The 65,447-nt window shown below is 43.2% G+C and overlaps 2 protein-coding genes across 5 annotated transcripts; one reads left to right on the top strand and one right to left on the bottom strand.

Moving 5' to 3' along the window:
• Positions 1-9,796: 9,796 nt before the first annotated feature.
• On the bottom strand, positions 9,797-20,226 carry MTX3 (metaxin 3). 4 transcript variants are annotated; one of them, XM_076362649.1, is made up of 9 exons: positions 20,098-20,226; positions 19,453-19,522; positions 17,798-17,874; positions 16,157-16,249; positions 14,903-15,085; positions 14,679-14,755; positions 13,650-13,807; positions 13,147-13,235; positions 9,797-11,729 (listed from the first exon to the last, which is right to left on the bottom strand). In XM_076362649.1, the coding sequence occupies exons 1-9, from the start codon at positions 20,176-20,178 to the stop codon at positions 11,655-11,657; spliced, it is 903 nt and encodes a 300-aa protein (XP_076218764.1). In that variant the 5' UTR covers positions 20,179-20,226; the 3' UTR covers positions 9,797-11,654. The 4 variants fall into 4 exon arrangements, with proteins under 4 accessions (XP_076218764.1, XP_076218763.1, XP_076218765.1 ...); XM_076362648.1 differs by having other exon boundaries at positions 9,797-11,703; XM_076362651.1 differs by lacking the exon at positions 9,797-11,729 and adding an exon at positions 12,292-12,861 and having other exon boundaries at positions 13,106-13,235.
• A 4,940-nt stretch (positions 20,227-25,166) lies between these two features.
• Positions 25,167-65,192, top strand: THBS4 (thrombospondin 4). The gene is made up of 22 exons (XM_076361655.1): positions 25,167-25,254; positions 29,764-29,967; positions 34,313-34,560; positions 35,610-35,715; positions 40,892-40,974; positions 41,581-41,632; positions 42,983-43,155; positions 46,325-46,462; positions 47,075-47,152; positions 50,788-50,940; positions 52,308-52,412; positions 52,648-52,755; positions 54,225-54,384; positions 55,055-55,173; positions 55,971-56,023; positions 58,069-58,262; positions 58,560-58,738; positions 59,693-59,741; positions 59,841-60,037; positions 60,545-60,717; positions 62,874-63,013; positions 64,983-65,192. The coding sequence occupies exons 1-22, from the start codon at positions 25,167-25,169 to the stop codon at positions 65,042-65,044; spliced, it is 2,862 nt and encodes a 953-aa protein (XP_076217770.1). The 3' UTR covers positions 65,045-65,192.
• Positions 65,193-65,447: the final 255 nt, after the last annotated feature.

The raw sequence follows: 65,447 nt of genomic DNA, 5'->3' as shown, positions 1-65,447 counted from the left end.
TTTAGCTGATGAGGTCTCTAAAATATCCCATTTTCAGAGAAATTTCTGTAATGTCTTTTCTTGGAGGAGCACGATAATGAGTATACGTAAAGTAGTGCTCTCCAATTGTTACTCATGAACAGAAGCATCAGTTCTAATGAGCCACCTTCATTTTTCGGCTTTAATGTTTTTTGCATGCATATTACTGGCATCATGTGTTTAAAAGTGATTCAAATTTAAAGACTTTGAAGCCATTAAAGGAAACTGGAGTCTGATCACCATTATGGTATCTGGTTTACAGTTAGCAAAACATTCTGTTTTTCCTGGATCTCATTTGCACCCTGGGAAAACACTAGGAACAGATGGTTTACTATGCAAGTTTTACAAGCGGTTCAAACAGGAGTAGGCACCCTGCATGCTGCAAATGTTTATAGAGGTTAAGCATAATCAGCTCCCGCTAGTCCCTGCCAACTGCATTAATTAAGTTAGTGGTGAGTATGGGGAAAAAGCCTAAGGAAATACAGTTTTATGAACATATTACATTATTCTACACAGTATTTAAGATCATGGCTAAAGAGCTGACATGGATGAAAGAGTCCCATGTCTAGAGCAGAGACTTTAGTTTTCATGTTAGGTTATTTACCAATACCGGTGACTAGCAAAATAAATCTTTAGTTTCATTTCACCCTGCAGATGGGAAAGGCTTTTAGAACAGTTGCTGGTGAGAGGTACTCTATCTGGAGTGCCTGTTAACGCTGATCTATTAGCATAGAGAGAGAAGTAATGGGAAGATTTTATTTACATAGTAGTTCTTTGGGGCAACTGAAAAGGTATCTTTGGTGTTCTTGCTTTTGGCCAACAACAGTTAAACTTTATACATCTCCTCTTTCTTTCTTTCTTTGAGCAAGACAGTGTGAGAGATGCTGGTCAAGATTTACAAAGCTTGAATTGTTAAGGAAACCTAGGACCCCATCTTCTTTAACTACATCTGAAGTGCAAGCCAACAAGAAGGTCTGTCTTTGTTCTATGATGTTTGTGTACATTTGATTTCTAGGTGTATTTTTCACGTTCAGCAAGAGCTGTACATCAGCAGAGATCAACAGTCAGTAGAACGTGCAGTCTAATAGTTTTCTTTCTTGCTTGTCCAAAGTGAAAGGTCTAATGAGTAGCACACTCTCCCTTGCAGGTGAAATATTTTCATAGCTTCCTCTTGATACCTGAAAATGTGAAAGATCTTCATTATGCTGTTAAAATCAGCACAATGACTCATTTAATAGCCCAAACAGATCTGTTCAGAAATAACTACAACACATAAAATATAAGGTATAGGTTCTATTTCATTATTCTGTAGGAATATTGACCTGGAGGAAAAGATTTCATGTTAAATAAATGCCACTAGCTAAGAGCATCCATGCTACAAATGGAGTTTTAAATTTGAAATTTGGAGAGAAGTGGTGTAATGGGCTATAGGTTGCAAACAGGCTTTGTTACACAACCTTTACACTGCATTTTTTAAACTAAGCCACAGGTGTTAGTAGCTATAAAATGTCCTATGGACGGTATACTGGTTGTATACACTTGTATTGTGATAGCCAGCATTTTGTTTCCTGGGAAAATCTGCAGTCGCTCTGCTCAAGGCTTGCCAAGAACTGAGACTGGTTGTTGTGACAAGGCATCGTCAGGCTTGGCACTTCCACAGCAACTGAAGTTCTGTTCTTCTTTCCAAAGCCTTAAATACTTTAAAATACCTTCTAGAAAAAAAACATAGCTCTGCCTTATATGCTTGACTCCTCAGGAAGACAGAATATTAGAAGTCACAACTATGTTCAGTTTTCAATGAAGGAAGAGGTTTGGAAAGGAAGGAAAATAAAATTCACCCATGCTCTAACACAACTAATGTTGTTCGAAGAAATTCAAAGGACGAGTATTAAATCATTATGAAGTAACAAGATAAATGCTTCTATCAAGAAATAACCCTTTTGTTTTTCTGTCTGAATCATTTTGTCAAAAGCCCCAGATAATTCTTACCATTAAATCTTCTGGGGTAAAAGAATTACTGTGTTAGTTCAACAGACAGAGAACACATGGTTTAGAATATCTACCTGATAGCTCTTTCGAGGAATCAACCAAAATTTCAACTCTCCAGTACTCTGAGTACCTTTGTCTTGTGCCAAAGTATTTGAAAAAGAATACACTTTTAGCATGAGGTGCTATAGCACACCTTGGAAAAGACAGGTGGTGGGATTACAGAGTGCTCTGACTCTTAAGTGATGAACGTGCTATCAGGTCCTCGTGCAGGATCTTTTCTTTGTATTTGTGGGCATGCTGCTTTGCTGCTCCAAGTCTTTCTTTGACGCCAGGCTCCCAGTATGGTAGCCTTCCTCAGCTCATTTTGTAACTTCTGTGGAATAATACTGTGAGCTGTAAAACAACTTCTTCGCTTTCACCATTGATGGATGGATGAAGTGATCCCATCAGCAGCCGGGCCCTCCAAGGGCCCCTTGGGGGTCAGTCTCCAAAGGTGACGCAGCTGCACATCAGGCTGGGAGGTACGGAGGTTAACCTTTGGAAAATCTTGTCGCATTGCCCAGCCTACAGCTCTGTGGCTCAGACAGACATAACTAAGTGCTAAAGACTTGTCTTTGTCTTGCTTCAGTGTACAAGGGCATTAGTGAGGAGATACTAAAACACAGTTAGAAACAATGTAGGTAAGTCCTAAGTGCGTATCATTTTGTAAGGATAATATTATAAGCTGCAGGTCCAAGAAATAATACTGTCCCTTTCAAAAAACTTTCCTCAAGGTTTGTGCCTGACCTGTGATGTCAGAACTCATGTCATTTTGCTCTGAGAGTTAAACAAGAGAAGTGCATCCATTTCTCTGCAAAAAATATTTAGTTCACTATATCCTCATCCATATGGTGAAGGAGAGCGTAGGAAAATATCCTATTCTCCTTCCAAAAGGCAACATCCCACCAGGCACTGTGGTGTACCTTCATGTGATGTACCTGAAGTTACCAGTAACTTCTTGCAGAATTCAGCTACTGACTAATTGGGAAGGTCCTGAAAAAGGGTGAAGAGCAGAGGAGCACAAGCAGTGCAACTGCTCATGCCAGGTCAAGATACCCCATCTATTCAGTGTTGATGTTTGACCTGTGACAGCACCGGAGGCTTCTGCAAAAGTGCACCAGGAAAAAATAAGCTTTGTAAAAACATGGAAGGGGAGAAAGTGGGGACAAGTTAATATATCTGCCATCAGATGTAGTCAGAAGAAACAAGTAGGCAAATTAAATGCATCTATATCAATTTAAAATTACTCTATATCAATTGTTTCCAGGGTGTGTCACCTTCATATGCTGAATTACCTAAATTTTTGTAGAAATTATCTCAAACCAAGCCCCAGGGAGACATCTGGTAAACCTACAACTGAAGGAAGTGTTACTAAAGCTGAAAATACACAAGAAAGTTATTAAAACCTCAGACCACACTGAACTGACTGAAACAGAATGCAAAGGATATCATTATTGTTAAGAACTAGCAGCTAACTGCTTAATGAAAATCAGATGTTTTTCATCCTGTGGGTAACTTCCAGGAGCCTATTTTATTTCATTCAAATGGTCTTTGGAAGAAATGTGTTCTGGTTTTGTTCTGTATCGTCCCCCTTGTGGCAATACGCAATTTCAATAATGCTTTAACAGAGCAGCAGCTGTAGTGAAACAACGCAGGCTCTAAGGTTGTCAAAAACCCTTCATATAGCCTGACAATTCAGAGAGCAGATGTCATTCTGGCACTTACTGTTTCTTTCTCCAAGTGTACATCTTGTGATACAGGAAATAAGACACTTCCCTCTATGCCAGTGGACAATTTTCTTACTCAAATGGTGAACAAAGCACCTCTCAAAACTGATTTTTCTTTTATGTCAGTCTTTGCCAGGCACAAGAAACCAACACGCGTGCAAGAATTTTGGGTGCCAGAACTGTGAGTTAGAAACTTGAGAGTGGAAAATGCAATCTTAACGCAGATGTGGGCAGGACTTTTCTACAAACATGTGCCCTTGCTGTGAAGGAGGTAAGGAAATCTTCCTTCACCCTGCCAGATAAAACAGCAAACTCATACTCTGCAAAGGTTTTCCAGACTACAAATCACTTTAGAAGCTTGGCGTGTGCTTTAACCCAGCTCTGGAAACCAGCCTTTTGTATTTCTCAGGAACACCCACCCCTCCTGCAACCGGATGAGTCAGCCAGCATCCAGGAGCCTCCTTCCAGGAATCTGGCCCACTCAGAAACCCAGCAAAGAAGCACTGGCAATAGTCAGTGCAGAGGGCTGACACCATCTTGATAAAAGGGAAAACACAGTGGGCAAATACTCTTAACGAAGTCTACACTGACCATTAAACAAAAGGCCCTAAAATTGCCATGGAATCCTCTTCAACTGTTTTCCTTTATGAACTATACAGGTTAGTAAAAGAGACTTCTGCCCCCACTTTTCTGCCACTGATATCCCAGCTTCTCTCATTTAAGCTGTGCGTCAGCACTTGTCATGGCTATGGGTAAATTTCTGATGCACAAAGACAGGGCGTCCATATTTGTCTCCCGTCCTACTGCCAACCGCTCATTAAATCCCAGGGCAAAAGCTGTATAAGCAGTGATGGGAGCATCCTAACATGTGTTGGAACTTGCCAAACCAAACCTGATAAGCAATTACATGGACAGCTGGCAACTTCAGTGGCATTTGATATCTACTGGACAGGGCTGCAAACAGCACAGGGCCCTTGGAGATTGCTGTCAAGATCTGCCCGTTGCTGGAAGTGGTATCTAGCAGGTACCGTGCCTCCCACAAAATATTCTTCAGAAAAAAACTGTAAGCATCCTGCCTGCTTCAGTCCTTCTGAGCACGTCACTCTGTTGCTGTGTTCCCTACACTGGGTGCCACCAATTGCCAACACCATTTCAACACTTAGTCTTCCCTCTGTGAAGACAGCTACCTGGCTTAGCTAAAATAAGGACACCAGATAAACAGAAAAATTCTTGTGAGCCGCTAAGGAAGCGGATAGAACAGATGAGAAACTGCTTTCTTACCCCATGGAATTCAGGGGGGTTTCTGAGTTTTTCATATCCTGCACTGAGGAAACAGGACCTTTCAAGGATTTTTGTGAAAAATAAGGTATCTCTGCCCACTGCAGAAAAGCTATTAATCCACTGGCTTGGACACTTACCTAGACCTGTGGAGCAGCCAAAATGAGTTCTCACTTTCCTTAATTCAGAGCAGAGAGCTGAAATCCCTCTCCTACATAATCACAGAGTACCAGCTATTCCAGGCAAATTTGTGCCTGTTCCGTATCCATCAGTTCCCTTCCCCCCTCTCCAAATTCCTACCCGGGTATGAGCAATCTTTCCTGTCCAAAACAGTACACTTTTTTGTAGAACATATAGGTTTCAAAAATTTGCATTTTCCAACAGCAACAGTTTCAGCAGAACATGTGTCACTGGTCGTGGAGGTGCTGCAGCCCTTCTTCTTCTCCACGGCTGCTGCTGAGCAGTGGAACATGCTACTGGAGGAATTTCTGGAGATGCCTCTCGCTGTGGTCACAACTAAGAGCAAAACTTGCTGGGAAATCCTGACCTGAACATATGCAGCCCAGTTTAACCAAACATGAGTCTTGCCTTTAACAGTGAGAAGAAAAGCTTTCTCCTTTTCTTTTTTTTTTTGTGCTTTTAATAATTCTCAGAACACAAAGACACCCCATAGCTGTACCCCACATGAAAACCTAAAGACTTTCCCTTCAGCATCCGACTCTTTAATGCTATGGCATTCAAGTGCAAGTTAAATATAAGTTGAAATAACTGACTGCAGGAATGGAAAAAGGTTGGAGAAGGGGACTTAAGATCTAAAATAAAAACTAAAATGCATAGGAAAATCAGCCACATTTGTTTGAACTAATTACCTAAATAAGCAATAATTGCAAGTGCCAAAACCCTGTAAGAACACGTGTAGGCGATAACAGCTATGTGGAAGTCAACAGAGTGTGATGCATCAAGGGTAAGAGGGCAGACACGGGGATGCTGTTTGCAGCACAGTAAGGACAACAGCCTATTCCTCAAATAGCGAAGGGCAGCTCCCGACACGAGCATTATTACCACTTGCACAATTGCTGTTGTGCCAACAGTAAATTAGCTGGCAGCAACTGATAAATGATCATTCAGCGCAGCAAATGACAATACAAGCGAAGCTGGACTCCCACCCCCATCCCTTGAAGGTTGCTTTGGGTAAGTCATAGCTTTGCAGAGACTCGCACTTCCTTGTGTGCGCTCTCCCTCTCTCACCTCTACGCTCTTGGAAACAAAAACCGTGAAGTGTTTGTGTGAATTGGCAGGCTGCCTAGCCACCCTTGTCAAAATGGCTTGGCAAATTTGAGCTGAGCACCGGATGCTTATGCAGGGACTGCTTCTACTTAATGAGCCCGCTTGATACCCAAGGCATGCAATTTCTCTGCACTCTTGGTCCAACTGAAGGACCAGGAACATTCTGTATTTTCATAACAGTAAATCACCAACAGACCCCACATGCAACACTTCAACATTGTAAAAATTTAGAACATTGACATTCATGACGAAAAAAAAACCATGCGGTTTTAATGAGGGAATGAGCAAAAGGGAGCTGAACAGTGCTGAAGAACAGCCTTGTGCCATAGGCTGATTTACTGCAAGATCTTACTTGCTGTGTAACTAAAGTTGTCCCACCATTGATTCCTGGTCTCAGCTTAGCTTTTAATGAAACTCAGTAAACCTTGCTTGCTTGGTCTCGTGCTGAGGCAGACTGGCCTAGCATATTACAAGTAATTTCTTTCGTTACTTTTCAAAACCTGCAGCAAGTCATTGGATTCCCCCCACCTTTTGCCCACAAGAGCAGTACGTCTGAGCTAGTGAAGCAGTCTTTCACAGTCCCAAGTACTGTGACACTGTTAAATCTCTCAGACAACAGGTCAGTGAGGGTGAAAGCAGATGCCCCTGATGCCTTTCCCTTGCTAACCTTTTCTTTCCTGCTCCTTCCCAGCTTCTCATTCCAACCTGATCTGATTTCACTTGGGACCTGGGATCACTTCCTGGAAGATTTGCTCCAGGCAGAAAAAGCAAACCAGTGTGGTACAGAGAACGCTGGACCTCCTTCTTCCCTTCTTTGCTTTAACACATCCCTGAGTTGGTGCAAAAACTCACCTGCCTTCCTGGCAGCTACCTCTGATACGGAGCTCTGCTCCAGAACAGGCTGCCCCCGGCCCTCCCCATTGCTGGGCAGGTCTCCTAGTGCAAGGAGGACACCAGTATAGTGGGGCTTGGCTTCTGCCCTGCTGCCCAGGCGAGGACACAAGGTACTGTAAGAGCATTAAGCCCCACATTGTCGTCATCCCTGCATGGCTGGGTCTCAGATGCAGAACAGCAGTGCTGCTGGGAGGCCTGTATGCCAGACACCATGCACCTGGCAAGTGGCTGGGCCGGGGGAATAGCTTCTCACCCAGAAACCTGCCTATGCTCAGCCACTTCTCACCTTCCCCAGCAGGGACTAGCACTCCCAAGCTCTGCAAGCAAAGCTGCCCCATGGGTGCTCCCTCACCTGCTTCAGGGGCAAAATGCTTCATGAGCTGAAGCTGCTTAAAGCTGTTCAGCAGGCATACACCTGGCAGCTCCCGACAACGTGGGCCAGAGCATCCGTGGTGGCTAAAATGCCTGGACCAGCCGGGTGGAGGAGAGTGGCTTTTCCACTGGCACAGTTAGGGCTGAACGAGGACAGTGGCCAGATGCCAAGTGGAAAGCTCTGGGCTGTGTGCTTTGGTATTTGACCATCTCAATGCTCTGCGCGGCTCTTTAATACCCCCTGCTGTGCTGAACGGCCTGATCCTGCACCAGTGCTCTAGCAAGTGCATCAAAATCCACCACCTCCCTCACTGGCACTGGTTAGCACCAAGTGGGATTATGGAGCATGTTACTGAATCAGTCTAACCACTAACAACAGACTAAAATGATTTGTGAAACTGGACATTTCTACTGTGAAACAGTACATTTTTTTATGCAGTGTCTTGTTAGTCAACACAATCTTTAAGTATGTTAGGGATTGGACAACTTGTTGCCAACAGCACAGACCAGCCAGATTTGAGCTACAGTGTAGTTTGTCAGGCTAACGTAAAAAGCTGGTCTGCCTTTCTATATGAAAAAAAAAAAAAGCACTATGAATGGTTCCTACTGCAATGCCGAGAATAATACCAAGCAAGAGAGGAAACCTACTCAAGTGAGTCTGGAAACCGTTTTAACCAGGAATCAAATACAGTTAGGTGTTTTTCTTAGTGGAGTGCTAAGCTACATTAGCAAAAGCGATGTGACTTCACCAGTGTGTCAGTGTATATAGAAGCCTGACGTAACAATATTTTCAGAGGGGGGAAAAGACATTTTTAAAGCTATCTTGGAAATGTTAAATAGGCTATATTTGTAGCAATTCATTCATAACATTTTTCACCTTATTTCTTCAGAAAATAAGTTCTTCAGGAACTCTACATGTTCCTACCACCAGCTGACAGAAAGACACAGAACAGCCCTAAAGATATCTACACATATGCTTTCACCGCAAGACTGCCTGGGAGCAGTGGTGTTAAATTTGCAACCTGCCGGAGCAGCTCACCCCACTTGCAATTGGCAGCCTCCTCCACAAGGGAAAGCGTGGCAGGCCGGATGAGTTGCTCTAGAGGTAATAATCTGTTCCCAGCCACCACCTTCCAGGGGGAGAGCAGGAAGGAGGATGCCCACCAGCTGCCCTGGTAGCAGCAAGACCAGAGGTATATCCTGCACTTGCATGTTGTAGGCGCGTGCTCAAAAAGCCCAGTATTTCGAGACTGCAGAGCTGCAGCATGTACAACATGCTCTGCACAGGAAGCAGGTTGCATACAATGGTTTCACAGCCCCACCACTGCTGCTTGGCCAGAAGGGCTGACCCCTTTGTTTGCGGACCACCTGCAACCTCAGGTGGTGGAGGAAAAGCCAACCACCACAGCAGGTTTTCACTCCATAGCTGAGGTAGGTAGCTTTACATTCAGCAGGCACACACATTTTCAGGACTCAATTCACTTCGCAATTTTAGGTATCTACTTTAATGAGATAATCGCACCCAGACACCATCTTTCTCCACTAGCCAGAGAAGGAGCTTTGACTATTTCAGATGCAGATAGCTACAGTTACTCGAACTGATCCCACCCTGGACATTGTTAACTGCCCAGCTTCAAAACTCAGGCACACAAAATATGCCAGTAAACTAATGGGAAAGTCTGAGTTGTCAGGCCAGAGATGACACTTTCCACATAACGGAGTTTGGTTTTGAATTCACCTTGGATAAAAGGTAAAAAAAGGAAGGCAGTGCATGACTGCGCAACCTCACTGGTTGTCTGGGATGGTGTGCACTACTGCAGGCAATGTTTGCTGTGATCTCTAGCCCTGCTGTCCTCTGCCATCCTGTGAATGAAGTTACTCGGGCATTGGTTTGTCAAAATTTTGCTGTCACACAGCCCAAGGCTCACGTTTAGTAAGATTAGAAAACCTGTGCTTCCCCATTGCCCCGTTCCCAAAAGCGGTTGTGTTGACAGAAAGGATTGGTACTGTAGAGTTGTGATTAAAATTTAAAATCTGACCTCATAGATATGCTAAATTGTTCCAATTTCTTGTTCTAGCAGTCAGCAGCTTTTATTTCTTCTTTTACAGGCAAGATAAACCTTTTCACAAGGAAAAAGAAAAATGTTCAAAAAACCTGACAATTTCTGTAAAAAAGGCTACCAAAACTCCACTAAAAATCTGAAATTTTAATTTTGGAACAATGACCTTTTTACAAAGAGATTTTAAAGATTGAGTGTACATATTCACAAAAGCAACAAACTAAGGCATAATCTCCATAGCTATGTTTATAAATTAAAGACTTTGAAAAGCCATGTGACTTGATCTCATTTAAACTTTGTCAAGATACAGGCAGTAAAAATTTTAAACATTTCACTTACTTTTACATGTAGTGGACTGTTGGCTTATACAATTATCATGAGTATGAGCTAGATTAATTTCAAATCACTGAAACAAATACTCTAGTAAGAGGATGAAGTTTAAACATTATTTTAAAGTGCTCATTAGAAACCCAAGATTTAAATTATATTAAGGAATGTTAAAGATACCACGTTCCTTACATATCGAGTCTGAAAGTACAATATGTACACAATCTACAGTCTTGTCTGTATAAATAGGAAATAATTTATCTATATATCTCCAATGTGACTAGTAGCTGAAGGGAAGGTGAAAGACTATTTCAATTTGGCCAGAAAAAGATAGTAAAACAGAACAGTCATCCCATACATACAGCCATTGGAATTCTGTTTCCCAAGTGCTGCCATTTTGGCCAATCTCCTTGACTAGTTCTCTTTACACTCACTCATGAAGCATCTGCCGATACGTTGCCAGCAGAGAATTACAGCATCTCTCTTGTAATGGAATTGCTTGGGTCTCCAGAACTGGCAAGAGGAAACGTAATGAGACAGAAGTCCCTTAATTAAACAGAAGAAATATGCGCTTCAATGCACTACAGTTCGCAGAGATAAGAGAACTCTGAACTAGACTGTCAAACAACAAAAATTTGGACGTTTTTCATTTTAGTTTTTGAATTAACTGTAGTGCTTATAAAAAAAATAAGACAAAACTAATTAAGAGGCATCCGTGACAAATTTAAAAGCCTGTATCAGCTTTCTTATAAAGCCCTAACCAGTTCCTTTCAGTCCGCAGACACAGTATGCTTGCTAGTCAAGTCTCTTGTCCTGACAGGAGCTAATCAAACCTCTCTGTCTCACTACCAGTCCTCTGTGATTTTGACTTAACAGTTTTGCAGCATGTGATTACCCTGTGCACAGGTTAAGCCTGTTTCACACAGGACTAATACCAAGTACCTGTGAAATGTTAGTATTATACATCATTGTACTCCCCACAGCACACACACTTTTCAACAACCCACCTCAAAGTACAACGTGACAAGCTTTCAAAAATACAAACAACCTTAAAACGCAAGACCCAAGAGTGTTCATGAAAGTACGATAAAAAATATTTATAAACCTCCTTTCATTGCTTTTCATTTCCCAGCTGCCATGAAGGGCAACATTTCATTTTTTTCCCAGTCTTTTCATCAATTTTGCAACCGGACTTTGTAATTTTCAGACAGATACAAGAGTATACTCACTCACATATAGTAACACGATTGCAGTAAAATCAAAAGCCACAAAATAAAATAATGGTGAACATTCTGTAAGTGGAATTTTAACTTTTGGTCAACATTTCTGCTAGGCTAAAGGCAAAAATATGCTGTACAAAATCACTTTAACATCTGCTGGAATAGGCCTCGTTCACTTTAGCCTCAGCTTAGTGTGTGGTCAGCCTGAACTATGCAATTTCTTAAAAGAACAGGTAGATAGGAGATTGTAAAGGTATATTTCTTCCCTACTTGTACCCATTAGCAGATTCTTCCCTTGCAAAACGACATTCATGTGAAAAAAATTGCTGCGATGCTCAGAAAAGTTGAAGGCAAACACATGTGTATGGGCAACAAAAGCTGTCAGGGTGACAAACGATTCAATGGACTGCTTTCTTCTCCACCTGCAGCAAGCTTGAGTGTTGTTAGCTTTCGAGGGGGATGCTGAGGACTCTTACGAAGGTTGTCGTCCATCTGCAGAGAAATAATGAGAGCCGGATCTGGCAAACAGTAGAATATAGATTATACAATTAGTCTATTTGTCAGGGCTGCCATCATTAATGCTGGTTTGGGGTATTTTTTTTTACCCTGTTATTTCAGGCCCAGCCAAAACTGATGCCTTGGTTCCTTTCCACTCCCAAACATCTGCTTGTGTTAGAGCGGCTATTCATTCCATTAGCATATGGTGCATCAAACCCAGGGCAAATAGGCGTGCTTCTGCTCAAATCATTTCATCAAGATTACTGAAGAAAGCAACATTGTTACCTTCTTCTAAGCGGTCAAAGTTTCAATTTTGTACAATAGCCAAACACTGCTAGAAAGCAGATCAGAAGTCAAACTGCTAACATCAAGGGATGCTTTTGCACGTTCAGCACCTTGCAAGAACAAATCTTTATCAAATTAGAAATATTCTGGAGGTGCTGGGTGAATTTAGATTAGTTACAGATTTCAGAAAGTATTTAACAAAGAACTTGTGATAAGACCTTTTCAAAGACGGGTTAAAATTAATGTCTGAATATAAAGATTTTACATTTTAATAGGAAATCGATCTAATGCCCTGTGCGTAATGTGGTATCAAAAATAGTCTAGTTACTACAGAACAAACAGAATAAACAGAATCACAGAAGACAGCACAGGCAACATCACCAGAGGCTGTCTAGTCCATCCCATTTCCTCAAGGTAGGATCAAGCTTTACCTAAATCATGCCCGACAAATGTCTTTGTAGCCTATTCTTTAAAATTTCCACAGCCGCACTCCAATACCACGAAGAGGAGACACAATCAACACCTAATGCTACAGAAGCTGATCATAATTAATGATCTATTTCATACACTGATCTTTTTCAGGAAGAATTGCCTTCTACCCTTCCATTTAAAGCATTCTGTCTTCATCAGAAGACTAATTCTTCAAAAGTATTTTTCACATAAGTTGTATAGCTTCTGATAGGTGCTGAGTGACAGCCTTGGAAATAAAGAATATAAAGAAATAAAAGCTAGACATAGAACAAGCAGGAGAAACTGACTATAGGTTAGTGACTACAGCATTCAGGTGGGAGCAATGAGAGCTGGCGATTGGTCTTAACTTGCAGGACCATTTCTGAGTTTTGATCAATACATTTGCCCCCTCCTTTGCTGGAACATACACTTGCAGAAAGACACCCTTCTTTTGTTGGTATGCGCACTTGCAAGACAATGTTCTTTTGATTGTAATAAAAATACTTTTTACGTACAAGGCTTCATTAATTATTCCTTTCAAATGACATAATATTCTTCCTGCCTCTCTACACAAAGTAACTCACTAGAAAAGAAGCAATTAAAATAAAATCCCCATTGCACAGTTTCAGTTGCCATGCAAGAGTATCTGTGACCAAGTAACCACAATGAAACAGCAAAATTAGAGACTGAAGCAAAAGTAACCTTTTCAATCAAGTTGGATTCCTTATTTACAAGCTGTGTGAGTTTCTGCAGATTAGCATCTGCTGTATCCTGTCCAGCCGGAGAATGGCCTGGAGAGTGAAGGTAGAAAGATGAAGAGTGAAAAGGTATTTACAAAAGCTTTTAAATCCTTAAAAAATAAACCCACATTGGAGAGCAAGTTCATGCAGTATTTTTAGCCTAGGAAGAATTTAAGTGGAAAAGCCATTCCACGTGAGAAAAACAGAAGCACTAAGCATGAGCCATAGCATAGATAGAGGTGCATTTTGCCAATGCTTGACAGTCTAAAACTGAGTATTAACCCTTGCTTTTAATTTTCAATTCCTTCTGCACAGCTTTGCAAGTTTCTCTACCTCATTTCCCCACAGAAGCTCCAGCATAAACTACATAAAATCCAATTCTGCCTTGGCTCACAGATGGAAACCTGGAGTCCTAACCCAAACAAGACTATTCATGACAAAAAGGGGAGAAGAAACACAGCTTACCTGAGACAGTTAACCTGAAGTAGCAAGTTAAAACATCATCACAGAATCGACACAGATTGGGAAGCTGTTTCAAATGCTCTTGTAATTGTACTCTGGGGAAACACACTTTATAAATCGGTGCAAGGAAACCAAACACAAAGGCATCCAAGGTAGTAGGCCTGAAAAGAGTGACAAAACAAAACAAAAAGCCAAAGTGACTGAGGTGATACATTAAGACCTTTACAACGTAACCGTTTTCTGTGTATGTCAAACACAACTCAGGACAGAACATAGCTCTTCTGGCATTCCATCTTTTCCTATCAATCTGGTAAACGCTTTGTACGGACTATTGACTGATTTCAGCACCTCTGAACTAGAGGCATGCTGGCAAGCTGAAACAGTAACTTCAGCATTAAAATCCAGTCATGCTGTCACATACACTGATAAACAAGCCACTCTAAAACACGTTTCTGGCACCACAAAAGCCAAGCTGTATGCCAGGGGACCAGGATCCTCTCTCATGAAGTGGTCTGACTTCAGTGGCTAAAGGAACAAATCATCCTTTTTAGGACCTGTTGGCGCTATGTCGTTGGCAATATCTGCTTCCTGCTCTGTGCACATACCACAGGAAAAGGAGTGTTCCCGCACCTACACCCTCCTCCCGTGAAGGCAGTGGTAACACCTCAGGCTTAAAGCGTTTTTTCTACATACAAGCACAGGAGGTGACACTCAGTGGCTAGAAAAGCATTCTTTAGTGCTACGCTAACACATCAAGCATCCCACATTTTCTTAGCAGCTGTGAGCAGCATCTGCATCTCTGTGGAAAAATGCAGGATAAGGGAGACACCGCATTGCCTTAGTCCAAAGATCTCATTTGTGCCCTGTTTGCTCATTCAGATTTATCTGAAAAGCAGAGTGTGAGACATGAAACTACTGTGCAGCACTTTTAACGTTCTGGCAGGTTAAAAAAAAAAGTTTAAGTGTTCACAGAGTCATGTGGTACCTGTTTTATAAGTCATTTAAAAAAAAAAAAAAAAATATCACACTCACGTATCTCCAAAGAAAAACTGAGATGTTCCCAATCTCTTCGACAGGAGATTTAGGCACTCCTTGGCATCCCTGTATATCTGATGAGACACAAGACTGTCTAAGAGCCCTAGGTGTAGTAAGGCTAGTATGCGCAGCATTGTTCATCATTTGACAGTGTGCTAGACTGTTTCAGTTCTTGTCTTTGACAGCACCAACTTAACAATTCTTTACTACACAACACATACCTGTGCTTCCACTTCAATGAGACTGTAGAGTGGAGGCCCTCCCCTGGTCAGCAAGATCCTGTTCAGCGCTTCCCTGGACATCTTTCCAGGCAAATACAAACTCAGTGGGAAGGGAATCCTTGAGGCAAACCATGGCTTTGTCACACTGCAGTAATTTTCAGCCTCAACCCAGAAAGTGTGCAGCTGTATCAACATAAGGAAGAGTAGGACTGGAATTTGAGTAAGAATAGTAGACATCTCTTAAAAGTTTGCTGTGCAAGATCTCTGTCAGAGAAGCAGAAGCACCAGGAATTACTGTAATTTAAGGCAATCAGGCTCCACAAAGGATTATACTAATTCTTTGAGTGTAGTAGTATATAATTAAGGCAACAGCAGCTTTCCACCTAAAGAAAAACAACAAAGCTATTACATGGACCTATGTACACATTATTTTTTTATATATATTTATTTTTATATAATTACATACACACTTATGTTTATGCATATGTATATATATACACACACAGAGAGCACATAGAAAATATATTACAAAAAAAGTTGCAGATGTACAGGATCAGGTTGGAACTTTTTAGAATTTTTTTTTAAATTTTATATAAATCTTAAAATAAAAGATATTATGAATATTGAATTCAAAACCTTGCGGGACAGCTGAAGAGGTTAGCCTATGATATCATCTGGTCAGAATATTTTTTCCTGTACAAACTGAAGCCAAAGTCATTCAAGAGATCCAATGTCTGGGGATTTTTATAGCTCTAACATACTTACACTAAAAATTGGTGAGGGCGTGTGGCCATGTGTTATTTAGAACTGAAAAATGAAACTACTGATGGGTATTTTAATTTCTCAAAAGTTCTAACTGAACAGTTCAAAAGGCTTTCAGAGTTGTGCACCCCACATCAGACATACACATTTTACTCAAAGCTTTTTCAAAAGAATCAAATGAAACAAAAAACGGCCAGAATAAGCTGTTTTCAGGCTACTGTTTCCCAAAAAGTATCTAAAAGAAAAAACATGCATAGGTGCCCTTTTAAAATGTCTTTCATAAATTCATTATTACTCATTCACACGCCACAAACACACACTTCTTTCCTTTTCAAAAGTTGCTAGGCAGTATTTCCAAAATTGGACTAACAAAGCAAATACATTCAAGCCAGGACTATGGCTGAGAGACTTTAATGTCTCTCATGTTGGGCACCTCTTGTAGCATTCAATTCCAAAAACTCTGACCGTTATAAAGTATTTCCCAATACTTACCAGAGCAGGAAGCAGTTTCTCTTCAAGTAGTGCAATATATGCCAGTGTATCAGCTCCTTGTTTTGCAGACAATTCATAATCAGCATTATATTTCTATGAATTAAAAAAAAATACTTACTACAAATAGTGTTACACAGAACTTTCCAAAAATGTGATCAATGCAACCTAAAGCTGCTTCAAACTTAACAGCTATCAAGTTAGTAAATATAACAACATTTTGTGGGACAGAAAGCATGCGCTCACTGGAATTTCTTTACTTCTTCAGGCCAGCTATGTCAAACTTCCTTGCACCTCCATTTTTCACTTTCCCATTGTTAGATTTTTGGGCCCTCCTATTCCCAAAATAGCTCATGTCTCCGTACCATTGCTTTCCAAGCAACTGTCCAGTGATACAGAGGCAATTTTTCAGTACTTAGGGCTGTAGCAAACTTCTGTCAAGTCCCCATCTTTATTTCTGAAGAAGCATCTCGCACTTCAGCTGGTGTAAGCATAACAAAGGCAAGCATTCCCATCTTTTGCTTTTAATTACCATTCTAAAAGTTTAGAAATTGGATGCTAACAATATAAGGGACCAAATGCACAGCTAAATTAATGCAGTTACAGCTGACTGAGCTTTTAGTTCTTACACTAGATCCTTTTAAGGTACATTAAAAGGGTAGATAATTTTTTTTGGGGGAGAGGAGATTCACTTTATTAATTTAGAAACAAAGGGTTAGTGTTGACCCTTGTTTTTAGATATCTAAAAAGCAAGCATATTATTGTTATACTTTAACTCAAAGAGGGTTTTTTTTTTCCCAGCTTTAAGGAATCTTTGGTATTCAAATGGCTATGAAACTTCTAAATTTTAAAACAACTGTCTAAAATCCCATCTCAAATGCACAGTTTTCAGATTCTGGTTTTCTCCGCCCAAAGACTTAAAGCTTCACTAACATGGCATTCATCAGATAATCTTCTTGACTAGGCAGGGACTGAATTTCTAATGTAAAAGCAGAATGCTGGGCTGGAGGGCCATCTTAAGAAATAAAAAGATGATGCCATGCTTTATTAGACATCTTTATAGTTTGTGAAAAGAAATCGTATAGCTTTATTCTTTGTGAATAGAACATTAATATGTGCAAAAGGCAAGCAAGAGTTGACTATGCAATAACATGATGCGCATCAAGAAATGCTTGCAGACATTTTTATGCTACAAGCTACAGAAAAACTACATAGATTAAAACCAATGCTGTATGCATTATACTTCAAGAAAGAGCACTGGGAGACGATTACCCATTTAAGCAGTTAAAACCACACTTTCCAAACTGTGATATCCTAGGTCTGCAAAGCCATAATGACATTTAAAGTGTTATAATTAAGAGCAGGGTGCTCAGTGAGAAACTGCTCAATTAAGGCCAGCCTCCTGTCCTTTTCAATGAACAGTTTTCTCATGCCTATTTTTAAAATCTTTCACATGACTAACAATCAAACTTTCAAACAATCTGTTATCCACCATTTTGCAATTCTCATGCATGTATGAAAAACAGGAAAGCATTGGGTCTGAACTTCAGAGTTCCAGGTTTTCAGAAGCCTGTATCAATGTATACAGGGGACATGTAGAGTCACTACAAGGCAGAGAAAACAAATCTTTTGAAAGAGACCTACCTGCTTTCTTAAGAAGTTTAGTATTCTTGCTGGCTGAGAAATAACAATGTCTTTTGATATCAGGACTGGTACATCTCCTAGAAGGCATAAATAATACAGTCAACAATTTATATGGATGAGTTCTAACATAACTAGAAAGCAGTCACTTCATCTACTTTCCTTTTCTCCATAGCACGCTCTGATCTTCCTAACATGTACACATAAACTAAGCTTTACATAGCAGGGAAGTTCCACCAAGGTCACAAATATATTTAGTGTACTGTGGCCTTCACTAATAACAATACATAAAAAAGGGCCCACATCAAATCAGACTGAAGCCAATGTTTTCTGCTAGGTATCTGATACTTTGAGAACCAGGCTACTTGTCTGGATCTCAGATGTTCATCTTAAGACAAAAATTCCAACTCAGTCCAGCTGCCCTCTCAACTCATTTACCTCTGGGCCTCTCCTTCCTTCTACTCCAATTTTTCCCTGCCCTTCCCCTCCAAATCCATTTTAACCACCTGTTTTCTCTAGCCTTGCTACAACCACTGCCCAAGCTACCACTGTATAACCATGAACTATTCCAGAACCAAATAATTCCCTTTTGCCAGAAGCTTACTGGTCAGCCTTTACTCACCAGATTGCAGGATCAAAGACTAGAGTGTAAAATCTCTGTAACAGGGGCTATCTTATAGCATGTTCACAACATAACTGCCACAGTAAGCCCAACATGACTGTGCTGCTACATACTATTAAAGTATCAATTATCAGCAACACTTCCTATTTGGATTTCTTTTTTTGTATGGATTTAATGTATTTTGGCTATGAAGAAAGCCACTGAACTTTTGGCAAGTATACGCAGCTAGTTCTTGGTATTTTCTGCTAACAGAAAACAATACACTGAAAAGCAAGAGTCAAAGGTGCAGCTTCTGTGTAGATACAGCAATGCCTAAACTGATGACATGGTAAGTGTAAATGACACAGTACTTTAACCCTGCAGTGATTTTACCTCTCTGGAACACATCAAGACAATAACCTAAATGCTGAGCAAACAGATAATCAATGAGTAGAAGTATCCAACACGAAGAAGTCCCCTCTGACACCTTATCTTTGACTTCTCTGGCAACTAGGTTGTTAGTCACCTTTTCAGAGTCAACCTCTCTAACGCAGCACAGTACTAAACATCCCAGGTGGTGCAAGCTATACTCTTTGAGGCTCACATTCCACTTCCAACTGTACCATCCCATTAAATTATGTATAATTAAAGAACACTATTTCCATACAAGTCTAGTTACTATCATTATGAATATGCAAAGTGCAAAAAGCTTAAAAATTTGCTTTCACTATACCATCAATTTAGACTGCCTGACAGAAACAGGTACGTACTTGGCACCACTGTTTTGTTGACCATCCACTGCTTCACCCATACATGTTTTAATAAAGTGTCCTTTGAGGCACTTTACTTATGCCTTCCATTATTTTATTCCCACAAAGTCATCACACTTGATCGTGTAAAGTCATTTATCGATGTATGGTGAAAGCAGATAGCCTTCACTGGGGCTGGTTACACTCATGAACACAAAACCAAAGCAAACTCAGAAACAACGCAGAAATTGGAACCCACGTTTATAATATGGCTATGATTAAAAGAATAAAAAACACAAAAAAGGTACCTTTCGGAGCTCTCCAAGAGCTATTTATAGTATTCACTGTCAGGGGAGCACCAGAGAATTTGGCATAAGCCTGCAATAAAGATTGCGGGGAAAAAAGTCCGGTCAGTACATGTAAGAACAGTCTAAGATAGCACTTTAAAAGTTGTTTTAAACAGCTTCGGGCACTGACTGCGCCGCATTTGCTTTTAGTCGGTCTTCAGCACCCCAATGCGTTTCTAGGAAATGCCGCCCGTTAAGGCAGCGGCCAGGCAGCGCCCGGTAAGGCACAACACCCTCACAAAGGGCAGCAGCCCTGCCCGCGACTCCGCGGGGGAGGGACGCAACGGTCCGCGCCGAGGCGGCTCCCTGTGGAGAAAGAGCCAGGGGCCGCGCCGCCCTGCCAGGCTTCGCCGCGGGCCCAACCGCCGCCGCCGCCTCCCACCCCCGGCCAAGCACAGCGGCAGCGGCGGGCCCCTCGCCCGGCACAGGCCCGGCCTCAGGGCAACAAGGGCGGGCGCGCCCCTCGGCGGCGGCGCCGCCTCTCCCGGCGGGAAGGGTCCCGCGGACAGCCGTGTCGGCGGCACGCAAGCCCCGGGGCGCCGTTCCTCCCTCATTCTCTCCCTCCCTTCCTTCCTCCCAGGGCGGGTGGCGGCCGCCGGCCGTTACCATGACGGTTAGAGACTCCGGGTGCAGGGACGGCAGCCCCCAATCGCCTCCCCAGCAGCTCAGCTCCATGGGAGCCGCCATCTTGTCCGCCGTCCGCGCGGGCCCGGGAAGAGCGGCGCTGCTGCCCTCGTATGGCGGTGCCCGAGCGCCCCCAGCCGCGCCTCGGGGAGGGAGAAGGCGGCGGGGGCGTGCGCGCCTGAGGGGCCGCCGCCGTTCCCTGGGGCCGTGTGGCCGGGAGGCGGCGAGGAGCCCCCGCGGGTGGGTGTCCTGCCCCCCCGCTGATCACCGCCTGCTGCCGAGGCTGCCCGGGGGCGAGGCCGCTGGAGGGGTCGCTGGGGGAAGGGACGTCGGCGACCCGAAGCCGTTGCCCTGTTGAGGAAACGCCGCCCGCCCTGAGGCACCGTCGTGTTACTCGTGAAAGACGGCGGCTCACGCTACCGCATTGCTGAACCCCAGCTCTGGCTCTGTTATTACACAAGAAGTTACGACTTTCCACAGGAGCAAAAAATTTGGCTTTCGATCAAACGTGAAGAGCAGTTGGCTTTAAAAATAAATAACTCTGATCATATGGTACCAGTTTTGACCAATGATAACCCATTCACTGTGTTTTTCTACTGTGGACCTTTAAAGGCATCAAGTTAGCTGTTTCATTTCAGCGTTCATGCAGACATGCCACAGCACATCTAAATACTAAGTCAAGTAAAATGTTTCCATCCTTCCCACACAAGGAAAAAATATCACACCCTGACTGAAAACAAACCCTACGCTGACCACCCTTATTCAGGTTTTCTATGCATAAAGAGATGAGGAGAGCAAGGGCAAAGCTTCATGTGTCCTCCCTCCCCCCCCCCCCCCCCCGATCCGTGGTTTCAGATCTGCATGAAATTTGTGGCAGAAAGTGTCATGATAAAAATCTGTAACACACATCTGAGATCATTCTGCTCCAGCTTACAAGGAACACGGGTGAAGAAACAACATATCCATTTTTTTCCTCAGAAAAACATACCACGGGCAACGTTAACAGTCGTGAAAAGTATTTTTGGGTTTGGTTTTTTTTTTAATGGCTACATTACATTTCTCCCTGTAAAGAGGTACTTAAGGTACACATTCTTAAGGACACCTTTCTTGTCTTTTCCTCCCTACAGGGACCAGCTAAGTCCTAGCCTGTCTGTCCAGGTACTTTGCTTTGGCCTGTTCACCGTGTGATCACCTTGCTGAGATGTGCAAGCTCTGGAGGCAAGGGTGGCTCCTAACAGCTGTGACCCCAAGTATCTGTTTCTGTAAGGAGGATGAGCCAGCTTATGGCTCTTCTTAAGGGAGGCTGCAAGAAGGCTTAGGAGGTAAATACGGGAGCAAACTTTCTTTGCATTGCCTTAGGGCCCAATTAATCTCTGTGCTGTTGTGGAGTCCAGAGCAAAGATGGAATAAAAGGCAATCTGCATCTTCCCTCCCCCATCCAAAAGCTCTTCAGGAACTTTTTCCTCTTGGTTGCCTGAGTGGAATTCCTATTAGCGTAAATGAAAAGTAAATAGGTGCATTAAGAATGATTTGAAAAAGTGGGGCTTCAACTTGTGTTTTTGAAAAAGCAAAACTTCTGAAACCCGTGTTTGAAACCTTATGTTCTACAAAATTTTTATGAAAATGTAGCAGGATCAAACCCAGAAGTGTCAACATAAATATGGAAGGATGTGGTTTAGAGCTGGTATTTCACTTGCATTGAGACATATCTTAATTGCCCATGAATCCTGATTTTAATCATCCATGTAATTCCATAAAAACAGTGAGTGTCCTGATGCATATTAGGAGCAAATATGAAAGCTGAATTAAGCAGCAGAGATTCCTTTCTACTTGCCCTACCCCATTACTTGGAATTCAAACAAGTCACAGACACTTCTGTAAAGCAAAATCTATAATGTTGGCAGCTTCTCTGTATTCTGTATGCTTAGAATTTTATTGATTTATGTAAAGCAAATAGTTTATTTACAAATATTTTAATGGTTGAGGTTTACTTGCAGTTCCTATATAAAAAATTAGTCATATAATTCTGTAAGAAACTTCCTTACAAAATGTTATTGGCTTTATGAAAGTTTCTTGAAAACACAATATCCAATAATCACTTTCTGATTCTTATCCAAGATACTAACCTCTAGTAAGTTAAGCTGGAGTTTGTACTTCAGAGACTACACAAGAGTAAAAAGGCAATAGCTAATATTCCATTGTTTTTATTGAAAATGATGATTAGAAAGTCAAGTAGTTCCTTCCAGACAGCAGATAAACATTTTGTGAAAATCCCTTAAAGAACATTGTGCTTGAGCACAAAATCCCCTTCAGTCTGTAAAATACTCCAATAATAAAACTGAGCATAGAAATTAAAACTGGAAAAATTGCAGCGACCTTTATGTGTATTGGCTAAGTTCATCTAAACATGAACTTAAGCTTCTGTTTATATACATTGTGAACTGGTTCCTTTCTGTTATATTATATTGTGCAGCATGCTCTGTTTGCCAAATATTGCTTCCACGCGCATTCTTGAACAAGCACGAGAATAAGCGGATGTAGAGCAAGAACAGAATATGGCCCTCACGAATCTAACACTAATGGGTATATAATGCTACAAACAAGATCATCCTCCCATAGCGTTGGTTAGCATCAGTGCAAGAGACTCCTCTGTAGTTAAATCAGAAGTGAAAACTGTTAAGTTAAAATTATTTAATAAATATTTTAACAGAGAAGGGAATTTTTCGAGAAAACATTTTGTATGTTTTTATAAACTCAAATAAATTACATAATAAATGGTTACAAATAATTGATGGTGTTCCCTTAGATAGGTGAAAGCAAAACTTTACTATTATTTTATCTTTTTTTTTTTTGTCTGCTATAGTCACTGAATACTTTAATATGGAACTGTGATGATTTTGCAGACCTTCATGATGTTTTTGCGTCAGGCATTTAAGCCTATGTTTTCAAAGAGTGCTCTTTGGTGGTGAAGGGCTTCTCCTTAATAGATAGTAGAGCAACATCAGTGCCACTCTAGGTCCATGTAGTAGCCTCTGCAGCATCTGTGCTGTCTCCACCCTTTAGGTTGGGGACAAGTTCTGGACTGAGACTTCTTTCTAGGGAGCTTGTGGCACCCTAAGTCCTTCCTTCTTCCTTTTTTTGTTCCACGTCCTTGCCTGCTGCTCTACCCCCTTTCAGCCTCCCTCTTTCTCCCTGCTCCATATCACTCTGTACCTGCTGCTCTGTTTTTCTCACTCCACTGTGCAGCTCTCTGCCAGCCCGCTGACACCACGTCATCCTGTCACTTCCACTGCAGGGGCAAGGATGGTGGGAGTGAAGCCGAGGCGTTTCTTGTTGTATGGAGACATATATGGAAGAGCGGCGGGGTGAGGAGGAGGAATAACGCTTTGCTGGGACACACTGGGTATGGGGGATCACCCTCCAGCCTGGTGACGGGCAGAGGAAGAAACGATCAACTAAAGGAGTGGGTCAACACTGCTACACAAATAAGCTAAGAAGTAGGGTGTGTTACAGGGTATATACCATGCAGGGAGGGCAACCAAAGGGCATGCGAATATAGGCCAGCTGAAGGTATTTGAAAATCTCACTGCACCTGTGTTGGAGAGGAGCCCACTCCCATGCTCTGTGCGGTGGTGGAGCTGCTTGGGCAGACCCTTCGCGGCGCGCTCCACCGCCCCAGCCCTGCAGCGTGCTGCGTCTTGCCTCGCACACAATGAGCCCCCCAAGGGCTGTTCTCCGTGGTGCTCATTAGCTGTATATGCCAAGCCTGATGTAACTGAACATTAATCAACACTACTTTGCTCACTTAACATAAAATTTCCCTCCTATTGTTGCCCTTCTTTTTATGATGTAAATAATATCAGACAGCTCCAGCTAGCTATTCCAACTGCGTGCTGGGTAGCAAGCTGCGAGGGGGCCAGCCATGGCTTCCTGGGTTTCTTCTGATGTGACAGCGGTTCGTCTGCAGGGCTGAGTCACACAGAGAGGCACAGAACAAAGAGGGCTGTGCAGCAGATTGGGAAGCCCACCATGTGCTGTCAGCTCCTGAGTGGGAGAAGTGCCTTGCAGCTCTTCTACTGCCACAGGGTCCCGTGGGAGACCCCATGCTTTGCGAGCAGAAAGCACGGGGTGGGGGTGGCCTGCCTGATGGGTGGTTTCAAATGGGCATGGCGGAAACTGGTTGCACAGCTGCCCAGCCCCAAAGGGGCTTACTCTCTTGCCCCCTTTCTCCCGTGCTTTCTTAACGTCAGCAACGCTGAGGCTAGAATTTTCTGGAGTAGAGGAGAAACAACGGGATAATGACAGCCTGGGGGCACACACAATACTGAAAATTGTTGTAGTTGAAAGCAGAATTCTTTTTTAAAACTGACTTTGGTTAAGTCATCAGGTTTGGGGGTTTGTTAAGGCAAGCAACCTTTTCCAGTAGCCTCAATCCGGTCAGTTTGAGCTCTCCCAATGTTCCTGAGCTCTCTGTGAAATGGAGGAGCAGATAGTATGTTCCTTGCTTTGCCAGTCAGTCTTCTAGAAACCCAATTTGCCCCAGTCTGCAATCTGCACGACCCCTTTTGGTGACTCTCTTCAGTTAGGAAAAGTGGATGGGTTAAATTCCTACCAAGACCAAGTCCACACACCAGAGCATCCCCATCTGCTTGGAATTCAATGCCACTAAACGCATCTCAGTTTCCAGGGCTCCTCAAAGAGCAGGCTCCAGCCGACAGGTGTAGATATTGCCGGACCTCGGCAGGATCTCCGGCTCTGCCCGGTCTCAGACACCCCCACCGACGCCGGTCGTTCCCGGCTCGGGCCCCGACGGTTCGCTCCCTTCTGGTCCACCCCACTGCTCGGCCGTGCCCCGCCGCGGCCCCCGACGGCGCGGCACGGCCCTACCTCGGCGCGGACCCCGCCCGCCCCCAGGGGCCGGGGGAGCCCCGGCCAATGGCCTGCCGCCTGCCGCCGTCCCTCCCCGGACCCGGGGCCGCCCCCGTTAAACGGCGGGGCCCAGAACGGAGAGGCGCGCCGTCCTCTGCCGCCCTGCCCGGCCCGCGGCCGCCATGGGGTGCGAGCGCGGTGCCGCCCTGCTGCTCCTGCTGCTCGCCCTGCAGCTGTGCCCGGGCCGCGCCGCCCCGCCCGCCCCCCGAGGTAAGGGCCCCCGCCGCCCCTGCTTCCCTTGGTCTAGCAAACTTTTCCTTCCCCTCTTTCATTCAAGATGCCTTTGGGTTTGCAGCGTCCCGTCCCCTCCGCCGGGAGCCCTGTGCTGGCAGGGAAGGGGGGGCTGGGGAGTCGCCAGCTCTGCAGGTGCGAGGGAGTCGGAGCCGTCGCGGTCAGCGGGGGCTGCCGCTGCCCGGCGGGGTGCCCGCGGAGCCGCCCCGCCGCCGGGCTGCCCCCGCCCTGCGGGCGCCCCCACCCGTGCTTTGCCCTGCCGCACTCGCGGTGGGAAGAGAGGAGGTGTCGCGGTGTAGCCGCTCCATCAGCCAGCCCCCCCTAAAATCGGCAAGAAGTGGTCTGGTTTTGTAGGGGTGCTGGTAGGTGTGCTGAACGTCTGAAGAGCACTTTTTCGATTGCAAGTTCTCATAAATGAGAAGTGAATTGCTAAGCTATGAAAACTCGTCGGGAAAACTCTGCTTCATAAAGTCCATAGGAAAACAGGTACCTTCTAAATCCAGCATTACTTTGGCAATATTATGCATGTAGTAAGTCAGGAGCCACTTTATTTTAGAGCGTGCATAAACTGAGTGGTATCACTCTCCAGTAGCAGCTTGTGACTGGAACCAGGTCAGCTACTGAGTGCAGCAGTTAGTGTAACATGGTACCAGGAGTTGATGGTGTTCCCTTAGATAGGTGAAAGCAAAACTTTAGCCGTTAACATGGTACTCCAGGAGCCTTAAAGCTGCTCCTACTTCTCTCTGCATTTTTAAACCCCTCCATTGTCTTATGAAATTTTTGACATTTTAATCAGTTATTCCTTAGTTAAGTGAAGCAGATCTAAAAGACAGCCAATCAGATTAATTCAGCTGCATTTCCAAAAGCCTTTATTAAAGTCCTTCTTGATGTAAAAACATTTCAGAAAATTGTCATATTGAGAAGTAGGGTATTGCCATATTTTAAAAAACAGAGGCGGATTTCCAGCTTGTCAGGGGCAGCGGCCAGTGAAAGACCCCACTCAATATGTGAAATTTTCACCTTCTTCCAGTCAGTCAGAAATCATTGCAGTGGGGTTAGGGTTTCACTCCAGGTGTCTAAGCCATCGTTAATTGTCTTGAATGGTGCTGAACAGCTGTGGAGCAGTGTTTACATTTACGGTTATTATGGTTAGCTGTGACTGGAGAAGAACCTTGGAGGGTCTCAAAAAGCTGGTGTGACATGGCAGCAGAATTAAGAGAAAGAAACGGTCTTTTATTTTGAGCTCCGTCCTCTCCTGTGCCACTAATCTCATTCCTCTGTGCCTCCTCCTCTTAGGGCTTCCCGTCATGTCTTTTAGCTCCCATCCAAAGAGCTAGCTTTGATGTTTTTGGGCAGATCTCCAAAGAGTGGTTTGCCACTGTCTCAAGGCGTAGCTGATCCCTTGTTAGCATTTTCATACGAGGGTGAGCAGCTCCCTTCTAAAAACTACAGAAAGCAGGCGGGGGAGAGAATTACCGGTCCATCTCACGAGTGGGTTTGGTTTAGCCTGGTGGGTATGCATGCTTGTGCTCAGTGGCATGCCTGAGTACTCACTCTCACTGCACGGGTTAAAACCATCTGCTTGTGCCTTTCAGCTTCGGCAGTCCTTTTCTGTCCATTTGTTTTCCAAGTCTGCCTTTCCAGGGAGAGGAACAGAAAGATGAGATTCTTCTAAAAATGAAATCTGAAATCCTTGTGGATCTTTTTTCTTGTTCCTTCCAAACAAGCAATTTTCTCTGTAAGGTCTAAGAGCTGTCTCTCTCTGCCAGCTCTACTAAGGATGTAAAATGAGTTTTCATAACCTCATGGCTCTTCTGCTAGCCACTTTTGCTAGCATGTGTGTAATTTACGCTGAAGGATAGATCTGATCACGTACTGTGTCTGCATGCTGGTCAGTGAGGATATCTGAAGAAAGGGCTTGATAACATTGTCTCAACCGGATCCTTCGGCACCATGTGCTTTATAGAATGCAACTGCCAACCAATTTGAGCATTCGTTTAAATATACAAATTTCAAAAATTTCAATAAATGTTTTCCGTAAGGTTAGACGGATGTTTTCTAGTGTTTAGTCATTACTTTTATAATATTTCTCCTGTATTTTTAACTGTTTGACTCTAGCACAGATTAATTAGTCTCACAGGAATTGATATAAAATCATCCAATAGACCTAGAAGGACTGGACAAAATGTATAGCTATATTTTGTGCTGTCAAAGACTTAAGTACTGTATTATGGTACTCCGGCTGAGAAGACACAGCTGTATTTTATGAATGATTATTACCTGCAAAATGCTGTTGTACAGAGTAGTGTAGCATTTCAGTCTCTTGCTTGGGCAATTGCTTTGCTCTCTGTGCACTAAATGTGAAACACACAGCCTTTTGCCTCTGCTGTCTGGGTCACTGGTTTCAGTGGGAGCAGTGGTTTTCCTGGGATGCTGTAAATCTGAACTGAATGAAAGAGAAGTCCTTTGACCAGGTCCATCTCAGATATGTGTTTCTTAGTTGTTTGACAACAGTATTACAAGTGCATGCAAATCAAGGGCCTGATTCTTTCTGTATTGTGTCCTGAAAACTCTCAGTACAGTCATGGGATCCTTGGACCCAATACAAGTGTAGACTTAAGCAATGATCTGTATTTCAACGGTTTCGTGAGATGAAGGGAAAAATCTCTTAATTCTTCTTTTTTGGAAATGACATCAGTGTCTACATGAATGGATGCTCCAGAATGAGCAATGGAAGCAGCACAAACCCAGGCTCTAACATAAGGGAACAGGGTTTCCCACATGGCTGTGGCTTGGTCTGTGTGCCCATGTGATTGTCCTCTGAGCACTCTTCAGTCTCCTCCTGCTTGTAGTGTGTGGAAACACTGGATCAGTAGGGTGGCCCCATCACCTTAGTCAATGACGACAGCTTTGAGGTTGTGCTGGGTAAAAAAGACTCGTCTGCAAAGGTCCACAGTTTTTTGGCCTGGGAAGCTAAACTTAGTGGTACAGCCACGGGCTTGAATGGAGGTAAGGCGCAATGTGCTGTCATGTGCCTGATGTTAGGGCTCTTTGGTGGCAGCTCTACAGTATTGAGCTGGTGTGGGAGAAAAATGTGGCCCAGCTATGATAGACCTATGGAGTGGCAGTGGTATACAATGGCTAAATATGCCCTTATATTTAAATAACACTTGTGCATAGTCATCTATCAGACTTTATTAGAAAGGTATAATATAATAAGGTATATAATATAATATACCCACTTTAATAGCAGTGGGTTAAAATAGGAGATTATCAAGAAACCTAGTGGAATAGTTTATTGAGTTTGGAGACATAGTGGGTTTCGGAACATTGAGGAAAAACCCCAGTTTGTTGTTTCAGTGTCATAAGGGGGGTAGCTGACATATGTACAAGTATAATGTTAGACATTGGTAGTTTTATCAGGTCTGCCAAAATCCTTCTGAGGTCAGGGAATAAGAACTTTTGTGCTATGTGTGTGTTGGGGGTGGGTAAGACGTGGGTCACACAGCCTTACCAAGTCAATGTCATACAATTCTTAACACTGACTTACCTGATTGCTAAATAAATGATAGATCACACACACTTCCTCTCTCCCTCTCACACACACACAATTATGTGTGTACAATGACAATTGCTGATGCATTGTGCAAGAATTAAAAGAAAAATTTGAAACAGCTTTTGCTATGCCTTCAGGATTAATTTTTTTGTTCGGCCTGTCTTTGTGCCAGAAGGGAAAGATGAGTGTTATTTATATAATACCTCTTCTGAGAAGTCAGTGAAGTGAGAAGGAGGTTATGAACATCATATTGCTTACCTGGCTTTTTAGCATTTTAATTGGTGCCCTGCAAATGCCATCAAAATGGCTTTTAGGATAAGTACACTGGAAACCTGTCTGAAAATTCTGATGCTGGATCCTCACTCTATCTGAAATGTGAACACAAGCATCTGAATTTATGAAAGCAGAAATAGGTTAAGAAGCTTTCTTTTGAGGTGCATCTTTGGAAGAGAAGAATTTGAGAGATCTACCTCATAACATTTGAGTACCTCAATTTGAAGACTAGATATTTCTATGTTAGTAACTTATCAATAATTCCTTTTAAAAAAAAGTTGCTAAAAAATGATCAGTTGCAACAAAATCTATATGATATTTTGGTAGAATCATAGAATAGTTTTGGTTGGAAGGGACCTTTAAAGATCATCTAGTCCAACCCCCCAGCCATGGGCAGGGACATCTTTCACTAGATCAGGTTGCCTAAGATGTCCCTGCCAATGCCAGGGGGGGTGGACTAGATGATCTTTAAAGATGATCTTCATATTGTCAATTTTTGTTTTCATATTATTTATTTTAGGTAGGACAACTTGGGTTCATTTTAAAGTATCCATATGGAAATAGAGAAGAGTATACAATCTTCAATGGGTGGCTTCAGACTACATTCTTTGTTGGTCATTATTATATTTAAATTGCTGTTGAAACTTGCTTTTTTTCAGTTTTTGATCTTCTTCCATATTCCAACAAGAGAGTGGTAACAAACTTCTTGCAACAAGCACTTGGCGATCCTACGCTGAATGAAGTGTACTTGCTCTCAACATTCAAACTGCAGCCGAAGAGCACAGCCACCATATTTGGCCTGTATTCGTCAGCTGACAACAGCAAGTATTTTGAATTTACAGTCATGGGACGGATGAATAAAGGTGAGTTGTTTGGAGTATGTAGGAGAAAACTAGTGTTGGATGCATAGTTATTGGTGTGTCACAGATGGATGTTGCAAACTGTGTGATTAACCTTTGTGTTTGAGTCATTCCTGTTCCATGCTGTCACCACTTAGGCCCCCCCCCCTCACAAGATGAAAGTGTTGGTTACATACCTTCTCACTCCCCTTCTCTTTCCTTCCTCTCGCTGGATGCTGCTCCCTCCTGGCCAGGGGAAGCTGACCTGACAATCACCTGGTATCTCTACTCTGCCGTGGCACTTGCTCTGAGCAATGCTGAGAAAGGAGGAAAAAAATAAGAGTATGGAGAAAGGAGTCAATTTGTTTGCTCTCCTTTGCGTGCTTGCTCTTGCACACTCTCTCTAGCTTTCGCACTCTTTCTCTCGCTTGCTCTCTTTCTCTCACTCGCCCCCCCCCTTCTTCTTCTCTTCTTCTCCCTTTTTTCTTTCCTTTTTTCTTCCCTTCTTCTTCTCCTTCTTTTCTTTCCTTTTTTCTTCCCTTCTTTTTTTCTTTCCTTTTTTCTTTTTCCCCGTGGGACAATCACTGGTTCTTATTACTCAGGAATGTGAGGGACACATGCACATGCCACCTCATGCATATGAAAGGCAGGTTCTTGTTCTGCTGACCCTGGAGGTTAGATGTGACTATGCAAGACAAACATTCCTAGCACTTACAGCATCTTTTGGGTGAATGAAAGTGTTTGTTCTCCGTTTATTGCAATTAGTTAATCAGGAGTCAGAGTAGGAACTTCAGCAGGCTTTTAGAAATGGAGAGCTTTCATCACTCTCTAGACCAGATCTAGGATATATTGCAATTTTAAGGTTCAGAAAAAATTTGTCGAATGATGTAAATTATTGTTGCTCCATTGACTTTACCACTGCTATGATAATTTGCTGCTGCAAATGTTGTAATTGGGCAGCTGAGCCCAATATACTGAGAAATTTCAGTTTATACATAGGAAAATTATTCTATATGCTGAAGAAAAGCACACTTTTGCTTGGGAAATGTAGGGGAATGAGTTAGATAAAACATTGGTAGTTTTATCAGGTCTGCCAAAATCCTTCTGAGGTCAGGGAATAAGAACTTTTGTGCTATGTGTGTGTTGGGGGTGGGTAAGACGTGGGTCACACAGCCTTACCAAGTCAATGTCATACAATTCTTAACACTGACTTACCTGATTGCTAAATAAATGATAGATCACACACACTTCCTCTCTCCCTCTCACACACACACAATTATGTGTGTACATGTTATACATATATAGGAATGCATACATATACACACAAATATGTCTCTATACATACAATTTTGAACTTACCAAACTCTTCTGTTGATTTTCAAGAATACCTGCATGCCTGATGGTTACTGAGACGCTTTAACTAACAGATTTAAGAGGCTTTCTGGTGGAAGGTTACATGGCTTCTTTTGGTTTTGTCCTCAGTATGTTAGTGCTGTATTTGAGAAGTGTCTGTGGCAGGACAGTGGCATATAGATAGGCAGCATGAAGAAACTTGTCCTGTCAGTGACCGGTGTTGAGTAGATGGGGGACATCTGTAACCTACCTGTTGTAAAGGACTGATCAAACAGAGAGAGGCTTTTCATAGCAAGGCTGTTCCATGGAGGTGTCTTCGCATCCTTATTGCTTTAGTGCACCTTGTTTAAGGCATATGGCAGTGTGCGAGTAGTAGGCAGCGTTTTCACGTGTGATTTCTCTGGAAGTGTCAAGTGTCCCATATGGCTACTTCATACAGTAAGTTAAATCGCATCCAGGAGATCGTCACACGAACTGCAAGTATGGAGTGTGGGGGCTGTTTGTGATCCTCTCAAGACTGGAGATCATCACTTAACTGGTGAGCCAATGTTGGCGTCTTAGCAAAATGCAGGGTCTAAATATCTACGGTTTTGGAAGGGTGCATATGTGCATAGTGCTTCCTCTGCATGGTATTTCCATTTATGCACCCAAGTCTAATCTCAGTAGCCCAAAGCAGGCCTTAGTTTTCCTTTAAACTGCCACATTTGAGAGCTGTGTTCCAAATCGTTTGCTCATGTTCCGGTTTTGTTGTGGTATACCTGATAGTAAAATGTTCATAACGCCTAAATGTTTTTAAAGCACAAGTCTGAATTACTGGGCAACTGTTCAACTTGTTTTGGTTAGACCAATGTACTTTTCAGAGGCAAATAGCATCCATGGGTTTCTTATCCTTTTTGAACGATTCCTTTATGGAACAAACAGCAGTAAGTGCATAAAAGTAATGTAACGTAACAATTCTGTGAAGCAGTTCCTATTTACTGGCAGGATTAGTAGTTTCACTGAAAATCTGTTTCATAAACAGTACAGGTGAGCCACTTACTCTCATGAATGTCAGTGTAGAATATCCTAGCAGCAAACATGTAATGCAGGGGCTTGGATGAGTTAAATCCTACGGAGGCGGAGGCTGTGGTCCAGCACAAAATCTCCCTTCAAAAGCCTAGTCTAGTTTACCAGATGGGTATTTGGCTTTGGCTGAGGAAGGAATACTTTATCCTCCTTCCAAGCCAGACTGCTCCTTGTCCTGAAACTATTCTGGCAGGGTACGTTCTGGGCCCTGCCACCATCTCTCCTTCCTTTCTTTCTCTAGCTTACTGCTGTGTTTGGTCACTCTGAATGCAGGGCCCAGATCCAAAGACCTTTCATATGACCAGGCGTGCATAATATTCACGTAAGTAAAATGCCTGCAACGTACCCTGTCATGCCAGATCTTTGAGTTTGCCAAGAAATGCTACCTTTTAGCAAGTTACTGGTGATCCCATGCACCTTTGTGGAAATCTCAGCTCTGGCAGTGTTTTGACATAGGCAGCAGTGAAAACATTCCTGATTTTGATCACAGCTGCTGAGACTTTAGCACTAGTGTAGATTTTAAAGATGGAGACATGCCCTGCCCTGCTCATGCTGGTATAAATCTGGATTCTTTTAATCATTAGACTGAGCAATTAGAAAAATAGTAGGAAACATGTACCCAGTAACTCAGAAGGTCACCAACAAACCGAGGTATCACAGCATCAAAGAGAGTACATTAGTAGTGGAAAGATGGAAATATAATTTATTAAACGAATAGAAATGGGATGAGTCCAGTAGGTCTTATTAGCTCTGAAGCTAATAAGAGTTTTTCCCTCCACTATATCCACAATTTTTAGTTGACCTCACGTTAATGTAGGTGTTTCTTGAAGGTCAGAGTATTTGTGAGCTCTCACTTGATGCAACAGTAGCAGCACTCTGTGAACTTCAAACAGATGTTCACAAGAGCCAGCACTTAACTGTTTAGGTGCCCGGTCTCTGTGCAGCTTGACTCCTCAATGCACCTAACTGTTATGAAGAAATAAGGGAATGCAGGCAGGTGATCAGTGGGATCTTTGAATCAAGGTCTGTCTAATATTGTGGAGTAGCTATACACTGTCTAGATACACTCAGCTCATTGCTTCTGCAGATATGTATTTGGAGAGCCAGGGAGAGATTTTGTGGAGAGAACTAGCTAGCTGGTCTAAGAGATTTAGCTTGCAGATCCTAGCTTACCAATCCAATTTCCTTAGGAAAGAGACATTTTTTCAGTATTACGCAGTGTGTAAATATTGTGTTTGTCTGCTGTTGTGTTTTTTGATGGTGCATTTTAGTTCATAAAATGAGAATTTGTTTTGTAAATTATCAAGTAGGTCATTCACTAGTGCCTTAAAAAAGAGTTGAGAGGGGGCTTAGTCATCTTTAGGGGTGGAATAAGTCTTTTCTGCATTACATTTTGTTTTTACTTACTATTTGTTACAGAGAAATGCAGGTTATTGGGTTGGAATCATGCTTCCTTTGGTTTCTTTAATGAGGCATTTGGATACACTGTCAGATGGCTTCACTGAATGCAATATGCATCACTGAAATGGATTTTTCTAGTTGTACATTTCTGCTATAGAGTATTTCTAGATCTATCAGATATGTACTTGCCGAAATGCTGACTGCAGGCTGTCTGTTACACCCTTCACATTTCCTGCTTGTATTTTAGCACGTTATGGCTTGTAAGGTGACACTGGTTATGCCAATTAGAGAGGCCTGGACAAAGCAGTGGAAAATACTGTGCAGGCAGCAATGCTTTACAAACGGGGAGTCACACAAGAGTACTGGTAATCCTGCTCTGAGAGTCAATGTCCCATTTATTATTACTGTTTATATCTGCATATGGGATGCATTTACAAAAGCCGACATGCGGAAAAATACCAGAGCAATTGCAGATTTGCACAGGATCTTCCTTGATCAGCCTTGGGTTATCTGCTACTCTCTGATAGTCCTTCTGTGTGTTTTGTACTAGTGGTGCTGCGCTATCTGAAGAGCGATGGGAGGTTGAATTCAGTGATCTTTAGCAACATCCAGCTGGCTGATGGGAAACCCCATGCTGTCATCTTGTGGCTGAGTGGCCTGCAGCAGGGATTGAACACAATAGAGTTGTATCTGGACTGCCTGCAAGTAGGTGCTGTTCAGGACCTGCCAAAAGCATTTTCAGCGCTATCTCAGAGGTCGGCGGCAGTAGAGTTGCGTACTTTCCAGGAGAAGCCACAGGTGAGTGGGAAAACTGGGAGCAGGCTGAGAACTTAGAGGGATCACTAGGGGTCCTCTGGATCATTGAATCCAGACCTCAGCCCTTGCAGCAGCCAAGCTCTGTATGTACAATGGTGCTTCAGTAATACTTGAGTATTAACTTGTGAAATAAATGTAAATATAAGTTCCCTATGGAACAGGTGAAATCTTAGCTTCATTGAACCCAGTAATAGTTATGCTATTAATTTTAAACACAATTTTTAGCTTATTAAAAAAAATAAATTACTGCCTCCCTCCCTTCAGTCTAGGTGTTTCTTGGGGACTGGAATTTTTGCAAGGACTTAGCTGATGCAGTAAGGACACCTCTTCATCAGCTTCTTACAGCTGTTCAGTATAAGCAATGCTTGGCTGTGTATGTGGCTTTCCTCTTCATGATAAGCCACATGGACTAAAAAGACAAAAGAAGGGGGGGACTCACATGGTGCAAAAGTCCAACCCCCATCTGTTTGACTACAGTAGCTTTTCTTCCTCTGTCTGCCAAGCAGGGGTTGGCATAGCTTCCTGTCATCTCCGTATCAGCAGGCCGAGGTAAACAGTATCTTCCACATGCATCTTCCATCATCGTTAATGCAAAATATGCCTTAGAAGGTGCAAAGGCATTCTGCCCCCAAGGTTGCCCCCTTGCTTTGTTTCACTGCAGGCTTGAAAATGAGCCTGTTTATATGGAGAATCACTAAGGTGCCCACATGCCTGACATCAATGGAAACCTGTTTGAGAGGCAGGAAAAAAGACTGCTTTGGATTCAGTTCAACAAAAAAAAAAAATCATTCTTCTATGCTACAGATATAAAAATATAAAACCACAGCTACGTGAAAATCTGCAAGGCAAAGATTAGAGATTTTAATACAGTTCAGATGGTGATGGGTGGTCCTGAAGGGGATGGTGTAGGAGTCCTGCATGCTTAGGAAATGGACAACCTCTCTAGAAAAATAACTTACTTTGTCTGATATTTCACATATTTTTCCATTGTTGTACCAGAATTGTGAGCTCTGTCTTTCTTGTGAGTCCAGGATACGCTAGATGAGCTGAAGCTGGTAACTGGAGGAACACTTGCCCAAGTGGGGAACCTGCAGGATTGTTTTCTTCAACAAATTGAACCTGTTCCTCAGTACACTGGTAAGGCCTGCAACCAGGAGTTAAAATTGTTCCTTAGGATACCAGTGCAAAGAAGCTAATGTGATGAATATCAAAAATGTGGAGAAGCTCTATAGACAAGTTGACTGAATTACAGCCATGATAATTTCCTGTAAATGTTTTAGAAATAGCTAAGTTTAGAGAGAAAACAGTCACTGCTGCTGGTGATAAAGCAGTGAGTTGTTGTCCTAGTGAAGGAGGAGACTGTAATGATTAAAAGAGGCTTTTTAGCCTAATTTGGAAGACAAACTTTTGTGATCATGATCTGTTTGTGTCAGCTTAATAATATTTTAAGTATTCAAATTGCAGACAGGAAGTAGTCGTAAATGTGATACACTGCTACGGGCTTTATGAAAATAGGTAGATAGAGTAGAAAGACCTATCAATGTACTTACCTACATGGCCAGTATTCATCTTTTGTTGATCACTGGAGTGTCCCAGAGAGGAGAGGAACAAGGTGTGAAGAAGGACACAGGAGAGCGTGTTGGTGCTATGGATACAGAGCCTGCAGGTCCGTGCGGGAAAAGCCATTGCAAAGCAGCCACTAGTCCTGTTGCAAGTTAGCCAAGGCTTTTGTCACCTGCTGGACTGGAAATCTGATCCAAAACCAACTCCTTTTCTGTCTGTGCTGAGCGTTGTGGAGACTGAGCTGGGAACAGGGAGGAAAGGAAGGAGCTGAGGCTACTGGGATTCCTGCAGGTCCCCAGGAGCTAGGTGCAATCCCCTGTGATGAGTGAGGGTGCTCTCTAACCTCTCTACACAGCAAACCTGGGCTAGACTGCTCCATTTGTACCCCTTCCTAGTCCCTGTTGGTCTGCCTTTCTGCTGCGGGTGTGAGGGAGAAGAATGGGTTCACACTGTGTGTGCAATATGTTAATATGTGACATCCATGGGGAAAAAAAAAAGTGAGTTCAAGGTTTGAAATAGGATCCATGAGAAGTTCTCTCTCTCTCACACCCTTTCCTGTTCCCTCTGCCAAATGCAACCCTGCAGCCTTGCTACTTTTCATTAGAACAGAAACAAGATACACAAATTTCATTAAGAGCATCCTGAGTACATTACATGAATGTAGACATCAGTGGCGTGCCGTGATAACAGAATCTGTTTTGCCTTTTAGCTATGTAAATCCTCAGTTGCACATGCTTCTGTTTTCTTGCTCCTTAACATATATACACCTAGGCAAAAAATACAGAGCTCTATCATCAAAGGTCTCTCTTTTCCCCTAAGTCAACAGGCATTTGCACATAGAAGGGAAGGGTAATTCAGTGTTTCTTCCTGGAAAAAACTCACAGCTCTAAGCGAGGTTTCCAGATTTCAGGCTTGCAGCTTTCTCATTTGTAACTTTTTGCTCATTAATCAATAGTACAAATGGTATTACTATACAGAGAGATATTGTCTCTCCCTGGCTGCCTCCACCTGGTTGAGCCTCTCAAATTCAGTTGCTTATAACCTTCAAGTGGAATTAGTATCATATTAATAATAATAAAAGAACTCACATGAATATATTCAAAGTCTACATAGTCAAATCCACCAAAGGAAAAGGTGCAAATGTTCCAACAGCAATATTAACTCAGCTGCCTTGCACTTTGTATGTGCTTCACGATGCCCTTTTACAGGAGCAATATATCAAATAACCACAATTTTGCCTTCAGCCAGAAAAAGCTGGAATGCAAATGCTTAGCTGTATAGGGGTGTGAGACCTATGTATCTTGGTAAAAGCATGTGTTTTCACACTAATTGGAAAATCCTTGGGAGAGCTTTTGACCTGAACAACTGTACATGACTTTGACTGTGTGCCTGGTCATTGCTCACTGCTGTGGCAGCAGCATTCCCTCCGTGTTCAGTCTGAGGCTGAGACACCTAAGCAGTGTAGGTGAGAATATGATGATCAGACAGAGGTTGAACATGTGTATTTGGATCTTCCCGTGTGGGTAGGAAAATACAGTGCAAGATGCACTGGGTTTGGTAGAGGAGATTAGTATGCTGCATATAATCATCATCACAAAATCATTCAGGTCAGAAGGAATCTTTGGAGGTCATCTAGTTCATGTAGGGTACCTGAACCAGACATAGTGTAAAAAAAAAAAAAAACCAAAACCAAAAAAAACCCCCAAAAACTATGCTGCATCAGACCAAAGGTTCTCTTAACCTAGCTACTGTTAGAGACAGTATGCCAATATAGACCCAAGGGCAAGAGTATAAGAGAGTGGAGTTATAGTGTGGTTTTCCCTGAATGCTTTCCTGTTCTCCAGCAGTTCATGGTATACAGAGCTCTCAACTCAGAGATGGAGTCTTTGTGTTTTGTACTCCATGTATGCTTCCTTCCATGAATCTGTCCGGTCAGTTTTGAATGCATGATGAAGAATGTCTCCTGGCAAGAAATTCATCACATCTGAGGAGATATCTCCTTCTGTTTACTTTGAACCTGCCTCTTCGCAATTCCACATGCAACTTGTGTATGCAACTTCTTTGGTGGAGGATTATAGGCTGACAGGAAACTGTTCTCTTGTCAGCCATCATCTGTACATTAATCACGGCTGGATCTCTGGCCAAGTAACCACAATCTCTTTGAAGGACACTTCAGGACTCTGACTTTGCTGGATGGGGGCAAGTGGGGTTCTTGAGCCAGTATTGCTCCCAAGAGAGCTAGAAGAAGTATCTACGAGGCATTTCACGGTGGCCTGCAATTACACAAGCTAGTGTTTGTGCATTTGCCCTGCCTGGGCCAATTAGCTGTGCAATGAAGCTGGTCACCTGCTCTAAATCCAAGGCCCTGTACTGGAACATGTTGCCCAGAGAAGTCATGGATTGGCTTCCCATCATTGGAAGTGTTCAAAGTCAGGTTGGATGGGGCTTTGAGCAGCCTCACCTAGTGAAACATGTCCCTGCCATGGCAAGGGGGTTGGACTAGATGATATTTAAAGGTCTCTTCCAACCCAAACCATGCTATGATTCTATACTGCAAGGTCCTGGAAAGAGAAAGACAGGGTAGCTCCCTGACATGACCTCAGGCTTACAGAAAATAAGCATGTCAAGAGACTTCAGTTCCCTGTTGGACAGTAGTTCTTCAGATCTGTCTCTGAATGTAATTATTGCTGTGAAAGCCATTCTGTTACTCAGGTTGTTACTGACTCGGAGTATAGAGCTAGGGACTGGCTGAACTGGGGAGTTGCCTCAGTAGGTGGGGTACGGATGAGAGAGACTACATGGTAGGACCAGATAACTGTATGGCTTCAGGCTGTACCTTTTGCTTACCCTGCTCACTCCTGGGAAAAGCCAACCCACAATATACTGTGGACCAACAGCTCCCTGAAAGGCCTCTCCGAGTTCTTACCACTGATCACCGGTCATTCTTCTGCAGGTGGGGCCTACTGTAGGACTTGGCTTTAAATGGAAGAGAAAAAAAACAACTATGGGAAGTCATCTGTTTCTGCTCTGCTGTCTAAATTTGCAAACAGGACATGTAGTTCATGGCAGTATAACCTGTTTAGTCCACCTTAACCTGTTTAGTCCACCTTAAAGTTTAACAGTCTGCAAAACTCAACTGTACAGAATAGATCTGGTTTTGATTTAGATGCTAGCCAACAAACTGAAATCTTGAGAATTTTTTGCAGATCTCAATCAATAATGCCTAAGCCATTTTTGTTTTAAAAAAAAACCAAGCAAAACAAGAACAGACCCCAGCGTCTGTCCCAACAGCCTGCGTGCCAAGTTCCACTATGGGATTCTGAAATACCCATATTAAGTCCTACTGCCTTGCTCCCAAATAAAAATACGACAAGGTTGGGACTAGAACAGAGGCAGGTTCTGGAACAGGTGGTTCCCAAGTCTTTAAACTTTCTCAGTGTTTTGATGAGAAAATCTGAAATGAAGAAAACATAGTACGTGAGGAGTTGGACGATTCCCACTAGAATATTTGGAAACAGTTAGACATGCTTTGAAGTACAAAACAATGAGGTGAACACTAAGAAAAGCATTTTTTCATAAAAGCTTTCAATACTCACAAAAGTAACATATGAATAAACCGCCCTGAAGCCATTGGGCATAGTATCAAAATATCCTGCGTGCTTAGAACGTAAAAGAGCATATATTTGTGAAATTTGTTTTGACAGACTTAGAGAAGTAAACAAATAGCTTCTCCAGAAAGCTACAGACTCAGAAGTGAGCTACAAACAGAAACTACTAAGAGCTACTGTGCTAAACATGCTCTTTGCTTCTCCTGTGCTGCTGGGTCAAAACTAATGTTTCATTTAACAGATAAAAGTCTCATGTGAAGATCTTGGGTTGGTTCTGGTCCTTCCTTATGGCTCATTGCAGATGTAACTTTTGGTCTTGTCTCAGAGGTCTTTAATTTGTTACTTGGTGTTGAGAACGGGCTTTGGTGTGAGTTCATAGCGTGTTGAGTAGATGTTTTGTGAGTCCATACAAACTCTGCACCCCCAAGAAGCAAACACAGCCATGAAACTTGTGTACAGTGTGATGAGATGCCTTTTGGAAGAAAAGCCAAATGACTGTCGCAGGTATTAAAAGCTCTGTTTTCGTCAGAGCAGGCACTCCTGATGCATGGTCAGAGCTGCACAGTGAGCTTGCTCAGAAAGCTGGGTAACTTCACTTTGAAAAGTGTGCAGGAATCGGTTGTGGTGACATGGAATACACTTATGGAGGGTGACTTCCATTGTATGCACAGATACTTCTGCCCCCACCTGACCCTCTTGTCCTAAATGGGTTATCAAAAAACCCCAGTCTTGAAATCCTAAGGTTTCACTTAGGGTTGCTGGTCTCTGGCCTGGGGGGAACCAGTAATGCTGGTGGCATTAGTTGCCAGCGTTGTTAAGTCTTACTAGAGAGCCTTGACTCTGAAATAATGGTAGAAAAAGCACAGACTGCTTTTCTCTCTGTGAGGTTTCTGCTTTCCCTATTTCTGTGGTATACAGTGGAGTTCAGTCCAGAAAAACCTTGAGTTCATGCAAATCACTCTATAAAATTGGAGCTAGATACTGTGTTTGCCCTAAGGATTCCTATGGGGCTTAAGTTACAGTAATGTCTGCCCTCCTTGGCTCTTCACTGTGTTTCCATCTTGTATCTCAGAAATTATCATGACAAATGAAGGAGAGTTATGTGCATTGTGCACTCTTTTTTCATTGCTGTTTCCCTGCAGGTGATTTTAATAGGCAGCTGATGGGTCAGATGATGCAGATGAACCAAATACTGGGAGATGTGAAAGACCTTCTCAGACAACAGGTACTGTATAAAGGCTTCAGTGTGAAATATCCCAAGCTTGCCACTTTTGATAGAGTCAGGGAAGAATTCACATAAGCAATAAACTCCTGTGTAGAGTTCATTGCCTCAGAGGCATGACACAATGGGAAGAAATAACCATATAGGTCCTGGTACCCTGTGCTCGCTTATGGAGGATCACTGAATGTGGGAGTGTAGGGCACGAACTAGATTTTCTGGATCTGAATAAGCGTCTTAAGTGGAGAGGGACTAGAGCAGCCGTCCTAGCCCACTGTTAGATAGAGGTAGGTCTGTTGCACAGAACTGAAATTGCATTTGTTCCACTTGCTGGTGGGTGTCGGAACTGGAATTGCTGGTGGCGCATGCCTTTAGTTAAGCATGTAATTCTTAAAGGTCCTGTTGATGAAGGCTGAACTGAAGTACAACCATTATCACTGTCCTTAATTTTATGGAGTACAAAGAGCATCTCATTTCAAGATACAGTACCTATGTTGCATGAGTACCTATGTATAATTTTTCTTGGGAAAAAATTATAATGGTTCTTCTGGCAGCCACATGCAAACTGGAGCTGCCTGTATCCAGATAATGTTTACTTTCTATATCCTCAAGGTGAAAGAAACAACTTTTCTGAGAAATACCATAGCTGAGTGCCAAGCATGTGGTAAGTATTCCTGTTATTGCCTGTAAAAGGCAACCAGATGAGATGTATAGTTGTTTTAAAACTAGTATTGATTGCATCAGCTTTATGTGGTTTCTAAGTAGTACTTTTTTAAAAACGTGTCCAAAGTTCTAGATGTATTGGACACAAATTTAAAATAGATTTTCATTAGAGAAAAAGCTTTCAGTTTCCATAGACCTGGCAATCATCTATAGGGGGATAAAACCCCACTAAACTGAGCAGTACCACTCACCCTGTACTGTCAGTTCTCACTCTGCCACAAAGCTGTGCCACATGTTCCTGGTGAGGGAGACATTGGCTGCCAGGTTTCTCATGAACAATCTTAGTAGAAGGACAAGGGAGGAATCATGTACTGCTCTAGCTGGTATTGTCAGCCTGAGGAAGATCCTATGCAGTCCACCTGAAAGTCATCTGATTCTGACTAGGCAGTCACTGCTTAACAGCAGTAAGACCCAAAGGGTCGTCTCCATCTTTTCACTAAATGGAAGAAATAAATGCTTTCCCAAATGCCACTGCATGGCCCTCCTACACAACTGACAAGCAGGACACACATGCACTCAGTATAAAAACCAAAATACTCCCTCACTGGGTGGGGCAAAAGGCCTTAAACTCATTAGGCCTTTTAGTTGACTTCTTCCCTCAGTCTGTCAGCCTCATCAAAATTCAGGTTGAGCTCCAGCCAGGTTAACCTTTATGTGTAAGTGTCGAAGAAGTCGTCTGTAAATCATGCATGCATCAGTACCGAAATTCAGCAGCTGCCAGAGTCTCAGAAAACCTTGCTTTTCCCCAGGGCTGGTTTCTGTGCACCTAAGCCAGTGTATTTGCATGTCCTGCTGCGTGTTCATGGGCTGCCAGCTACTGCTTCTTTGTTCCTCTTATTTGTAGACTGTCAGATACACTTTTGCGAAACCATGGCCCTGTTTTTCTTATGAAGTGGTAGTATTGCTGATTTAGCCAGAGAAATGCTTTGTACCATAACACTTGAGTCCCTCGGGCCATCTGAGGTCACTGGCTTTCCGAGTTTCCTCCCCTGGCCAGCAGCAGATCTGTGCTGGGACTAACCTAGCAGGAGGGCTCCCATGTGTAGCCAGGAGAAGCATGTGAACCTAACAAAACAGCCTTAATTTCCCCTGTCCGGGGATGCAGCAAGCTGCTGGGCTATTCCCAGCATGAAGTCTCTTCAGCCACAGCACAGCTGGTAGCAGCACAGTGCAGAAACACGAAGCCCCTGCTGAGCAGTGTCTTGGGGATCTCTTCAGAGCACTTGCCAGCTGAAAGCCATGATGGATGTTTCTTTCAATCGCTGAAACTGTTGTTCTTTCTGCATTAAAGGTTTGGGAACTGTGAGTTTTCCAACTCAGCTTCCTAGGCGCAGTAAACCCAAATGCGAAGTTAATTCCTGCTTCAGGGGAGTCAGGTGCATGGAGACAGCAGAGGGATTTCAGTGTGGCCCCTGCCCTGAAGGGCTCACAGGAAATGGAGTTACCTGCTCAGATATCGATGAGGTAAAATACTGACTTTTACTGAATTTAAAAAAAACAAAAAGGGGCAAAAAAAAAAAGCTAAAAAGCAACTGGTTCATACATATCAATGGGTTGCTGATGCTTGCTGTCTTCAGCATTTGCTGACTGCTTGCACAGTGAATATTAATTCATTCTGATTTGATTCTACCTCCCTATTTTGCTGTTGCTGCAACTTCATGGAGGTTATATGTGTGAAAAATTGAAAAACCCTGGTGAGTCGAGAAGTCACTTAAAGGGGTTTAATGTTTGAAAAAACCCCAAAACCAACCAAAACAAGCTTTTGACCTATAGTTGTTTCTATACCACAAGAATTTGCAGTAGCTTCTGTTATAGGCAGAACTGCAGAAGCACTTCTTGTCAATATGGGCTTTGTTTCTTTAAATTGTAGTGCTCCTGAAGCAGCCTTGGAGACCAAAGTCCTCTCTTCAGCCCAAACTGCAGCCATGTTTTCAGCCTTACCTTAAAAGGCTATGAAAGAAAATAAAACATTTATTGTTACTGATCCTTTTGCTTCTTTATGGTTGTGTTGAAAGCTGATAATGTTGACAAATCTATTTTTTTTTCTTGTGCTATATGTTAGAAATTCAGAGTTTGCTTGTATTGAGGACCGAGTTAATAAATTTACAATATCTTAAATTATTAAATAAAACCTGTGTTAATTCGAATGTGACACTTACTCAGAACACAAACAACAAAACCACTTACAGGTTCACGGCATTTTTTCTGTGTGATGACTTTTGCCATTATTCTTCAGTGTTTTTTGTGGAAAAGCACCTGGATGTAGTAGACCAGGGAACCAGGAGAATTAGGTCATTAACTGCGCTTGTGGATAACACAGTACTACCAACGTACCTGCCTAATGATGTAAAACAGCAAAAGCAATTCCTTTTTTCTCCTTCCTAGCCAACAGGAGATGTGCTTTGACTGCTCTTTTCGTTTACTCCCTCCTGCAGGCCATCAGCAGAGGGGGTGCGATGTGCCCAACTTATATTTGTCTGTGAAAAACGCTGGGGAGAGAAAGTGGGTTGAGTGTTGCAGTTTCCTGAGTTGTAGGCGATGCCTTTTGTTTTGCCTCACATGGCATGGACTGTGTCTGCTGCAACAGAAGGTGCAAAAAATGGAGGTGAAGCTCTGAAATGTTAATGCAAGAGGTGAAGCTGAGACAGCTGTGGTGTGAGTTTCATGCCACAGACAACCACGGTGAGAGACTCAAGCCAGCCTAGGGGGAGCCCACCAGTACAGATGGGTTCCACCTTCTGAGCCATACCCAGACTGAGGGAGAGCATGGCAATAATCTCCTCCCTGCCATTTTCAGGGTTGGAGCAACTCTGTCCGTGACAGCAGTGGTGGGAAAACAAACTGAGACTGTTCTGTAGCGGATCGACATTAACATGGTTTTCTGTGAGCAGTCAGGCTCTGCCACTGGAGATTGACATGCCTTCATGTTCCTGCTACCACTCCACAGCGCAGACCTGATCTCGCATGGGAAACAGTGAGGAAATTTTGCCAAAATGGAGTCATAGAGATACAGTGTTGCTTATATGAGGTCTTTGCATGGACACTGCTACTAAAATGCTACTAAAATGCCACCTAGTCTTTATTCATCAGTAAATATCTCCTTTAACAGCTGGATTTTCACTTATGGTTGCGCAGGGGGAAAAAAAGAGATAATAAATGGCAATAGTTTTTCATTGTCTAATAAGAGGGGATGTGTCAAATTGTTTTCCTGAGTTAGCTGAGACTAAGAAGGAACGTAATTTTTTTCATTTTTTTTAAAGCTCTTTAGGAATCTCTTCTGGAACAGCACCTTTCTACTGAATAAACTATTTCTGTACTTCCTAATAACTGACATTTAGAAAGAAGCTCATGTACAAATTCTGATAAGAACAAATCTAGAAGCTTCCTCACTAAGAGCTACTATCATCTTTTCTGAGGCTGTTAGCATCTCTGCAATATACTCCCTTATTCATTACCAGTTTGAAGACATTACTTTCATATGCTGATGCCCTGTATCTTGGGAGCTGCAGCTCTGCTCTGTGTATGGTGTAACTTGAGTGCCCTCTGCTGCCTACAATAAAAAATCCACAGCAAATAAGGAGCACAAAATGTCTGTCCTAGGTTTTACATTTTCCTCATGCTAGCTGTGGACCTACTTCTAACAAATCTTTCCGTCAAACACGCTTTGATATTAAACATACCTTTTCTTGCTCCCTTGTGTCTGCATTTGGTTGCAAGTTGTATGTTTGTTGTAGGTGGATATCTTCTGGCTTGTTCTCCCTCCATCTTGTGGATGTTTTTCTGTTAGCGATGGAGGGGGAAAAAAAAGGCATATTTTTAAAACTCTTCTGTATTTCTTTCTCATGTTTCTTATTTATTGTTGTCTTTGAGCCATATGCAGCATGATGGCATGTTGATGTTTTCGGTACTCTTACAAATACGACCTAGCGGCTAGTGTTGATGCTGGGAGAGGCGGCAATGCGGGATGTGGTTCCCAAACTGGCACCCACAAGACCAGGGAAATGGGTCACAGCTGTTCTGTATAACCGCATGAGGCAATGAAGCGAATGGTGCCTTCAGGCCACGGGTGATGCTGTGGGCATGTGGTATTTTGGGAGAAGTGCTGAGGGTTGTCTGTGGGCCTCCGGTCTAGAAATGTGTGGGTGCCACTGACACATCCCTGCTCATCTGGCGTATGTTTGGGTTACTTCTGGCTATGAGACTTGCCCAAATATAAATGAGGGAAAATGCTGCTGCCACTTCTGTGTGTACAAAAGACAACTGCAGGATCATTTGGTGGGTTGGAGTTATGCGACTTTCCTGCTACTGTGTTCTGGACCCTTCCAGGGGGCTCTCAGCTTCTGAGGGAGCTGAACCTGCCCAGCAAAAGAAAAGATTGGGGATCAGAGCTTAGGGCATCAACTACGGGCTATAATGGAAGATTGCAAATGTTACTTAATTTACAGAGATAGCTGAAGACCTACTGGGGTCAGAAATACCTGCAGAGACTGTTTCATCTGTAAGCCAGCTCTGAACAGAAGACGTACAGACATTGCATGTAGCATTGCCTTTGACTCAGAGGTCTGTGCACATAGTCAGAGTCTGGATGTTGCTGAAGCACGAGCATGTGCTCGGTTCATTGTTTTCTTTGCAGTGTCGTTACAACCCTTGCTTCCCTGGAGTGCGATGTGTGAACACTGCTCCAGGTTTCCGATGTGAGACCTGTCCCCCAGGATATACAGGACAAACTGTGCAAGGGATAGGACTCAGCTACGCCAAGAGCAATAAGCAGGTGAGTGGCAGCATCCCTGTGGCAACCACCATTGCAAGGTGCTGGTTTGTATCAGTGCATCTGTATCACATTTTATTTATAATTAAGTCATTCCATGATTGTCTTGTGCAGTTAGGCAGAGCTCAGAGTGTTTCAATTAGAAGATCCCAGTTGTGTTTTCTTGGCTTTAATGGGAGTATTAATGGTCTAATACTCGGGACTGGTATGGAGGCAAGAAAAAGTGTCATTATCTTCATAGGTATCTCTGATCAATTTTAAAGGGGGCTTTGTTGATTTCTGTAAACTGGCTTTGAACTAGGAAAAGTATGATAGAAAAGGCCTATTTTACTGTCACTTTTTGCACATTCTGGTAGCGCCCTACAGGGCGAACATAGTTCTTGTCTAAACTCTTGTTGAAAAGTTGAGATTTTCTGTATCACAGTGTCTCTTTAGGGTTTATATGTGTCTGGAGATCATTGGAAAGTTAGCCTATGGGTATGTCTGTGCCATTCTGAGAACGGTTTCAGGAGAGGCTATGACTCTTTTCTAGACTTAAACTTTAGTGGCTTTTCTTCAGACTTGGATCTCAAATTGACATTATTTTTATTACATGTTGATTTGTTTTATTGCTAGGTCTGCTTAGATATTGATGAATGTCAGAATGGTGGACTTGGACTCTGCGTTCCAAATTCCCATTGCATAAACACTTTGGTAAGCACCTTTTCATTTGTGGCTTTAAAAAATTGATTGTTTTAAAAATCCATGAGGCTAGGATTGGATTTATGGCTCTGATTGAAGAGCTGAATAATACAATTTGTTTGTTGGCTTCATCTAAACCAAAGAATCCTTTCCTCTTATCCTGACTACTAATAAAAAAATCAATATTTGATTTGTCACTAACTTGTCCATCTGAGCTGTATCCTTATCACTTTCCCTGAGGAATGGCGGGAGCTATTCTCTCCACACCATCCAGTTATGTGTGTTTATGTGTATGTTATTGCAGGGAACCTCCTTTGAAAGATTAAACCTTTGCTTCCACTCATCTCGTCCCACCTGGGAACTGCTGCAGCAAGCTGTTCTCCTGGGTGCTCTTTTTATAGGAGTAATGTCTTCACTTTGTTAGGGTATTTACACAGTACCAGATATCCCGCTAAATAAGTACAGAGAGGAGGAGAGCTGCAATTGGTGCAACACTTCTAATATCCATAGATATTAAATCCAGGAGAGCAAGCACAGTAGAAGTAGAAATGGTTTGAAAGATGCTAGGATCCAATAGCAGGGGTGTACAACCATTTTAATGCTATGAAGCAAGTTGGACCTTTCACTTAGAATCACAGAATCATAGAATCATTTAGGTTGGAAAAGACCCTTAAGGTCATAGAGTGCAGCCGTTTATCTAACACTGCCAAGTCCACCACTAAACCATGTCCTTAAGTGCCACATCTACACGTCTTTTAAATACCTCCAGGGATGGTGACTCAACCTCTTCCCTGGGCAGCCCGTTCCAATGCTTGAGAACCCTGTTGGTGAAGAAATTTTTCCTAATACCCAATCTAAACCTCCCCTGGTGTAACTTGAGGCCGTTTCCTCTCATCCTGTCACTTGTTACTTGGGAGAAGAGACCGACACCCACCTCGCTACAACCTCCTTTCACGTAGCTGTAGAGGGTGATAAGGTCTCCCCTCAGCTTCCTTTTCTGCAGGCTAAACAACCCCAGTTCCCTCAGCCGCTCCTCATAAGACTTGTTCTCCAGACCCCTCACCAGCCTCGTTGCCCTTCTCTGGACACGCTCCAGCACCTCAACGTCCTTCTTGTAGTGAGGGGCCCAAAACTGAACACGAGGTTCGAGGTGCGGCCTCACCAGTGCCGAGTACAGGGGCACGATCACTTCCCTACTCCTGCTGGCCACACTGTTTCTGATACAGGCCAGGATGCCATTGGCCTTCTTGGCCACCTGGGCACACTGCCGGCTCATGTTCAGCCGGCTGTCGACCAGCACACCCAGGTCCTTCTCTGCTGGGCAGCTTTCCAGCCACTCTTCCCCAAGCCTGTAGCGCTGCATGGGGTTGTTGTGACCCAAATGCAGGACCCTGCACTTGGCCTTGTTGAACCTCATACAGTTGGCCTGGGCCCATCGATCCAGCCTGTCCAGGTCCCTCTGCAGAGCCTTCCTACCCTCGAGCAGATCAACACTCCCGCCCAACTTGGTGTCGTCTGCAAACTTACTGAGGGTGCACTCAATCCCCTCATCCAGATCATTGATAAAGATATTAAACAGAACTGGCCCCAATACCGAGCCCTGGGGAACACCGCTCGTGACCGGCCGCCAACTGGGTTTAACTCCATTCACCACAACTCTCTGGGCCCGGCCGTCCAGCCAGTTTTTTACCCAGCGCAGAGTATGCCCATCCAAGCCATGAGCAGCCAGTTTCTCCAGGAGAATGCTGTGGGAGACGGTGTCAAAGGCCTTACTGAAGTCCAGGTAGACCACATCCACAGCCTTTCCCTCATCCACTAAGCAGGTCACCTGGTCATAGAAGGAGATGAGGTTGGTCAAGCAGGACCTGCCTTTCATAAACCCATGCTGGCTGGGCCCAATCATCTGGTTGTCCTGTATGTGCCACTTACGCCACTGCCAAATACAGTTCTGCTATAGCTGGCTGCACAGAGCAGGGTTTCTCCATAACAAGAGAAGGGTTAAAAGTATCCTGCAGGTGTAAAGGCGGTCCTTTTTGCAGCTAGGTATTGTTGAGGCTACCAGTAGTGCTCGAAGTGGTGTGCTTTCCTTGTGAATAAGCTTGTTTTTCTAGGACTGCTTTCACTGTTCTATATGTTTCTCTCTCTCTCTCTCTTTTTTTTTTTTAATATGTAGAACATTTCTGTCACATATTGTATCTTATTGCATGACTAGACATGACTAGTCCTCTTCAGGAGACCATCAGGCCCTGTTTGCAGAGGGCAGCAAGTGGCCTGCCATCTGTCAAAACAGAGCAGTGTGGGTTTTTTACTCCTGTCTCCCTTTAGAAACAGTTTGGTCTGGAAGTGCTGCCTTAAAGGCTATTTTCATGCATACCAGAGCTTGATATAGGACAGAATATACTGAGCAAATTCAGCAGACTCCAGAAGGTATTACCCTGGTGTCCACTAGGAGAAAGTGCACGGGCCAGTATGTTTTATATAGGCCATACCATTTGCATGGCCCAGTGATTATTTTATTCTTCAGTCATCTGTATATCTTCATCTTCAGCCTGAAAGTATGCAGACAGCACAGAGTTAAAATTTGGAATGAAGCTAGGAACAGAGGACAAAAATAATGCCCAGTTGGGTAGTAAATGCATCTCTCTATCATGGTGGACTGGGACAATCCTGACAGTTCCTCTAACAGGCTTTGTACAGGAAGCACCTCAGTTTCACAAAGGGATGGATGCACAAATTTGTCAGAGATCTGTCTGTTTCTTTTCCTTGACATGTCAAAAATAATTATTCTCTATAGGGAAAAAAGATTGTTTTCAATTAACTTCTGTGTCATAGATTACAAATCTACAAGTATGTGAGACAGAGACAAAAGCCATATTAGATGCCTAAAGAAGACCCCTTCTTATCAGCATTTAACCATTTATATCTCTTATAGTGATTGTCCCAGCACACACTGAGATTCCTTGGCTTAGCTCCTTTGGGTTTGTTTACACAAGAGAGTGGCACAAATATAAAATATATATGTATGTGTCTAGGTAAAGCACTGCAAAAGGTTACATGGATGTTCTTATTGCAGTGTAAATGAGGATGACTGTGTCTTCAACTCCCGAATTCTTTTCTGAAGAACAAGATTTAGCTCAAATTGGCTTAAAAACATTTAAGTTAAAAAAAATAAAATGGGGCAAAGACATGATGAACTTTCTTGTCTCTCTGATTGAAAGTTGTGCCCAGTTGAGTCTAGATAAATTGATGGGTCTGCTTTACACTGAAATAAGAGCATCCAATCTGATTAAGCATGTGCTGCTTAGAATTTTACACAAAGTTTTGGCCACCTGGAAGCAGCTCAGAGTGATGCTGGCAGGGACAAGGCATCATGAAAAAGCTTTTGCTGCTACATGACTTTTCTCTGGCTTAACAAAAGACTGGTCTAAACAGGCAAGAGTTGAGTGTGTTTTCCATTGTGCAGTGTGGGACCCAAACCTGAATTTCACGTAGAAAATAAAGTGTGTTCACAGTGCAAGAGGCCTCAATGGATGAAAAACTACACTTGCACAGCATAAGTAGTGTGGCATGAATCTCGCTCACATGCTTGCTTTAAAAGAAAAAGAATTCCTGTTCAAAGACTGGCTAGTAACTTTTTGTTCTTACAGGGGTCTTACCACTGTGGCCAGTGCAAACCAGGATATATGGGAGACCAAGCCAGGGGATGCCAGGCTGAGAGGAGCTGCAGAAATCGAGCCCTCAATCCATGCAGTGTCCATGCCCGTTGTATTGAGGAGAGGAGAGGAGAGGTGACATGTATTGTGAGTTCATAAATTCATGCATTTGTACAGTGAAAAATAGTCTTTTTTTAGGCTGGAACTGAGAAAGTCTTTGTGGTCATTTTATACAGTTGCGTGTTTTAACCAGATTGGGGAACATTGGCCCAGGCCAGCTACGAAAATAACTGGGCTGAGTCATTTTGCAATTGTTTTCTTCTTGCGGCATGTCTGTGAGGCAGCCATACTCGTGTACCGTATTTACTGTGTCTGTGTAATCGGATCTTTTGGAAATGGCTTTTATAGACTTTCTATAGTCTCCTCAGAAAGGACTGTCAAGTGTCACTCTACAGAAGACATCACAAGGACAAATTCCTCTCCTGGTGCTCAGCTACATAGCTGTGAATAGGGATCCTCTCTGCATACCCAGTGTGCCTGTATTTGCCTGCTGATAGAGGTGGTATTTTAACAAGTGGGACCACAGATTCTAGGCACAGATAGGCTGTACTGTGCTTTCCAGCCATGGGAGCAGAGGAGCACCAAGTTGCATGTGAACTTTCATTATAAGAGTCTAACTGAAGTATGTTACTTAGTTTTTCCAGTTTGCAAGGGGAAGCAAGAGACTAATCCTGTGTCCTAAATTTGGATACAGTGCATGCTTTTGCTGGCACTTGCTTTGGTCTCATTTTTAAGTACATCTGTTTCAAAGAAGAAGAATCTAGGATATTTTAAGTCCATGCCGTAATGGGAAGACGCCTAGACACTTGTGTTAGGAAGTCCTCATTTTAAGGCAATGCCAGAGTTTGACATGAAGTTCTATGCATGTATCTTCAGTTACAACACAAATTAGGCATTGGTTTGAAACAGTACCAATTTAATTGGCTAGGAGAAACTTGTGTGCAGATGCACTTGCTTTGCTGATGCAAACTTAGTAACTGTCTGCGCAGTTTTCTCTTAAAACTTCCTCTAGTTGCAGATGTATTCTTGAGATACTGAACAAAACACAGTCATCCCATCTAACCACGGGCCCCTTGCTGAGATGCTAGGTGCATATTCTGCCTAGGTCCCCTCTTTTCTTTTTCTCCACCTGCAGGTGAGGAACAAAAACTGATTCCTGACCAGTGTCTAAAACAAATCTATAGCTCCCACTGAAATCATTAGGTGTTGCAGGCACACATTCCATTTAACATCAAGTCTTAGCTCTTTCTGGCTGTGCCTAGATATAGAGAGCTTGAAACAAAGATTTTCTTTCCACATTAAGAGATGCTGAAGTGTACCTCATTGTACTTCAGTGTCTGTCCATGCCTTCTCTGTGCTAGTGTTTTCAAGACTAATGTGGGGTTTCCCTCTTGAATATTACTACAGTGACTCATTAACCTTTTGGTAGTACTACCATGGTGTTTTATTCATAGTGTGGCATTGGCTGGGCTGGTGATGGTTATATTTGCGGAAAAGATGTTGACATTGATGGCTATCCTAACGAAGAACTCTCATGCTCTGCTGAAAACTGCAGAAAGGTAAGAAATTCTTTCTTAATCCTATAATAATTCAGAGCATGAAGGGGTGAAGAGGAAGAGTGGAAGAAACATGACTAGATGTATTAATCTTTTTTCAAGTTATTGAATTCCTCTGGATAAATTGTATTTAATTTGATTAATTGATTAATTAAAACAATAATAGAAAAAGTCATTCAAATTGGAAAGGCATCCAGTTTACCCATAGAACATCAGACATGTCTCACTTTCTGTCTAGGACAATTGCAGATTTGTCCCAAACTCTGGACAAGAAGATGCCGATCGTGATGGGATTGGAGATGCCTGTGACGACGATGCGGATGGAGATGGCATTCCCAATGAGCAGGTGCTGCGTATAGATCAGGGTGCAGGGGTCTGTGCAAACAGAAGAATTTTGCATTCCTGCAATAGGCAGTGATTTTGAAATCTGGCTCACTACTGTTTGCCATAGATTATCCCATACCCATCACTGTCAGCAGCTCTCTAAATCCTGTCTTTTTCTTTTATATAATGCTCACTATTATAAGACCTAAAAACCCCAGGCTGTCTCACCCAGCCTTAAATCCCACCAGCGTATGCTCCATTATTATATTTTAGCATTGAATTCTAGAGCTTTTTGTATACAGAACTTGTGTCCTTCTGTCACGGTCTCCTATAGCATCGCCTTCAGGAATATTACTTGCGTTAGTGTCTTTCTTTTAAAAGAGCAGGTTGACCTGACATCACATTCCATGAGAGATCAAAACCCACATAAATTAATGGGTGTCTTGCCAATAACTTGAAAAAGCTTTGAATCCTGTTCTCAAAGCAAAAGAGGTTTCCATGTGGGTACGCTACTGCAGAATATATCAGAGAATAAATTCAGACCGTAAAAGCTCTTTTGTGTTCACTCCGTATCCTCACATGCCCACTGTTGCTCTACATTAAGATCCTTCTGTGGCATTGCTTAATGCACTTCCAAGGAAGACAACAAGAACACTCTATCCAGAGTACAAATGTCCATGTGGAGCTAGGGCAGACTAGCAATCACAGAAGGTCTGTCTCAGGCTGATTTGCCACAGAGGCCAACCCTAAATTCTGGTAGCTTGAAGCAACTGGTTTTGTTAATGTTCTGTAAGGAAAAATATTAAGTCCTCCTTCTGTAAGTCTATATGCAGGTTCAGCACCTTTGTAATCAAGTAACTTGTATATTGTTGCTAAGCTCTGTTCTGCCTCCATGTGTGCAAGAGGATGAGGTCATGGGTGTGCTAGATGGGAGAGGAAAGTTTACACTACTTTGAAATAAAGTTTTCTCCATATGCCTCCTGGTGGTCTTAGAGAGTCAATAGCAGCTTGGCTGAGAAAAAAAACCTCGTACGTTTTTGGATCAAAAAGTCCTGGTTTTCAAAGTGTTTCAGCTTTGGTTGGAGTCCCTACCAGAAGGGGGCAACAGCCTTTCACCGAGAGCATCTACAAACCCTGTCAGGATCTCTGAACTGCAGCTTTTGAGAAGGACCATGTAAGGAAGCCAGGGCACCAAAACAGGTTACTCACCATGGATGCATCGAAAATGAGAATCAGAAGTCAAAGTTATAAATAAAGCCTTATAATACTGGGTGTTTATGTGTAGGGTTCCCACACTGTGGTTCAAAGCAGAGCTTTGAGGGAGCCAGTGAAATCTGATCCAGAGCTAATATTCACATAAAATGTCAAACTGCTCACAGTAATAATTTTTTGTGAAAGAAGAAATAAACACGAGTTATATAAATCCACTAAAGTAGAAATTAAAGATTCGGGGCCTGGTTCATGTCTGATTTGGATCTGCGTGTCTTGCAGGATAACTGTGTCTTCGCTCCCAATGTTAACCAGAGAAACGGCGACCAAGATATCTTTGGAGATGCTTGTGACAACTGCCGCAATGTCCTGAATAATGACCAGAGGGACACGGATGGTGATGGGAAAGGAGATGCTTGCGATGATGACATGGATGGAGATGGTTGGTAATTCTTCACTTCCAGCTTCTCTGATGTTCTTGAAACTTGCCCAGAATGTGCCGTGTGTTAGGAGATTTCCTGTCACCAGCTACTAACTGTCATGTAACACGTCGTCTTTCTTCATGAAACCTGTGTTTGGAATCCTTTTCATTTAGGTTAATATATATCTTTTAGCCTCCATTGGAAGCACTGAACACTGTCACAGATAAATATCCAAGCCATATTTCATGTATAGGTTAAGGTTGTTGGTCATTCAGTAATTCCTTAAAGGTGCAAACATGCCCCAGATGTCCAATGCTACAGAATGTATTATTTTCATTGCTGTAGGAGGCTTGAAAGAAGTGAAAAAATCACAACCTTTCAAATGTAATAACAAAGATGAAACGTCCCATCCTGCAAGCTGTGATACAGGAATAGGGTAGAATTAATTGTGTGTAATAAATGAAGTGTGTGTGATGGCATTGAAAGCTGTTCTTTAGCAAGGTGTTTCTAACTTCTATTAAATGAATGGATGCACACATAAGAAAGATTTGCTGTGCAGGGTTATAATGTCATTGCAAGATAAAGTAGTTGCTGAAAAGGAGTAGTGTCCTTACTGTTCTTGATGTTTATGTTGTCCAATAACAAATATGGGAATTGTTTTTAACTAACATGCAATCCACTTTTTGCTAGGTATTAAGAACCTTTTGGATAATTGTCAGAGGATCCCCAACCAAGACCAGGAGGACAAGGATAATGATGGTGTTGGTGATGCCTGTGACAGCTGCCCTACAGTCAGCAACCCAAACCAGGTTAGCAGGCAGAAGGAAAAAATATCCTCGTTTAGGGAGAGGGACTGCTGAGGTCCAAAAAGATGCAAGAGAATGAGGCAGTCCATGCAGCCACAGTGTTTATCTTTCAACAGTAGGTATTCAGGAAAGCTTTATGGAGCTTCAGATTCTCCTGACATGGGAAAGGGGAGCCACCGGGTGTATTCTCATAGCTTGGGATGTTGTTAGCACCTCTGCCCTGCCAGTATCTTCCACTGTCATGCTCTGAAATGTGGGCATGCTCCAGTCCCATGGAGTCCAGTGCCGGACTCCACACAGTGGTATGATTTAGTTACACTTGGTATTTCTTTAATTAGGACAAAATCCTGGTGTCCTTATTTAGCAAAACTTTCACTGCTCCTAGGTGAGAAGTCAGTGAGACTTTTCATATGTTTTGAATTCTGATGAAGCCCCTTGTAACTAACAAAAAATGCTGGAAACTTTAGAGAGATATGGTAGATTTTTAAAGCTGCTTAAGAAATCAGCCTTGGTTAGAAATGAGGCATACTTACTTCCAGTAGTAGAGGAATTTTGCTTGAACTGCTCCAATCAAGTTCAACCCTGTTCATTCATTGTCTGGTTTTTTTTTTTTTCTTTAATAAAACTGACTTTTTGGTTAGATGGGTGATGCAAACAAGAAAATACGTTTTGTAAAACAAATGTTTTTCCATGCTTTTATTTTAATTGTATTTGATTTGGTTGTGTTTTGGTTTAATACTGCCATTTTAATAGATGCTCTCAGCAGCTGATACTGGAACTTCCTCTGTTTCCTTTTGCAGTCAGATGTTGACAATGACCTCGTTGGAGATTCCTGTGATACCAATCAGGACAGGTATGCTGTGTTGTGGCTTGTAACAGCAGCAGGGAAGTGGAAGAGGCTAGTCTTGAGCTGAAGCATGCTACTGACTCCTGGAGAGCTGTAATCCCTCAGAGTAGCCTGGATTTAATTCCAGTACATCCTCAAAGAGATGTTATTTCAAAAACAATGTTATGGTTTATCAGCTTTGTTGGTTTGCTTCCCTGTAGCAGTACAGTTATGGAGCGCTTCACCTTTAGCCCTGTGTTCACACAGGCTTCCTGTGAGTTCCTGTGGAAGTGACATTCAGAGCAGTTCTCTGGCTGTAAAACCCAGAGCACTGCTCAGAGCTTCTTAGTGAGGTAACGTCTTTTTTCTTTTCTTTATTTTTCATTCCTCTTTTCTTTTTTTTTCCTTTAGCAGAAATTTCACAGTTAAGGGCTGTATGTTTTTCCATAAGAACCTAGTGTTTCAGAAATAGAATTTTATTATCCAGTGTAAAACATTTGCAGATAAACCCCTTTGCTTCAGCACAGCAAGAGTGGCAAGGCTCCTCTATGGCTTTTATGCTCCCTGAGCATAAAGGGGAGCACGTCTCATGACCAACTGCTAACGCCTGGCTGGAAGCAGCTTCTGCATAGCCAGCTTTGTGGGTGGCAAGTCCTCTCCCGTGCTCCTCACTTAAAGCAAGAGGAAAGGGAAGTGATAAATCCTGTGCTGGCACAGCATTTCACCAGCCACAGACAGCTGCAAGGTTTCACCCCAGGGCTGTTGGTGGGTGCTGCTGTCTGGGATGATAAGCGTGGGGAGCCCACTTCCTCGCCTCCGCAGGGAGCATTCTGTCTTGGGCCAGTAGCTGCCAAGGCCCCCAGCTGGGAGCTGTTTCACTTTTAAGTGGATATGGCCTTGGTTTTTTTCCTGTTTTAAAAAAGGACACGTTTTCTTTTTTTCCTCAAACCTAACTAATGTATATGAAATACTGCTTGGTAGAAATGCTGTAGTTCTGCCTGAGGCTAACCTTGCAATAGATGTATGTGCATGGTCCTCATTGCATTTTATGTCAAGAATGTGCAGACATTAGTTGCTCTGACCTGAAATTAAAGCACCTTTCTTAAGCAGGGAGAGAGAGGTGGGAATATGCGTAGCTATAAGCTGCAGCACTGCCTTAATTTGGCTGCATGTCACTTCTGCTCTGCCTGTGCTAGGCAAAAAGCTACTGAGGGGAAACATGCCTGCTTATCACCAGAAACCATTTTGTTTATGGTGTGTGTACAAAGCACACCTGACCTCAGGCCATTTTTTTGCACAGATGCACTTAACTGTTGGCATGGAGAAACAAGGCAGCCACCCCATAACTTCCCAAACCCTTTTCTATAGTCTGTGTCCCCGTTCCTGGTGACTCCTCACTGTAACCAGCTGATGCAGCCATGGGCTGGAGGGGTGCTTGGGAGCTACAGACTTTCTCCTTTCTTTCTTTCTTTCTTACTGCGCGGTTCCCCTGTGGGACCGTAATGTGACAAAACTTGCTATGCAGGAGGGTGAAAGTGGTGCTTTTTTTTAAACAAGTCTGATTTCAGGTGCTCATGCAGAGTCTCCCATAAATTTTAATTCACGCTTACACCTGCTCGTTCATGAACACCAAGACACTTGTGGACAACGTGTTTGACCAGGGACACCAGCTGTTGAGCTCTTGCTGTCTCCTGGGTGCCTTTTGATTGGCAACACTGCACTTGTTGGATGTGCCTTACACGCCCTTTAGGAGTGGATGTCATTTGGGATCTTGGGCTCTGGTATCTTTTCCCACTCCATGTAAGCTTCTTTTTCTTTTCCTTATCTGAGTATTTTTATAGCTCCATGCTTAGTCTTCATCTTCCTGCCACCTTATCATACAGTTTCTGTTTGTTCCGTGTCTCCTCGCTGTTCATCCACCTGAGCGACATGAGGTCATGGTGCCACACTGCTCTGTTTCCAGCTCCGGGGGTGCCTCCCGTGCGTTTCCTGCTCAGGTACCCGTGCTGTCCCTCATGCAGAAGCAGGAGCTGATGCCAGCATGCCATTTCTTTTTGTCTCTGTGCTCACAGCGACGGCGATGGGCACCAAGACAGCACAGACAACTGCCCCACCATCATTAACAGCTCCCAGCTGGACACGGATAAGGACGGGTTGGGTGACGAGTGTGATGAGGATGATGATAACGATGGCATTCCTGACCTCTTGCCCCCAGGCCCTGACAACTGCAGGCTGGTCCCCAACCCAGGGCAGGAAGATGATAATGGTAAGATGGGCATTCAGGAGCCATTTCGGTGCTTAGGCACTACATCCTTCCCTAGGCATTACACATGTGCACCAGGATCCGACACAGTCACCATGTGTGCATACACTCATCCCAGGAAGGACCCTGACACACAGGAGCCCTTTGGCCAAGGCAGAGGTCCTCAGGTCCCCTCCCCGGGCACTGCGGCCACTGGGGCTGAGACTCCACGTGCTTCTTGGACACCTTGATCCAGTGGCTCGGCCAGATGTGGCTACTTGCTGTACCATAAATCTGCTTTCACTTCTCTGATGCATTCAGGTGATGGAGTCGGGGATATCTGCGAGTCTGATTTTGACCAGGATACAGTGATTGATCGCATCGATGTGTGCCCTGAGAACGCAGAGATCACCTTGACAGACTTCAGGGCCTATCAGACAGTGGTGCTGGACCCAGAGGGGGATGCACAGATTGATCCCAACTGGGTGGTTCTGAACCAGGTAAAAATACATCTGGTCTTTCTTACCTGTCTGAGAAAGATGATTTGAAAACCACAGTAAAACTGTCTCTGTAATTGCTGGACCTCTGGCAAACAAGTGAAAAGTGGAAGCTGTTGGTTGGTTGACTATTCTACAGGAGTTATAATGAAGGAACTTTCTTTTAGCATATGATAACTTGAAGCTTGATGCCTCTAATAATCTAAAATAACTACAGGCTGGTCAACTTGTTCTGGGTGGATTTCACTGCTGCCAAGAAGGCAAATGCGAGACTCTTGTGTGGCCCTATTGAAATATTTCTGCAGCAAACACTTTTTCATGAATCCTTCCCAGAATTTGAAAGTCTGACCTGCTGTATAGCAGAGCATTTACTCCTAGATGGAGTCCAATAACTATTATTTATACTAAAAAATTCTAGCCTTCAGGAGGCTAATGTGTTCTGAGTCACGAGGAATATGCAATTTATTCCCATTGCCAAAGTCTCTGCCAAGCCAGCTGAGATGTATACACCTTCCTTAACCCAGTCCTGGCAGTTAGTTTAATCCCAAACTCCATGATCAAACTGTATGAGCTAAGTCTAAGAAAAGCTCTCTTCCCCCCTCCAGCAATCTTTCCATCCCCCCTTCCCCCCGCCCCCAGTCCCATCTCCAATTCTGGCAGGTTCAATGATTTCCAGAAGAAGACTGGGTAGGGAGGGAAAGTATCAGAGTACCAGTATGGCAAATTCTGCAATGGGAGAAGAAAAATCCTTCCTGACTCAGGGCACACAAGCAGCTTGAAACATTAGTATTTGATTATAGTTCTCATTTAAATTCAGAGCTACAAGTGTTACAGATATGTTGTGAGCAAAGGGAGGAGACGGATGGAGGGGGTGCTAGAGGGAGGCCAGAAGAGGCTGCCAGGCTTAGCTAACCCAGCTCGTCACGCACAGTAACCACACTGAATTTACTCTTGCAGGGCATGGAAATTGTGCAGACAATGAACAGCGATCCTGGCCTTGCTGTTGGTATGTACCCTCTTCTGAGATTCAAGTTCTGCATTCATGTGTGATAAGTTTTCTGCTGTATTTTCTGCAGACTTGTTTTTAACCTGCATGTATCCTCAGGTTACACAGCTTTTAACGGCGTTGACTTTGAGGGCACTTTTCATGTGAACACGGTGACAGATGATGACTACGCTGGCTTTATTTTCGGTTATCAAGACAGCTCTAGCTTTTATGTGGTAATGTGGAAACAGACTGAACAGACGTACTGGCAAGCGACTCCCTTCAGAGCTGTTGCAGAGCCCGGCATTCAGCTAAAGGTACCGGTCGTGGCTCCTAGCTGGGGACACGGTGGTCGCCACAGCCTGGCTATGCCATCCTGCCATGTGTTGGCCATGCCACCCCGCCATCTGACTGCCATGGGCCAAGCCATCGCACTGCATGTTGGCTGTGTTGCCCGACTGTTGTTCTCTCCCTGCAACAGGTGTCAAAACTGCTAAGTCAGGCGGCTGCCACGCAGCTCTCTTAATAGGACCATTTTTTAAGGAACTTCATCTCCAGTCTTGCCCTGGCTCATCAGCTGGAGCATTTAGTCTCTGCTCTCATTGTGCTTTGACTGTAATTGGTCAAATTGCCTCCTTCTCCTTGGTCCAGTTACTCAGTTGCTTTTCCATGCAAGCAGTGGCTGCAGTTATGCAAGAAAAGTTAGGGGCTTGTGAGGAGGGGGGAGGGTGCTTCTGCAGACCTGCCCCCCGCCACAAAAAGACTTAGAGCTCCTGACAGTGACATTTCTCTGTGGTCAACATCGGAAAATTGTATTTCTGCAGGCTGTGAAATCCAAGACAGGCCCTGGCGAGCACCTCCGCAACTCCCTCTGGCACACAGGGGACACCAGTGATCAGGTCAGGCTGCTGTGGAAGGACCCCCGAAATGTAGGGTGGAAAGACAAAGTCTCCTACCGCTGGTTCTTGCAGCACAGACCCCAGATAGGTTATATCAGGTAAGAGAGGAAAGGATAGATGAGGTGAGTATAGATACGTATCTGCCTAAACTGTTGTTTCTCAACACCTAATTCGGATAATAAGCTGAGAATTTATAATATGTCTGGGCTTTGCACTGATGAAGCCTTGTAACAGGTTAGACTTTGGAAATTCAGCCGGCAATTCTTCTCCTAGGAAAGACAATTCCAAGCTAAGCCTGTTTGTTACTGAAGTTTTCTACCATCTGTCTGTTGTAACTGTGCCCTTTTCTGGCTTTAATACTTTGTTTTCCAAGCTACTACTGGCCACTGATCTGAAAAACAATGCCTTTCAAAATTTCTTAATTTTGATCTTTTAGAATAGAATATTTTTCTTGGAATTGTGATAGTTTGTTTACGTATTCTGGGATAACGGAATTAATAAAAGTTTTTCACTTAAAGGTTGTGATCCTAACTAAGATCAGTAATTATCCTGATGTGATAGATTTGAGATTACATAGCATATATTGGGAAAGTTTCTAAAAGTGATGTAATGCATGTTATCCTTATTTTGTTACTTGGGGAGAAAAAAAAGTTACTTAAATAATTCACCATTCAGGAGGAAACGTTTCACTCTGCAACATCCAGATCAGCAGGAATTATACTTGTAGATCAAAGTTGATGTTAAAATGCAAAAAATAAACTGCTCTGGCATCATCAGCTCAGGTTTTGCAACCTTGTAATAGAACAGAAATACAGGTCGGTCAGTCAGTTGTTCTTCAAAAAATCACCACTCTGCAGTTGAGATGCAGTAACGTGAAGGTATAATCATTCCACTTTTCTGGTGCAGAGCATCATCTTCAGCGGTAATGGGAGTGAGCATGTTTGACTTTATGCTAAAATGGATTAAGAACATTTATACTGTCAATTACTGTGTCCCAGCCACAGTGGGGGCAGTGGTGATTAGCTCTTGGGTGGCAAGTTTTGTTTAGACCAAGCTGTTTGTGAAGCTGCTTCATGAGCAAACATCTGCCTATGGTTGCAGTCTCTCTAGCCAGCCTAATTAATGCCCCCTGCAACTGGGAAAGGTAGGAAAGTCAGTGTCACAAAATCCTTCAGAAACTAAAGGCAGCCAGGCCTAAAGCGAACCTCTGCCAGCTCTCTGTCCACATCTCGCTGTGGTCTGTTTAGGCCAGATGCCACAGACCATAATGTGTCTAGCAGAGGTTTTCCGAGGCTTCAAGGAAGCCTAGGAAAAAGTCACTTGAGCCAGGCTCTCCTGTGGGAATTTGAAAGACAACACGTTCTATTCATTGTACAGATACTTTTGAACTGCCTCAGCAAATCAGGAAATAAACTCAGGAACATAACAGGAACTGGGTTTTCTTTCTTATTTTATGAAAAGACACAGGAACTTTCTTTCCCTTCACCACTCGCTATTTTCTTGCATGTCAAACCAGCAGCGTCCTCATCCAAAACAGGGCCCTCCAGGCTCATCACCCTCTAAGTCGTTTACCCAGTATCCCAGAGGCTGAGGACTTGGTGTAGACAGCGCTGCAACAGCTCAGCTGGCTCCAGCGTGGTCCTGCTCAAGCTCTCAGTACAGGGCACACGCTGGGGAGCTGGCAGGGTGCAGCTGTTCCCAGAGCTATTTGGGAATTTGCCGGTGGGTTTTATAACGAAGATGCCAGGTCATCAAAACTGTTCCTGGAATTAATTGTATTCACGTTTTTAAAGAAATCTCACAGTCAAGTTTAAGATTCCAAATGGTTTGTTTGAAACTTTGCCTATTTTAGAAAAAAAAAGTTTAGCTTCAAACTGTGTGAGACAACATCCATCTGGCCTTCTTCAGCTGATCTAATCTGGTCCTCCCTTTCTCCTATAACTATCGACTGTGGAAATTTTCAAGAGTTAAAGCTCTCAGCCTGACTGACTACAGGAAAAAACATTCCAAGGCTTTTGTAGGATGTGTAAAAAAAACAACCACCAAAACATCCTCCCTGCCCAGCTCTTGCCAGCGTGCAGCATTGCTCCAGTTCCCAGCCTACACAGGAGCTATCTTAACTGCTTTTTCTCCCCTGGGCTAGATGGGAGGATAGCATGTCGAATGCTAGAGCCACCATGGATAACGAAATTACTTTTATGAACGTTGCAGCCTTGGAAAAGACCTAACAGAGCTTCTGTTTGCTTTCATTAAGGGCAAGATTTTATGAAGGCTCTGACCTAGTGGCAGACTCTGGTGTAACTATAGACACCACGATGCGTGGAGGACGGCTTGGGGTTTTCTGCTTCTCTCAGGAAAACATTATTTGGTCCAACCTGAAATATCGCTGCAATGGTAATGTTGCTCGTGTCATTTTAGCTAACAACTAGCAAGTGACCATGAAGTACCATAGTGTGATGGTTGGATTAAGCCATTTTGCATCCTGTCCTTTGCTTTTCATTTACAAGTTATTCACAGCTGTGAAACGCCTCCCTTGACACCAGCAGCACACTGCAGCCCAGCCAGATGGGAACTAACACCTCACAACCACTCCTCCCACAGCAGTCACTCCGCTGCAGAGATTGTGCCAACTAAGTAGTATAGCTGTCGTCAGAGAATTAGAAACGTTATTTAAAACCAACCAACTGTGAGAGTTGTACATGCACAATATACTGAGGCCATCATGTCTGCAGGATGCCTCGAACTCTGAATACAAGGTGAAATAAATCTGGAGAGCCAGTGGGATCAGTCACCAGGCGCCAGTGTCACTGGTGTACTTGCTGGTTGCTCCTGTCTGTGGGAGGACAAGATCATAAGATGCCCTTCCTCCCACGGAGGAATCCTTCTCAGACTCTGTGGGAGCATGCTGGCTCACTCCTCTTGGGGTAAGAGCCTCGCAGCTTAGCCCTGATCTCCTACTATATGGAATAACTCAAACCTTGGTCATTCACACAGAAGCTGATCACGTCAGGGTATTTCTGCCCTGGCAGCAGTTCAGCTAGCTTGAAGTGGGGTTGGAGGGGCTGCCCCCTCCCCTCAGCATCAACCCCTTCCTGACAAAAGCACCCTTAAGGAAAATAAATTACCAGCCAAGTTGGAATAGTTTCCTCGTCTGCTTTCTGCGGATCCAAGAAGCCCAGCCCAGGTCTGCAGTGGACAGAGCTGTTGCACGGCCAGACCCCGGCTCTGTGGCTTGTTCTGGTGATGGACCGTGGTTCTTGGGCACTCGGTACACCTAGGCTGGCACTTGCAGGTCATGGTTAAACAGGGGAACTTCTAGACAGTGGTGTTTACAATTAAAAATTACTTGATAAGAGTCTCAAACAGTATGTGGTTTCCCAGAGAGCATGTTTCAAAGCTGCCACTGAAGTTGGAGATACTTTCCTGGCAGTGAGCCAGCAGTGGCTTTGCTGCAGGCGCTGCGGTAAGTCAATGAAACCCACTCAAAAGAAGTCTCTGGAGTCCCTAGGTATCCCTGCTTTCATTTCAGACAAGTTCCTACACTTGCAGAAAAAGCTTAAAAAGAATTTTCAAGCCTCAAAAAAAGAAGTGATCAACAAAAAGCAAAGGACTTACCCTTTTTTTTTTTTTATAGACTGTATTTATATAGTTACTTCCTTTTTTGAGTTTAGAGTTACCTGTCCAGCATCAGGGTGGAAATAATCAAAGTAAAGTTGAGGTCAGGCAGTTGAGCTTCGTTGCTGTGGTTCCATCTTTGGCTGCAGCTCTGTGGCTCTCCAGATAAAATGTTCCAGGATCTGGCAAAGGCACATTGCTAACTCAACGCTTCAAACAGAACTGCAGTTACTCTCATGACATTGACCCATCTCCAGCTCCCTTTGCCAATTCTGGAGTTTTTCTACCAGTTGCTGCATTGGTCCTTGGGTTAATGTTTCTGTCCCTTGTGGCATGGGAAACCATCACAGGGAAGTGCAATTAGGATACGTGAGAAATAGAGACGCTGATGCTACAAACGTGTCTGGGGTGCAGAGCAAGACAACCACTTTTTCTGCATTTCTGGTCAGCGTTAGTAAAAATGTAAGAGTGGAAGCCACAAAGTTTTTGGGTGGCAATGTAATTTGAAGATTGATAGTACTCCATGATGGGCTGGCACTGTCGCACTCTGCCTTGTTAGCCTCGCTGTGCTTTTCAGTGGTGTACAGCTAAAATTGAAAACATTCCCTGTTCACTCTTAATGTGTAAACAAAAGAGAAGGCATGTTACCGAAAAAAAAAAGAAAGAGTGGGTGGGTAATTCATTAATTTCAGTGCTCCTTGATTTTGTCAGAAGAGACTAAACTTTTGCATATTTTTCCTGTTTTCAGACACCATCCCAGAGGACTTTCAAGAATTTCAAGCTCAGCAGTTTGGCGTTGGTGATATTTAAGAAGGAAAAGCAAACTAACATTGCTATTGCAAACAATAAAACAATATATTTTAAATCCTTATACGATTGTTGTTGTAAGAGCGCACACCGTAGCGTGTTCTCATTGATGTGACTATGTCAGACTTTTTTTTGTATAAAAGTGAAAATAAAAAGGAGACAAAATAGACTGGGGCTTCACTTGTTTTCAAGTTTGCCCTAAAATCTAGGAAGCAGCATGTAATGGAGTGACACTTGCTTAAAACATTCTCAGGAAAAGCTTTAATCTATTGCCATTTTGGATTCAGTATTAAACAGGGTGGGGAAGAAAGTGCGATTTTTTCTATCTCTCTGGAACGTGTCAGGAACGACAGGTTGCATTCGGGCATGAAGTGGTTGGGAGCTGTCTGGCCAAGCCAAGGGCTTC

The sequence above is a fragment of the Aptenodytes patagonicus genome, chromosome Z, assembly GCF_965638725.1.
Source record: "Aptenodytes patagonicus chromosome Z, bAptPat1.pri.cur, whole genome shotgun sequence".
Lineage (NCBI taxonomy): Eukaryota > Metazoa > Chordata > Aves > Sphenisciformes > Spheniscidae > Aptenodytes > Aptenodytes patagonicus.
This window is presented reverse-complemented; position numbering and strand designations above follow the sequence as displayed.

What these genes read in the sequence shown, in the direction of transcription:
- MTX3 (XM_076362651.1), bottom strand. Translation starts at nt 20,178, where the DNA reads ATGGCGGCTCCCATGGAGCTGAGCTGCTGGGGAGGCGATTGGGGGCTG. An exon ending in CTCTTGGAGAGCTCCGAAAG is followed by an intron (nt 17,875 to 19,452) that starts GTACCTTTTTTG and finishes TATGCCTTCTAG; the next exon opens with GAGATGTACCAGTCCTGATA. An exon ending in AGAAACTGCTTCCTGCTCTG is followed by an intron (nt 15,086 to 16,156) that starts GTAAGTATTGGG and finishes ATGTTGATACAG; the next exon opens with CTGCACACTTTCTGGGTTGA.
- THBS4 (XM_076361655.1), top strand. Translation starts at nt 25,167, where the DNA reads ATGGGGTGCGAGCGCGGTGCCGCCCTGCTGCTCCTGCTGCTCGCCCTG. An exon ending in CCCATTGCATAAACACTTTG is followed by an intron (nt 47,153 to 50,787) that starts GTAAGCACCTTT and finishes TTGTTCTTACAG; the next exon opens with GGGTCTTACCACTGTGGCCA. An exon ending in CTGCTGAAAACTGCAGAAAG is followed by an intron (nt 52,413 to 52,647) that starts GTAAGAAATTCT and finishes CTTTCTGTCTAG; the next exon opens with GACAATTGCAGATTTGTCCC.